The sequence below is a fragment of the Schistocerca cancellata genome, chromosome 6 (assembly GCF_023864275.1).
Source record: "Schistocerca cancellata isolate TAMUIC-IGC-003103 chromosome 6, iqSchCanc2.1, whole genome shotgun sequence".
Lineage (NCBI taxonomy): Eukaryota > Metazoa > Arthropoda > Insecta > Orthoptera > Acrididae > Schistocerca > Schistocerca cancellata.
This window is the reverse complement of record NC_064631.1, coordinates 91,917,556-91,989,644: the sequence shown is the minus strand read 5'-3', so window position 1 is coordinate 91,989,644 and position 72,089 is coordinate 91,917,556. Positions and strand designations below refer to the sequence as shown.

The 72,089-nt window shown below is 43.1% G+C and overlaps 1 protein-coding gene across 1 annotated transcript; it reads left to right on the top strand.

Annotated features, from left to right (window-relative positions):
• Positions 1-30,430: 30,430 nt before the first annotated feature.
• On the top strand, positions 30,431-66,868 carry LOC126191303 (lysozyme-like). The gene is made up of 4 exons (XM_049932131.1): positions 30,431-30,583; positions 58,209-58,300; positions 58,413-58,476; positions 66,735-66,868. The coding sequence occupies exons 1-4, from the start codon at positions 30,451-30,453 to the stop codon at positions 66,866-66,868; spliced, it is 423 nt and encodes a 140-aa protein (XP_049788088.1). The 5' UTR covers positions 30,431-30,450.
• Positions 66,869-72,089: the final 5,221 nt, after the last annotated feature.

Sequence of the window (72,089 nt, the reverse complement as noted above, 5' to 3'; positions counted from 1 at the left end):
AATGTTGTCTACTCCGGGGGCCTTGTTTCGACTCAGGTCTTTCAGTGCTCTGTCAAACTCTTCACGCAGTATCGTATCTCCCATTTCATCTTCATCTACATCCTCTTCCATTTCCATAATATTGTCCTCAAGTACATCTCCAGCTATAGGTTCCTTATATTCGTATCAAATCGTTTAAAATTTTCTCCTCTACAATCTACCAAAGTTTTGAAATGTCAATCTGTTACACCCTGTGTATTTATTTCGTTCCGCTAAATCTCAATGTCAATGAATTCTTCTCGGGAGATCAGCTTAGCGTTGTGCGCAAATGAATGGTTAACACTTGAATTATAAAGTACAAAAACTATAAATGTTGGAAAGAGGAATTAGAACTAAAATACTGTTCCAGTAAAAACGATAGACTTCAGGAAATAGAGAAGTAATGTTAAGACACACGAATGCAAGGTTTCTCGGTAGACTGCACTAATTAATTCTTCTTGGGAAATCAGCCGAGCAGTATGTGCGTTTCGAAGTGACGTTTCGACAAGCTTCTTACTTCTCATCTCCTGACCAGAAGATTTTTCAGCTTCATGTCACGCAAAGGCTACTCTGACCGCTTTAGATTTCTTCGTAGGTGAATTTCCGATAATCTCTTTAAAAAGGAAGAAAAAGGGGATAGTAAAATACTAGGAAACTAAATAGCAAAATCAAACTAACTTCTATACACAGCTACACACGCATTTGAATATATCATCAACGCACGATTGAACAGGAGAAGCGGTCAGAATGTAAAATTAGTGTGCGCCCTTGCTATTGGAACTGAAAGATTCACTACATAATCGTATAAAGTTGGTAGGTTTTAAATCGCAAATGTAAGATTAAAATATTGCTGCAACTCATCCTTCTCGGCGACATTTCGCATTCTGAACGAGTTACCACAGGCATACTTGTCATATCGCCACTCGCTGTACAACTTAACTTCTCTCACAGCTGATGTCATTATGCAGATGAAAATGTTTACTGAATCAGCACCTAAGTACTCTTCTGCGTCAGAAATTGAAAGTGAAATGAATTACTGATGGAGGCAGCACATAATTTCGTGCATTTTGGTTCAAAACACTGTATTTGAATAATCACCAGGATGCCTCCGTTAATTAACATGCGCCGGGCCATGTCAGTGACGCACGCGCAGCTGGAAAGGCCATAGACTATGGCTTGTCCCCACTAGCCACGTAACACTGCAATTAACCCAACTTCTTGGAATTCGGGTAGGAGGAGAGAGGGAAATTCTGTTCAGCCGTTATCACTTGGCTATTCTTCTTTTTTAAAAAAGAATTTGGAGCATGTCGAAGCAGCATTTTCAAAAATGTTTTTTCGCACTGAATTCGACACCCTTGTTGAAATAAACTACTACTCTGGCACCACTTAGCTTGACTTCCGTAGGATGTAAAACAATAATAGGAACTACAGAACCAGCGTTAAGGCTACACCAGTTTTTACTGCCTCTCTTGATTCACGAACACTTTTTTCTGCGCTTAATTTTCCATTTTCAAGATGGTTGGTTGGTTGGTTTGGGGAAGGAGACCAGACAGCGTGGTCATCGGTCTCATCGGATTAGGGAAGGATTGGGAAGGAAGTCGGCCGCGCCCTTTCAGAGGAACCATACCGGCATTTGCCTGGAGTGATTTAGGGAAATCACGGAAAACCTAAATCAGGATGGCCGGACGCGGGATTGAACCGTCGTCCTCCCGAATGCGAGTCCAGTGTCTAACCACTTCGCCACCCCGCTCGGTCCATTTTCAAGACATAATACATTCCTAAAATGTCTGAAAACTTTTCGTCAAAGTGTATGTCTGTCTGGTTCTTTGATATGCCATTACGCACAGCTTTAAACAGGGTCAGACAGCCAGCTGTAGGACAGCTATGTTTTGTTGTTAATAAAGCTTTGTCGTTTTTTATACGGGTGTCCTACGCACGTATGCTGGGTGTTTCACTTACGAGGCAGACGTAGTGTCCAACGTCGCATGGGCACCAACACGCGCGTAGAAAGTTTCCGATCGTTGGTTCGGCACGATGGCTGTTATGGCTGATTTTCTAGCCGAAAAAAAAAGAACAGGTATGTTAGGAGCGTCTTTGGAAAGTAACTGAATGAGATAAGATATAAAGTAGAAGAGCTAAGGAGTCGCCTTGGAAAGAAATCCGAGAAAATCGCTGCCCCATTTAGCACTTCAGACTGGTGTGCGTTTGTGTAGCATCTGTTCACAAAACTTTGCACAAACTCAAACTGCAACACTACAAAGCAGCCGCAGTATCTCGATTGACAAATTCAGACTATGATGATCTGTGTCAGCTCTGCAACTGGCTATTTTAATTTGTGCGCGATGGAGAAGTTCATCCTCAAACGCTATTATTTTCTGACGAAGTGTGGGTGTATTTATTGGGGTACGTGAACTTACAGAACAATCGAAGTTGGACTACTAAACTATCTCTGTGAGACATCTTCAGTGATGTGTGTTTCTGCATTTTTCCGTATGATATAACAAAAGCAAAACGAGGATAATGGAATGTAGTCGAATTAAGTCGGGTGATGTTGAGGGTATTAGATTAGGAAATGAGACACTTAAAGTAGTAAAGGAGTTTTGCTATTTGGGGAGCAAAATAACTGATGATGGTCGAAGTAGAGAGGATATAAAATGTAGACTGGCAATGGCAAGGAAAGCGTTTCTGAAGAAGAGAAATTTGTTAACGTCGAGCATAGATTTAAGTGTCAGGAAGTCATTTCTGAAAGTATTTGTATGGAGTGTAGCCATGTATGGAAGTGAAACATGGACGATAAATAGTTTGGACAAGAAGAGAATAGAAGCTTTTGAAATGTGGTGCTACAGAAGAATGCTGAAGATTAGATGGGTAGATCACGTAACTAATGAGGAAGTATTGAATAGGATTGGGGAGAAGAGAAGTTTGTGGCACAACTAGACCAGAAGAAGGGATCGGTTGGTAGGACATGTTCTGAGACATCGAGGGATCACCAATTTAGTATTGGAGGGCAGGGTGGAGGGTAAAAATCGTAGGCGGAGACCAAGAGATGAATACACTAAGCAGATTCAGAAGGATGTAGGTTGCAGTAGGTACTGGGAGATGAAGAAGCTTGCACAGGATAGAATAGCTGCATCAAACCAGTCTCAGGACTGAAGACCACAACAACAACATAACAATAGTTATTCATTTTAGTTGTTGGTTCTCTAAAAAAAAGTTGCAGTATATGTTCGCATATCAGTCAGGCGTTGTATTTTGGTGACGTCATGCAGAGGCTCTGGAAGTAACTAACAAGGATTTTCAGAACTCCAACGTCGATTATTTTGCGTAGTCACGTTGCCCGACAAATGTAGTCGTGAAACTCGACGCGCTACCTGCCACAAGGTCCGAGCAAAGGTCGGAGATGATACAACGCTGGACACGGTTGCTTACGTTGTTAGTGGAACTCATGGCTGAAACAGGCATGCCACCTGCCACAACGCCTGAGGGATGGCAGGAGTGTCACGCTGTGATCGGAAGCTGCCTAAATGTTGGACACTGTACTTACGTTGTTTGTGGAACCTCTGGCTAGAGCTGGTACGTCAACTGCCACCTACCACCTGCCACAAGGTCTGTGGAACGTCAGGAGCGCCACTCGGTGATCAGAAACTGCCTTCCCGGTACTGGTTTCAGTGCAACGCTGGACACGGTGCTTATCTCGTAAGTGGAACCACTGCATATTACATCTGCGAATAGTACGTGCGAATAAAAAACTGTCGCGACTCTAGCGTATGTACCAGAATTTGTCAATGCAGGACATCACCCGTGGTATGTTCCTTGCCGCCCGTGGAACATGGATTATTCTGATGGCATGATTCACTGTAAAGTAGAAAGTTTGTCTTGAAGCGTCTCGCACACGAGTTTTGACTTTTCGGTGGTTCTCCAGCGGTGCCTATACAGTCCTATGGCTATCGCACTGCCATTATTGACAACTCCAGTCTACCGTTGAACCGACTTCGTAAGGTTGGAGACGAACGAAAAATGACGCTTTTTATGCAGCTGCCTTCCTGGGTGACCTATACTTCCTCAGGATTGGTGCAGTAAATCTGAGTCACATCTGTCACCCCTGCCGCAAGTTGTATGTGAATTGCCAAACTCAGGTTAGATGCTGGCTAACCTCTATTCTCGGATTGGCGCGGGAAACACGTTGTATCAGCTCGGAATAACGCCTAACCGGAGTGTAACTCGGTGATAGGTTAAACGGCGATTTCGGGCTGGTCTGGCTAGGTCATACGGAGAATACATAAGTAGTCAGAAATAACTATAGAATCACTCTGTAATACAGAGATGTTGCTAATTATTCGTCGGAATGAAAAGGCATAAGAAAGTGAATCGTTGGTCCAATTATTATGAAGAATACATCGAATCTAACTTCATATAACTACATTTTCTCTGTCGAACGAGGAACGAAGCTGTACTCAGTTTTTTCGAGGTTCTTAATGAGAGACTAGGGAATATCACAGAGAGAATCTGCTCCTGTGTCTCCTTGCACAATTCTACTGTTTTCCATATTTGTAGTACGTGGCGTCAGGTCGGCCACACGTTTTCCTTACCACTGTTTGAAAATTTGAAGTCGTTATTTCGTTTGAGAAGCAAGACTACAATTTTTTTTTTTTTAGTTTTGTCTAGTAAATAAACTGAGCCGACGTCCTTTCGAGCCAAAGAGCCTCAGAAGTACCTCCTCCTAAACATTTTCGTGCTTCTATGTTACCATTACTAAAGTATTTTTGCAAACAGACAATGGTAAAATTACCTGAATATCACAACTCCCGCGTGGAAAAACTATCCGCAAGTTCGAATTGCGTTGGCAGCCTAAACGAATGGGTACGCTATTTCAAGAATAGCTAACTTTGGAATAAAATGGAATCTACAATGCGCACTCTCACTTATACCACAGTTCCCTTCTGCAAAAGCTATTCCTGGCTTTATCTCGCGAGCGTATAACAGGTCCTTCGATTCTTGACTGTTGTGAACAGTTCCAGTAACACTGATCGACAGTCCAGTCACACGGGTTAGTGGGTCTCCTTGTTGATTCAGTAGGTGTCAGAATATAAATTCATAAGCTGGGGTTTCAACGGCTTAGTCAGACTGGTGCTACAGCCTGAGATTACGCAACCGACATTTTCCTAAAAAGAGGACAGGAAAAGAACGTCACGGAGACGAAGATGCTACCGACACTTGATGCAAAATGTTTCAGATGAGCTAATGTTAATGAAACGGCTCAGGCAGATCTATTTCACGGATCTTGCATTTATGATGTGCCTTTCATGCATTAAGAGCACATTTTATACCATATATTACTCTGTCAAACTTCCTGGCAGATTAAAACTGTGTGCCCGACCGAGACCCGAACTCGAGATCTTTGCCTTTCGCGGGCAAGTGCTCTACCATCTGAGCTACCGAAGCACGACTCACGCCGTTAGGAAAGCATCTCGTGATCCTTTTTTCGATTTTTGTTCATTAAGTTACGTGAGGTAAGGGTACTTTGAAGGGAGTTCTGAGCCACCACCACTTGTCGTCCGAGTGGGATGCCTTAGAATTCTTCCTTTCTGACAATTTTATTGGTTATTAACAGATGTACTGTGTGGAGAATACTGTGTTAAATTCATTTCAGTGTTAACTGGTGAAACTTTGTGACTGATACCGTCATCTCTGTCAATTAGACCCTCACGTGTTTGTGATTCCATAGTTTTCAGTTAACGTGGCCATGAAATGATGTCCCTAACGAATACCTACATACGTGGAGAATTATTAATCGTTGACTATTTTTTTATTTATTAACAAAACGTTTGACACGACACCAATTGCTGTCTTCTCTGTTCATTCTTTGCTTGCCACAATGGGTGTAGATCATAGCACTGACTTTCACCCACTCTTGCACAATATGAATGCGAGTGAATTTACATGATACTTACTCCATAGTCTGTAACTTCGATGTCTCGACCATGAGACCGTTTAGAGAAAAGCGATAAGCAGATTAAGAGATGTATAATAAGATAAAGCCTGGTGCGTTTTCCATAATATTGCTTTCACTGAAATACTTGTTTAGGTTTGCGTTATCCGTTGTGCAAAACCATTAATTGGCTTATTTGTGGGATCATATTCAAATATATTAATCGTTCTGTGATACAAGAGCTCTAGGTTGTGAATGTAATGTAACCGGAAGCTCATGTTACACGTCAGTATATGCGCGAAAATCAACTCGCTTTATTTACCGTCCCTTGTCTGAATATTTTTCTGTTATACGCCAGTACACAGTTTTGTAACACTGCCGTTTTCATGTGACGACCCTACGCAGGATATTTATATTACCATGACTGTCAGAACCAGATCTCGGAGAAGACCAGTTTTGGTTCCGCGGAAAACACCTGAGACACCTTTATCTTATCTTAGACGATAGACTGAAGAAACAGATACCTAGATTTTTAGCATTTGTATAAATAGAGAGTTTTCGACAGTGCCGAGTGGGATTCATTCTTTGAAATTCTTAAGGTGGCAGGGATAAAACACAAGGTGTGAATTTTTATCTACAACTAGCACAGCAACCAAGCTGTCGTTATCAGAGATCAATGAAAATGTGCAGTGGTTCAGAAGGGAATGAGACAGAGTTGTAGCCTCTCCCCCATGTTATTCGGTCTACATCTTGTGCAGTTAGTAAAGAAAACAAAGGAGAAATTGGGAAAGTGAAATAAAGTTAAGGGAGAGGAAAGAAAAAAACTTTTGAGTTTAGCTGATGACATTGTAATTCTGTCAGAGTCGGTAAAGGACTTGAAGGTCAGATGAACAAAATGGCAAAATGGAGAGTGCCTAGAGAAGAGGTTATAAGATCAACAACATCAAAAGTAGAATGAGGGTTATGGAGTGCAGACTCTCAGCAGCAAGAAAAGCGTTCCTGAAAAGAATAATTTTTCAGCATCGAACACAAACTTTAGGAGTTGGGAGTTCCTTCAGAAGGTATTACTCTGAAATATAGAGTCATGCGGAAGTGCGTGCAGGATACAAAGCTCAGCCTGGTGTGAAAGCGAAAGTAAACATCACAGACAAGAGTTGGATGCAAGTTTTTGCAATGTGATGCTACAAAGAAATGCTGAAGATTGGATGGTTCAAATGGCTCTGAGCACTATGGGACTTAAATTCTGAGGTCATCAGTCCCCTAGAACTTCAAACTACTTAAACCTAACTAACCTAAGGACATCGCACACATCCATGCCCGAGGCAGGATTCGAACCTGCGACCTTAGCGGCCACGCGGTTCCAGACTGAAGCGCCTAGAACCGCTCGGCCACTCCGGCCGGCGAAGATCGGATGGATAGATAGGATAGCTACTGAGCAAGCACTGCATGGAACTGTGGAGGTACCAGTTTTATGACACCACTTGAATGAAAGCCGGGATATGTTGATAGGACAAAGACTGCTTAATTTGGTACTGGAGGGAAATGTGTCAGATAAAAATTGTAGAGGGAGACCGAGATAAGCAGGTCCAAGTGACTGTAGACTGCGACAGTTATGGAGAGATGAAGCAACGTTTATGAAATAGAATAGCATAGAAGGTTACATATACCAGTCGTAGGTCTGAAGACAATAACAACAACAATAACCTACAAAGTAATTTTAATTCTGTCAGAGACAGCAAAGGACTTGGAAGAGCAGTTGAATGGAATGGACAGTGTCTTGAAAGGAGGATGGATATAGGATGAACATCAACAAAGGCAAAACGAGGATAATGGAATGTAGTGGAATTAAGCCGGGTGATGCTGAGGGAATTAGATTAGGAAATGAGACACTTAAAGTAGTAAAAGTGTTTTGCTATTTGGGGACCAAACAACTGATGATGGTCGAAGTAGAGAGGATATAAATGTAGACTGGCAATGGCAAGAAAAGCGTTTCTGAAGAAGAAAAATTTGTTAACATCGAGTATAGATTTAAATGTCAGGAAGTCATTTCTGAAATTATTTATATGGAGTGTAGCCATGTATGGAAGTGAAACATGGACGGTAAATAGTTTGGACAAGAAGAGAATAGAAGCTTTCGAAATGTGGTGCTACAGAAGAATGCTGAAGATTAGATGGGTAGATCACATAACTAATGAGGAGGTATTGAATAGAATTGGGGAGAAGAGGAGTTTGTGGCACAACTTGACAAGAAGAAGGGATCGGTTGGTAGGACATGTTCTGAGGCATCAGGGGATCACAAATTTAGCATTGGAGGGCAGCGTGGAGGGTAAAAATCGTAGAGGGAGACCAAGAGATGAATACACTAACCAGATTCAGAAGGATGTAGGTTGCAGTAGGTACTGGGAGATGAAGAGGCTTGCACAGGATAGAGTAGCATGGAGAGCTGCAACAAACCAGTCTCTGGACTGAAGACCACAACAACAACAACAACAACAACAACAACATATATATATATAGAGAGAGTTTTTGATAGTACTTAGTGGGATTTATTCTTTGAAATTCTGAAGGTGGCAGGGATAAAATACAAGATGTGAATTTTCACCTATAATTAGCACAGCAACCAAGCTGTGGTTATCAGAGATCAATGACATGAAAGGGTGCAGTGGTTGAGAAAGAAATGAGATAGGGTTGTAGCCTCTCCACCATGTTATTCAGTCTATATCTTGTGCAGTTAGTAAAGAAAACAAAGGAGAAATTTGGAAAGCCAATTAAAGTTCAGGGAGAAGAAAGAAAAACTTTTGAGGTTAGTTTATGACACTGTAATTCTGTCAGAGTCGGTAAAGGACTTGGAAGATCAGATGAACAAAATGGAGAGTGCCTAGAGAAGTAGTTATCAGATCAAGATTGTCAAAAATAGAATGAGGGTAATGAATTACAGACTGGTTGCAGCAAGAAAAGCGTTCCAGAAAAGATTAACTTGTTAGCAGCACCGAATACAAAGTTTAGAGTCGGGAGTTTTTTCAGAAAGAATTTCTCTGAAATATAACGTCATGCGGAAATGTGTGCAGGATACAAAATTCAGCCTGGTATGAAAGCAGACAATAAATTTCACAGACAAGAGTCGAATAGAAGATTTTGCAATGTGGTGCTGCAGAAAAAATGCTGAAGATTGTATGGATAGATAGGATAGCTACTGAGCAAGTACTGCAAGGAACTGGGGAGGATACCACTTGAATAAAAGCAGGGATATGTTGACAGGACAAGGAATACTTAATTTGGTACGGGTGGGAAATGTGGCAGGTAAAAATTGTAGAGGGAGACCGAGGAAGGCAGGTCCAAGTGACTGCAGACTGCGACAGTTATGGAGAGATGAAGCAACGTTTATTAGATATAATAGCATAGAGGGTTACATATACCAGTCGTAGGTCTGAAGACAATAACAACAACAATAACCTCCAAAGAAACAATGTGCTCGCAATATGTATACCATTAACGAATATCTACCGTACTACTGAGAGTATAGAGTGATTATTCTGTGAAAACTTATCAGGTTGTGTTGTAAGGAATAAAGAAGCTCCGATGAACATTATTGGATCGGTATGAATCGTTTTGAAAGACGCTGTAATAAACAACTGGTCCTATGTTAACAACAAAACATTTTTGCGAAAAATAAGCACCGAAATTCAACGGCCGACAGTTTGCTATCACGGCATAGGAGGCGCACGCATCACACAGTGAGCAGAAGCTGGAAGAACTACGGTAAGCGAACAGTGTGGCACAACTATACAACTGACCAGTATTTATTTGCTGCTCGACGGTTAGCGGCCTACATAATGTAGAACACCGGGCCGTGTGTAGTTGCTGCCTCCGCCACCCTCTCTCTGGGGTGGTCGGCTGCAGCAATGTGCCAATGGCTGTGCGGTTCGTCGGATCAACTGCATCACAGGTTCCCCACTACCCTACACGTACTCTCTACGTACCAGAGCGTATATGTTAAATAAAAGTCAGTGATTTCCTCACTCAAAGGTGACTTGTTTGTGTGCTAGCGACAGATGAGATTTCCAACGCCTCTCACGAATCGAGTTGCGATAATAATAATGTTAATAATAAGTTCGAGTGGCACAATGGCCGGGTGCAGCTCTTTCTATTGGACACTACTTCGGCGGCTTAAGGCCAGGTTCCCATCAAATGAGCAACAAATAGCCGGAGTTTGGTTTTTTTTTTGAGATAATGTAAAGACATATAAAGGATCTGTTTGTGGATTATGATTGATCATACTTGCAAATTTATTTCAGATTTGCAATAAAAAAATGACGCCCGTAATTATGGTTTGATCAAGAACCTGCGAGTTCGAAGTACGCAGACGACGTACACTGTAGCCCCTCAGGAGTTATCTGAAATCAAAAGTGGATAACATCAATCGACCCTACATTAAATTTATGGAAGCTTATACCTAACCAGACAGATCTCGGACTTTGAGCTCGATTTTTGTTTTTTTCGCTCTTTCTGGCTATACAAAATGTAGTTAATATTAACAAATATCTTATACGCGTATTATAGGTAGGAGCTCCCAAGAAAAGTGTTTACTTTTCGGGCGTCAGAAGTAGAAGATAATAGGATGGACCATTTTAATTTTATGCTGCACGCAGTCGTGAAAAATCGTTTTTAGAGAAAAACCTGTTTAGAGTTTAGGGAAAACTTTGTTATGTATTAATAGTTCAATCTGCATAAAAACTATATGTTATATGTCTTTGATGTTGCTCAACACAAATGCGAAATTAGATTTTCAAAATTCAAAATGGCTAATCCAATATAGCGGGCCAAAAATTATATTTTGACCAAAATTTGACCAAAAAATGTTTTTTAGTTACTTATGATTAGTCCACAATTCCAGGAGCGTATATCAACCCTTCCTCTAACTCGAACTGTTCGTGGACAGCAATTCCCTCTTTCGTCTTGGCGAGAAAAGCCAGCCTGGTTGAGCTGGGTATCCTACGTTCGGCAGCCTGCACTCGTCGTTAGTCACCTTTTTCAGCGAATACGTTTTCATCCATACTTCAATATAAATCATTTTGCGAACGTGCGTCACGGCACGAAAAGTTTTCTACCTGAACCGGAGGTCTCCGGTTGAAAGTGTCCCACGGCGGCTGTGACACTGCTTGGAACAATGGTCTGTAGAAACATTTGTAACGCATGGATAAAAAAACGTTTTCGTCCCAACACTCTAGACATATACACCTTTCAAAAATGCAATAAAAAACGAATTTTCGACCATTCTGAATGAGAGCCTGGAATTAACTGCACGTAGTTCCTGGCGATATCGCGAAATCGTTCACGCAGGAGAGTCGTACAAACATACCGTCGTTTGAGCATCGAACAGACTCCCACATGGAAGACATAGTAATAAGCATCCCTGGCGTACACAGACAACTGAAGGAGTTGAAAACAAATAAGTCACCAGGTCCGGACTCTTGGTGTAACAAGGGCAAAGGAAGAGACCTGCAAAATTACAGGACAATATCCCTAACATCGGTTTGCAGCAGAATCCTTAAACATAATCTTAGTTCGCATATGATAAATTTTCTTGAGGTCGAAAAGCATATGTCCACGAATCAGTATGGTTTTAGAAGGCATCGGTAATGCGAAACTCAGCTTGCCATTTTCTCACGTGTTATATTGCGAACTATGGATGAAGGGCAGCAGCCAGATTCCTTTACAGATTTCCGGAACGATGCCCCATTGCAGGCTGTTAAAGAAGGTACGAGCATAGGGAAAACAATCACGTATATATGAGTGGCTCTAAGACTCCTTAAGGGGCTCCGGAACGCCCTATACTTGCAATGTTAAAATAACGCTTATAAATCACATCTTTCCTCACAAACTATTTGAGGTAGGAAGTTGAACTTTTTACAGATTATTTATTGGAACATGGGCTACAACTTAACACAGGGATTTTACAAAATTTTAGTTCAGTTATTAAAGATGATTTTTTTTCAATTATAATGAAAATTCACAACATTTTTTTGCAATTTTTTATTTATATATTCAAAAATATACAGTTTTTTGGAAAAAGGCTGTGTTAAATTATGCAGAAGGTACTGTGTAACATTTACTGAAAGTTTGAAACAAATATGTTTGGAAGAGCCTTAGAAAACATGTAATTAGTATGAGAAAATAAAAGTTTTGGGAATCGAGCGACAAAGATTGGATTAACTTTTTAGTGCATTCCAGGTCCGTAGGATGGATTATCTCTGCAAACTCCTCCTCCAGCTTCCTCTTGTTCCTCCTCCCGTTCACTCTTGCTTGTATTTCTAGACTCTTTACAGCCCTGTCTGCAGCCCGAAGGCGTTCTGCGTCGTTACATATGGGCGATACTTTCTTAGTTATCGTCTTTATTGTTTACAGTAATAACACATACCTTTGGCTTTCCAACATTTCTCCTTTTCTTAAAAGCCTTCAGAGGATTTCTAATAACTTTACTTTTACTCATTATTATACTTCAACAAAACAGAGACTCAAGAAACAGAATTAATTACGAATATTTTCGAGATAACGACAGAGTAAATAAACATGAAACAATCGACAATCACACCAGCGATATATATTGAACCATCACAGGTTAGCCACAACACATACTTTATCTCACATCACTAAAATGTACCTGATGAACACGGACGTTAATAATAACACCATTTGACAGCAGTTTAACAGCGCCACAATGGGTCACGCCCATGTAGAACACATTTCAAAAAAAATTTAAAAATAGTTGTAGTCTTCGGAATTGAATAAATTATATATCTATTAAAAGGTAATAGTTTGCAGATTCAGAAAACGCAAAAAAGTAAAAATTGAACTTTTCTAGATTTTGAGCCTTTCCGGAGCCCCTTAAGTTATAGGTCTCAGTATGTTGTTCTCGAAGACGAGTGTTCATCAAGAGATAAGGGTATCGCCAAGAAAGCCGCAGGGAAGGGTGATAGGACCAATATTAATCTCTATACGCATACGTAAATGATTTGGCGGACAGGGTGGGCAACAATCTGCGGTTGCTTGCTGATGATGCTGTGGTGAACGGTAAGGTGTCGACGTTGAGTGACTGTAGGAAGACACAAGACGACTTAGACAAAATTTCCAGTTGGTGTGATGAATGGTAGCTAGCTCTCAATGAAGAAAAATGTGAGATGATGCGGATGAGTAGGAAAAATTAGTGCCTTCCTTTACACAGTCAAGTCGTTTAAGTATCTGGCCGTAAAGTTGCAAAGCGATATGAAATGGAACGAGTATGTGAGGCTTGTGGTAAGGAAGGTGAACGGACGTCTTCGGTTTATCTGCAGAATTTTAGGAAACAGGGGGTCACCTGTAAGGGAAACCGCATATAGGACACTGACGCGAACTGTTCTTGAAGAGTGCTCGAGTGTTTGGGTCCCTTGTTTGGGACCCGTACCAGGTCGGATTAAAGGGAGACATAGAGTAGTTAAGAGATGGGCTGTTAGATTTGTTACGCAAATATTGCGGAGATACTTCTGAAACTCAAATGGGAATCCCTGAAGGGAAGGCAACATTCTTCTCGAGGTGCACTACACAGAAAATTTAGAGAACCGACGTTTGAAGCTGACTGCGCAAGGATTCTACTGCCGCCAGTGTACATTTCCAGTAATGACCAAGCAGATAAGGTAAGAGAAATTAGGGTTCGTACGGAGGCATATAGGCAATCGTTCTTCCCTCGCGCTATTTGCGTGTGGAACATGGAAGATTAGCATATATACACAAAGAACAAATCGAGCAACGAAAAGTAGGCACAGCTGCTAATATCGGATGTTTTGGTCACGAGATGCCACTGAATTCAATATTAAGTATTATTCTAATTGTGTGCATTGAACCTAGAAACGACGGAGAGGCTTCGTCCCGCCGTAGCCGTGTGGTTCACTACCCCACAGCAGTCCACCCACCTCACCGTTGCCTTACGCTGAAACCAGGGTCATTGTGCTGTTTGGCCCTCCAGTGGGCAACCCCCCCTCCCCCCCTCCAGGGGTTTGAGTGGTAGAGTAATTATGGTGAACGCGTACGTGGTGTAGTGGACTGACAAGACAGCCAGTCCACAGTGACGGGTAACCGAAAGGCACGCGTTTACACACGCCGGCTGGCGTTAGGTCTGAAACAGGATAAGTAATGAATGCTATAAAGAAAAGTACGTAGCTGCTGGAATACTTAACTTTAATCCATCATTTGTATACAGCATTCTGGATGATACAAGTGAGACTCTCTCTAGAAATAGTTAATGGCGCCTTGCTAGGTCGTAGCCATGGACTTAGCTGAAGGCTATTCTAACTATCTCTCGGCTAATGAGAGAAAGGCTTCGTCAGTGAAGTCGCTAGCAAAGTCGTCGTACAACTGGGGCGAGTGCTAGTACGTCTCTCCAGACCTGCCGTGTGGTGGCGCTCGGTCTGCGATCACTGACAGTGGCGACACGCGGGTCCGACATGTACTAATGGACCGCGGCCGATTTAAAGCTACCACCTAACAAGTGTGGTGTCTGGCGGTGACACCACACGTGGAGACTGTGTAACTGAGGCGGAATAAGGGGAACCATCCCGCATTCGCCGAGGCAGATGGAAAACCGCCTTAAAACTCATCCACAGGCTGACCGGCACAGCGGACGTCGACACTAACCCGCCGGGCGGATTCGTGCCGGGGACCGGCACGCCTTCCCGCTCGGGAAGCAGCGCGTTAGACCGCGCGGCTAGCCGGGCGGGCTATTACTCTAATTAGTACGAATGTATCTGAAATGTAAACTTTCCGGTAACGTTGTCGACTAACTGGGCTCAAAATTCATCCATGGCCCCCCCCTACAAAAAGAAATACAATACTATTTCAACCTGTTATACATTGCAATTTACTGTAAACTCATACTTGTTGAAAGCCCTCCGGATATCTCGTAAATGTTGACAAAACTATTCGAACGTGTCAGTGGGAGTGCTGTACACTCCATTTTCGATATCATATCGCACAGGAATATTCAGAAGATTGAGATCAAGTGATTTCGAAGCTGGTGTACAATTCCTATTCAACACGTCTATTTTGAACCATATTGACGCATTGGATGACGTCCCCCATCAGCAGCATAATTTTCCTGTGTCGTATTATGCATTTATAAAACGTTTCCGTTCGAAAGACGTACAGTCCAGAATCGGTATGCCAATCACGTAAAAGCGACGTCAGTATTGAGGCAATCATCCCACCAATACAAGTCTCCTTTTACTTCTTCTTTGGTTTCTTCTCATTCAACTCATGTTCGTAATGGTACTTCATAAGAGGACAGTTTATCCCTGAAAAATTATGCGATGAAAGTTATTACTTCTCAACGAACAGTTTTATAATTGTACTAAATACATCGAAGCTTCGAGAAGCTGTAGAAAATGTTAAAGTAACGTCGCCGAGAAAAATCACATAGGCTAATTCACTTGTCATCTTGTCTTTTGTTCGAGAGAGTTTTTCCGAGCCCAAACAGGAGAGTTGGAGGCAGGTTTTTAGGGTGACAACGACCGAACACTATTCGTGCTAATGTCTTTAAAGAAGCTGTCCCTGTCGAATCATGAAGTGTTGCCTACAATGATGTCCACGGAGTCCACAGCTGTCATGGTGTGTTCGATTACTACCACAAGTCCCGTGGAATCACTGGTGAATGTGATCCGTATCATGAGACTGCACCTCTCACACTGCATCTGTAGCACTGAAAATGTTTCAAACAGCACTGCGTATTACTACGGGTAACAAGAAACAGGTGCCATCTGAGTACAGGACACATTTCCACTCACTGGTGAGCCAAAACATTATGATCACCTTGTTACTAGCGTGTTATTTCACCTCTGGAACGCAATACGCCAGCGATTCGTGTGCCACGGGTTCGACAACTTCTTGGAAGGTTCCTGGGCGTATGAGAGCAGATGACGATGCGCAGGTCACTCAATTGCCGAAAGTTACGTGCCGGTGGTTTGTGGAAGCAGAACAACAATGTCCCACTCCCTTATTTAGTGTCTGAAATGTGTTCCATGGAGTTCCCATCAGACAATAACCATCTGTTTTAAAGTCGCTTATGACGGCGGGTTTCCACATTTGTGGGCTGTCTCGTCGGTAGAATGATTCCCCATTCGTCTCTGCTCTTCTTATATACTTCCCTTGCCACGTACCTGCAATGACACCAGGCGGCACTTCTATCTCAAAGTGGGCAGTGGTCATAATGTTTTGTATCTTCAGTGCATTTTTACGAAAAAGCGCTCTACAAAAATGGATCGCAAGTGTTTATTTGTTTCGTGTAGACCTTCAGAAAAGGCGTCCTAATATTTAAATTTATGTTGGATGTTAACGATTTCCTCATTTTCAAAAAAATGGTTCAAATGGCTCTGAGCCCAGAACTTAGAACTAATTAAACCTAACTAACCTAAGGACATCACACACATCCATGCCCGAGGCAGGATTCGAACCTGCGACCGTAGCGGTCGCTCGGCTCCAGACTGCAGCGCCCAGAACCGCACGGCCACTCAGGCCGGCTCCTCATTTTCAGAAACATTTTTCTTGCTGTTGTCAGTCTACATTTTATATTCTGTCTACTTCGGTCACCATAACTTATTTTGCTTCCCAAATAATAAAACAAACCTACTAGTGCCCCATTTCCTGATTATTCCTTTATCAATACCTGATTTAATTCGGCTACATTTCATTGCTCTTGTTTTACTTTTGTGGAAAAAGACGATCAAACTTCAAGATCCTGTCAACATCGAGTTCATTAGAGGCGGTGCTTGTTGTTGTTCATCTTACATACTCTTCTCACAACGCCGCGCCGAGTGGTCGCGCGGTTAGAGGCGCCATGTCATTGATTGCGAGTCCTCCCTGGGGCATGGGCGTGTGTGTCTTGTTCTTAGCATAAGTTAGTTTAGGTAGTGTGTAAGTCTAGGCACCGATGACCTCAGCAGTTTGGTCCCTTAGGAATTCACATACATTTGAACATTCTTCTCACAACATAAATCATTCCGTTCGTTTGTTATTCTAAATCATATCCTACCTGCAACAGAATTACTACGTTGTCAGAAAACTTCAGTATTTTAATTTCTTCTCCCTGAAAATTAATTCCCGTTCCAGAATTCTTCTTGGTTTTGTTTACTACTTGCTCAGTGCACAAAATAGGTAATATCGGGGACAGGCTACAACACTCTCTCACTCCCTTATTTACTTCTGCAGTCTGGTTTGTGTGCAACCTATAAATAACTACTCACACTCTGTATTTTACTCTTGCTATCTTCAAGATATCAACGAATATACTCAAGTCAATATTGTCGAAAGCTTTCTCTAAATCCACAAATGCTATACACGTAGATTTCACATTCTTCGCCATATTCTTCTAATGTAAGTCGTGAAGTTAGTATTGCCTCGCGTGTTTCTACTTTCTCCTAAATCCAGACTGACCTTTCTCGAGATCAGCTTCTACTAGTTTTTCGATTCTTCTGCAAATAAGCCGTGTCAGTATTTTCCAACCATGACTTATTAAAACTGATCATTTGGTAATAGCTCATCTTCAGTATCTGCCTTCTTCGTGAACTGGGATTATTACATTTTTTAAGTCTACAAGTATTTCGCCGGTCTCATAATATTGCACATCAGGTGGAATAGTTTTGTTATGACTGGCTCCTCCAAGGATCACATTAATTTCAAGGGAATGACCTCCACTCCAAGGGACTTATTTTGACTCGGTATCGAGCGGGGTAGCGCAGTGGCTAGCACACTGGACTTGCTTTCGGGAGGATAATGGTTCAAAGCCAAGCCCTGCCATCCTGATATAGGTTTTCCGTGAATTCCTTCAATCACTTAGCGCTTGGCCGCTTTCCTTCTCCATTCTTCCCTAATCCGAGCTTGTGCTCCGTCTCTAATGACTTCGTTGCCGACGGGACGTTAAATACTCATCTCCTCCTCCTCCTTCGTCGACTTAAGTCCGTCACAGCTCTGGAAATTTGGAAATTATGGTAAATTCTATGGGACCAAACTGCTGAGGTCATCGGTCCCTAAGCTTACACACTACTTAATCTTACTCAAACTGACTTACGCTAAGGACAACACACACACCCATGCGAACCGTGACAAGGCGCTCTTGAGCGTCAGGCTATCCCACGCGGCGCCAGAGCTTCTTTCACGTTCTTCACGCAATATTGTATCTCAGCCATCTACAGCTATTTTCTTTTCCTTCCTACGATACTGGCTTCAAGTTTATTTGGCTTGTATAGCCCTTCTACATAATCATTCAGCCTTCTAGTTTTCCCTTCTTTGCTTAGTACTGTCTTTTATCTAAGCTCTTGATACTCATCTAGCCGCCTCTCTTTTTTAGGAAAGTCTCTTTAATTTTCCTAAATGCGGTGTCTACACTGACTGTCAAAAAAGTGAAGTACCGAGAAAGGGCGGAAGTAGCGAAATGAAACCTCATGGGTTGAAAGAACATGGGATGATATTTTTCAGTTAAGTAAAATTTACAAAGGAAATGACAATATGAGGCCACTTATCAGTATCATGTTGCAACCCATCTGGCCTGTATGCATTGACTGATTCGGTTGGGAATGGTGTCCAAGCCGTTATATCCTCTCTCGAGGCAACCTGTAACATAACTGTTGTAACTGGTCCTTGATACTAGACACTTACACTGGGACATACTTGACACCCGAGCTGGTCCCACAGGAGTTCTACTCGAGACAGATCTGGTGATCTTGCTGGCCACGGGAGTACCTCAACGTCACCCAGAGAGTGCATAGAGAGACAGTGCTGTGAGTGACGAAAACCGTCCTGTTGTAAAATGGCACCCTCACACATGAGGGCGAATGATATACGTGTCATACTGTTGTACCATCGGAGTTGCCCCAATCACTACCAGCCATTACCTGAAGTCATACCCAATGGCTCCTGACACCACAATGCCAGATGTGATACTGCCTCTGCGAAACACTAGCAGAATGGGACCTCTTCCCATGTCGCCGACATACCTAGCGGCGTTGATCACGAGGGCTGACGTTGTGGACAATGCGACGTCATTCATCAGCAGTCTATGTTCCACGATCACAGTACCACTTGTAACGCAGCCGCTTGTGCTCTGGTGTTAATGGCTGCCGACGCATGGGACGGTAATTCCCTAGTCCGGCTGCTGTCAATCTCTAACCAATGGTGAGGGATAACGTAGAATGTTGCAGGAAGATCATTATTTGTTCTCGGATGGTAGTAGCAGATGTGAAGGGGTTACGAAGTGTTTGGGGCACAAAACGCAATCCTCCACTGTAATGGTCAGAGGAGGTCGACAGAAATCTTGACGAAGAGTATGCCAGCAAAAACGTTCCTGTGCAGTTCAATATCGAGCCACTATGACGTCTGAATGCCCCACAAAACAATATGGCACGATTCGACCAGCGAGTCTGATGGAGATCCTCAATCAGGCCTCTTCCAAACTCTGTCAGGTGCTTATAACACTGTCTCGCAGGAGTACGTGCCATCTCCATCGCCTTCATGGCGTTCCCTCAATATCTGACGCTGTTCGTGTCTGTTGTGTACTCTGCAAGACGTGGTAACAGTACTTAACATGAACTACACTGACGCAGCGTGATGGCCGTTTTACCTTGAGAGGTGGCATGAGCCCCCTCTCATATTTCTATCTTACGATTCTCCTCTCTAATTGCATGCGGTGGAAAGTTGCTATTCCTTCACACGCGGACTTCCCACGCAGCGTCTCTCGTCACCCGGGTGGTCCGGTGACAGGCGGGCTATGCTGATCTGGAAAGCTTTAAGCCGACGGGTGTGAGGAAGTCGAGTGAATGCTTTGCAGACACCGACATTGTCAAGAGGCACGCCCGCAGAGCTTGAAGTAGCGGCTGGGCTAGAGGTTCCGTTATTTCGCAGAAACTTAGCGAAAACACTTTCTGGCGGGCTACCAGCGAGGCGTGGGAATGACTTGTGTACCCAGGCAGCTGTGGCGGGAAAATTCCCGCACTTTCTGCAAAATAGTAACTGTGATTGGCTTGCTCAGGGCATAGCTCCGTGACGTAGCAAGATCGGCGCAGAAATTGGCGCCAAGAATCTCCATTGGTGGAATGGTAGCGTTCCGGCAATGGAGTGGAATTTTCCGCCGGTTTTCGAGTTGCTGATTGGAACGTTTAACCACGGCCACTGTCGTGGGGGCGGGAATGTTCTGTGTTCGGTTTTTGTACGGGTGCTCTTGTGAGTTGTCGGCTCTCGCCTTTCGGTCGAGGACGTCGAAGCAACCAGCCAACGGCTCCGGTACGGCAGATCGTGTCCTGGGAGCCAAGAAGTCGGTTTGGTAATGTATGTCCGCAGCACCGGCAGATAGGGATTTTCCTAGGTGACAATCAGAGCTCAGCAGAGCGCGCCTGTTCGTCTTTTTCCTAACTTTGTTCTGTCTTTGGTAGCCGCAATTAATGTTGGGTTGGCTATGTGTTTTCTCTAAGAATTGAGTTGCTAGGAATTGGCTGCACATATCACTTCGTCATAATCCTCACAATCTAGTTTAGGAACAACTTCACATTCACAGCGTTTGTTTAAGTACCCAATTAGAGCCAATTTGATGTATTGTTAATGTTTCATGTGTTGTTGTTTATTATTTTGTGTTTAGTCTTAATAAATCATATTGTTATTCTGGACAGAACTTTCATTCTGTTAATCGGTAGAGCAACCCCATCATTCCTCACTATGTTAATGAAACCTTCGTTTATTTAACTTATTTATCAAATTAAATTATTGCAGGTGCCAAACTCTCTTCTACTCCACTGGCAGGGTTGATTAGAGTCAGTTCGCGTACTTTTTTATCCTTGTGCAACAGCAAAAGTTGGAGTTAGAATAGGGGAGGCTTAGAGCATCATGTACATATGTAAATTCTAGAAGAATTGAGTGTTAAAAACACTGCTAGCCCCGGCACCTCGCAACCTGTCACACGTAACTGCAACTGTAATCATTTACACACACGCCGACGGTGTTTACGTGTACGAAGTTACATTGACATCCAACCATGAATCCTTGTGCTTCAATTTTTTTTTCTTTTTTTTTGTCAGGCAGTGTCCACTGAGTTGACAAAACTCATGTGGCACCTCCTAACGTCGTGTCGGACCTCGTTTTGCTCTTAGTGCAGACACTCGACGTGGCATGGACTCAACAAGTAGTTGGAGGTCCGTTGCAGAAATATTGAGCCATACTGCTTCTACAGCCTTCCAGCACTGCGAAAATGTTGCCGGTGCAGCTTTTTGTCCACGAAGTGACCTCTCGGTTATGTTCCATGAGGTCCCTGCCGGCGATCCGAGTGGCCAAATCATTGTCCAGAAAGTTGTTCAAACTAATCGCGAATAATTGTGGTCCGCTGACATGGTGCATAGTCATCCACAAAAGTTCCGTCGTTGTTTGGGGACATGAAGTACATGAATCGCTGCAAATGGTCTCCAAGTAGCCCAGTCAATAATCTGTTCAGTTGGACCAGAGGACCCAGTTCATTCCACGTAAACAGAGCCCACACCATTATGGAGCCAAAACCAGCTTGTACAGTGCCTCGTCGACAACACGGATCAATGGCTTCGCGGGGTCTGCGCCAGAATCGAATCGTATCGTAAGTTCTTACCAACTGAAATTGGGACTCATCTGACCCAGCGACGGTTTTCCGATTGTGTACGGTCCAACCAATATGGTCACGAGTCCGGGAGAGGTAGTGCGGCGATGTCCTGCCATTAGCAAAGGCACTCGCCTCCATACGCCGCACTGTCCTAACGGATACGTTCGTCGTACGTTTCTTTCACGAAGTGTTTCTTGTCTGTCAGCACTGACAACAGGCAAACGCCGCTGCTTTCGGTCGTTAAGTTAAGGCTGTCGGCCACTGCGTTGTCCGTGGTGGTAGATAATATCTAAAATTTGCTATTTTCAGCACGTCCTTGACACTTGGATTTCGGAGTATCGGATTTCCTATCTATCTCCGAAATGGAGATAGATAGGACAAAGTGTGTGCGGCCATAATCACGTCGGAACCTTTTCACGCGAATCACTTGCGTACAAATGACAGCTCTGCAAATCCACTGCCGTTTTATACCTTGTGTATGTGATACTACCGCCATATCGCTATCCCGTGACTTTCTCAATGTATATTTACCCTACTCATGCATACACCCACAACTTTGCCTTTGTCCTCCAGCAATTTGTGCTTATCCATTTGCCATATTGTTTCAATCTCACGACAGTCTATTCCTAATGAAATTCTGCCTGCGGCAGAGAAACTAAGATAGACGACCTCTTAATAGCTCAGACAACAGACTACATGTTCTACTGGCAGTAGTAATTCTTCCAGATTCACAGTTATGGAAACTGAGACTCACCGACGTTACAAATTAAAAAAAAATGGAAGAATTGTTATTAGCCTCATGATGACATTTAAATTCTTTAGATTAGTATATACAGCAGGAGACTACGTCGAATACAGGAAATGGAAAAGAGCGTTTGACGTCACTGGCCGGGAGGCCCCTTACGGGACAGGTCCGGCTACATTGGTGCAGGTCTTACTAACATGCGACGCCACATCAGGCGACCTGCGCGCCGGATGGGGATGAAATGATGATAAACACAACACAACACAACACCCAGTCCCTGAGCGGAAAAAATCCCCGACCCGGGCCCGTAGGACGCCAATCCGTCACGCTGACCACTCAGCTATCGGAACGGATAGTCGAACACTGAAAAGTAGCCATAGGTGCTAATTGCGAATATGTAGCTACGTACTGCCGCTGACTTCAGGGTGAAATACTGTCCTTTTTTTTGTCATCAGTCTACTGACTGGTTTGATGCGGCCCGCCACGAATTCCTTTCCTGTGCTAACCTCTTCATCTCAGAGTAGCACTTGCAACCTACGTCCTCAATTATTTGCTTGACTTATTCCAATCTCTGTCTTCCTCTACAGTTTTTGCCCTCTACAGCTCCCTCTAGTACCATGGAAGTTATTCCCTCATGTCTTAGCAGATGTCCTATCATCCTGTCCCTTCTCCTTATCAGTGTTTTCCACATATTCCTTTCCTCTCCGATTCTGCGTAGACCCTCCTCATTCCTTACCTTATCAGTCCACCTAATTTTCAACATTCGTCTATAGCACCACATCTCAAATGCTTCGATTCTCTTCTGTTCCGGTTTTCCCACAGTCCATGTTTCACTACCACACAATGCTGTACTCCAGACGTACATCCTCAGAAATTTCTTCCTCAAATTAAGGCCGGTATTTGATATTAGTAGACTTCTCTTGGTCAGAAATGCCTTTTTTGCCATAGCGAGTCTGCTTTTGATGTCCTCCTTGCTCCGTCCGTCATAGGTTATTTTACTGCCTAGGTAGCAGAATTCCTTAACTTCATTGACTTCGTGACCATCAATCTGTTAAGTTTCTCGCTGTTCTCATTTCTACTACTTCTCATTACCTTCGTCTTTCTCCGATTTACTCTCAAACCATACTGTGTACTCATTAGACAGTTCATTCCGTTCAGCAGATCATTTAATTCTTCTTCACTTTCACTCAGGATAGCAATGTCATCAGCGAATCGTATCATTGATATCCTTTCACCTTGTATTTTAATTCCACTCCTGAACCTTTCTTTTATTTCCATCATTGCTTCCTCGATGTACAGATTGAAGAGTAGGGGCGAAAGGCTACAGCCTTGTCTTACACCCTTCTTAATACGAGCACTTCGTTCTTGATCGTCCACTCTTTTTATTCCCTCTTCGTTGTTGTCCTATGGTACAATATGGTACAATATTTCACCCTGAAGTCAGCGACAGCACGTAACCACACATTCGCAGTTATCTCTTAAACTGCTGTGGAACCATGCTACGAGAACTCTTTTGCTTTCATTGTCGTACAATTTCTAGCGTGCTATAATCAATGGCCTTCCAACTTCCAAATAATATTATCACGCCACTCATTAAAATCACAATAAAATTAGTCCACAGCATGATGTTCAGGTAGCTAGAAGGAAGTAATTTGCATTAATTTAGGGGCCATGGAATCTCATGACAGAACAATGGCGTGATTATTTGATCGCAAACTCCATGATCACCCGATAAGCTGCCTACGACATGTTTGGCCGCAACACGTCTGCCACCATTCATATGATGTCTTACGTCATTTGTTAGTTTTAATACGTTGCGCGATCGAATACGGGATTGTAACGAGCATCGAGCTACATGCTGTTCCTTCTAAAAATCGGACGTAAGAGAGACTCGGGAAGTGAGGTCCAGCTTTTAAGCACACGCAGAGTGCTCACGAGCGAGACGAGGTGCTACAAAACGGTCTCTTCGTGGATGTCAGTGGACCGACGGAAAAGGCATGCTTTATCTTCAGTTGTGCGACCGTGAACCGCTACAAGCGCCATAAAATCACTCAATAAAACCGTCCGGTACGTGTTTCACGTCGTCAAGCACGTCAGACGTTACATCGTAGTTGGTGCTCGCCTAAAAATGGTGCATGACACGGAACGTGCTCCTTGTCACGACTTGTGGCTGTAGCGCAGTTGCCGGCTGTATCTGGCTGGTACATCAGACAGTTTGTTCACAGGCAAATAAATCATTGCAATTTCATAAAACTTGGACTATTTATTCAAGAGTAAGAGAGTCACAAATTGAGCCAAATTGTGCAAGTCAGTAACGCCTTGGTACACCCATGGTTCTGACACAAGCAGTTATTCGACATAGCATTGATTGATAGAGATGTTGGATGTCCTGAGGGTATCGTGCCACATTCTAACCGAATAGCACGTTAGATCATCAAAATCACTAGATGTTGGAGGGCCCTGCCCACAATGCTCCAAGCGTTCTCAATTACGGAGAGATTCGGTGACTTTCCCGGTCAAGGTAGAGTTTGACAAGCACGAAGACAAGCTGCAGAAAGTTTCGTTGTGTGCGAGCCGGTATTATCTTGCTGAACTATAATACCAGAATGAGAAAGGCGTCAAAACGGGGCGTAGAATATCGTCGATTTACAACTGGACTCGGCTGCCGCAGCTGGGGACCAAAGACGTTCTGCTATGAAATGAAAAATGTTCAAATGTGTGTGAAATCTTATGGGACTTAACTGCTAAGGTCATCAGTCCCTAAGCCTACACACTACTTAACCTAAATTATCCTAAGGACAAAAACACACACACCCATGCCCGAGGGAGGACTCGAACCTCCGCCGGGACCAGCTGCTATGAAATGAAATCGCACCACAGACCTGGTTGTCCGGCTCATGGTGGGCGACAGTTAGGCTGGTATACTACCGCTGTCTGGGCCGTCTCCAGACATGTCTTCGTTGGTGATGGAGGCTCAGTTACAGGCGGGACTCATCACTGACGACAATTTTACTCCATTCAATGAGACTCCAGGCAGGATGTGCCCGACACCACTGCAAACGGTCTTCTTGGTGACAGAGTCAATAGCAATCAGTGCAAGGGGCGCCGTAAACTCAGCTCCCTTTCTGTGAGCCGCTTCTTAATGGTCCTCGTAGTCACCGAAGCACCAGTTGCACAACAGATCGATTATAAGGATGAATCCGGGGCTCACGTCCTGTCATCACTTTAGATCGACTGCTTCCTTCTTGATGTTGTCTTCGGCCATAGCTGACCCATTCCTACCACCGCCGTCGAATAGTGGTATCGCTCCTAGCCAAACGTCGACCGCCTCGCGGATTACTGCAACCGGCATCTTTGAGCCTAACTACTCGTCCTCTCTCAAATGCTGACATCTGCTTACGCTGTCTGTGGGGCAGAGTTACTGTCCGACTGAGTACACGGAATGAAATTCGCAAAGACTTTACGCCCTGGTATTGACATGTTCTTTACCAATTGTGCGGTGAGCTTGAGGTTCAGCATCACATGTTCACCCAGCGGCCGCCGAAGTTTACAGTTTTGCATTTCCGTCAATACCAGTATCAACAGCAGTTTGTGACCAGTCTGCGTAACACAGCCATTGTAAATTTATGTACACGGTTTTGCGAGACATCGTCGCCTTTCTAGCAACGATATCCACTTGCGATTCCTAACCTACATTGTCGTTAACCTGGCGTATTGCTCCAATAAAATCGCCGCCTGAATTCCTTCCATAGTTCACTGGTCTACATCAATTTTTCGATGATGTTGGCCGGCCGTTGTGGCCGAGCGGTTCTAGGCGCTTCAGTCTGGAACCATACGACCGCTACTGTCAGGTTCGAATCCTTCCCAGTATGGAAGTGTGTGTGCTGTCCTTAGGTTAGTTAGGTTTAAGTAGTTCTAAGTTCTAGGGGACTGATGACCTCAGAAGTTAAGTCCCATAGTGCTCAGAGCCATTTGAACCACACTGCAGCAGTTCTGTACTCTCATTTTTTCAAGTTTATCACGATGCGTTTCGAGAATTTATTCTCACTGTCATGTGCAAATATTTACGTAAGAATTTTGTGTATTGTTTGCATGTGGCCTATTCAGCCTCTCTTGCACTGTAGTTGCCCTTTTGATGCGCATTACGGAAAAAACCGCACATGCGCAAACCATAAATCACACGTATTTTCAACTTCCAATTCCAATGAGCAATCAAGGATTTCAAGAAACCAAGTAGTGATCATACGTCTTCGTGCCATCTGATTAACGCATTCTGTGCAAGGCAATCATTCACATTGAAATAAACGACTTTTAGTGTGATCTAATCTTCAGAGCTACTGGGTTTCTGAGCAAGGAAAGAAAATTTTTCGGCACCGTCCTAAATACCATAAATTGATAAAGTAGACAAAGCTGAAAAAACTGTGAGATGGACGAAAAACTTAGGCACTGTATCTGTGTAAACGAACTAGCTGAAGCTATGGGATGAGCGTAGCTTGCAAAGCAATGAAAGCTGTTCGTAGACAGTTCGAAGACCAATCGAATAGTGGCTAAACCAATGCTGGGTCAACAACGACATTACGCGAAACATCGGTATTGCCCGCTTCTATCGGAACGCAGCACAATGAAAGAGCACTCGATAAGAAGATAACGCTCTGCCAAGAGAAACTTAAAATTGACGAGAATAATATGATCTACGAGCGTCTTCCTTCCATAACAATTCATTTCTTCATAGGTACCATTACAGCTGCGAGAACAAGGCGATTATACGAAATATCGGTGTTCCTGTTTCTATGGGACAGCCGTGCAATGAAAAAGCACTGTATAACAAGAAAATGCCCTGCCAGGAAGAAATTTAAAACTGATTAGGAGAATATTAACCACGAGCTTCTTCTTTCAACAATTATTCATTTTCTCGTAGGTATTACTAGCGTTAGGCCAACATAGAAGTTAACACAAAACATCGGTGTTGTCTGTTACTGTGGGACAACCGCGCAATGAAAGAGCTCTGAATGAGAAGAGAACGCTCCGCCAGAAAAGAGTTTAAAATTTATGAGAAGAATATTAAAGACGAACTCTTTTTTAAAAAAATTAATTCGTTTCTTAGGAGACCGCAAACCTTCTTTCCTTCCCGTCTGGGCAAGCTATGCAGTGACTAGAGTACATGTAAAGCTTACTGGGACAGGGTAAATGTTAGCTACAATGAAGTCGATAATTCTATTGTAATATTGGCATTTTAATTTGATATCCTCCACAACTGCCAAAATTTACAACAAAAATGTGAATTTCTTTGTGCACCCACACACTCCTGAGAATGGCGCAATAACAATTTGCAATTACGCGTCCCTATTACCGGCAGCTGCGTTGATAAATACTCGGCACCTCGCAGGGATAACTAGCAGATCAAGAATATTAGGTAAGTTGTCGGAAGCGATTAAGCGTTGGTGAAAATCTCGCTTCTGAGCACACAAAGAGCTCTAACCGCAGAACTCTGCACGGAACACGCGTTGGTGCAGTGCTGCGATACAGACCGTATATCTCCCTTCGAAGACGATGGCCAAGACGCCGTCTCCAAGTCTGTACCGCTCGATGGCTGAAGGCGAAGTCCTCTCTGCACAATTCTCCCGTCTCCCACGCGTACGAAAACGTGGCGGAAGAATACTCAGTTTCGGCCAATGTCGAACGCTCTATCATCGCCTAAATCCCTCCATCGGCATTTCTGAGATCTACCCAATGATCGATTAGGTCACAACGCCCCTAGGCAAACTAAATTCCAGTCTTCGCCACGTGTTGCCCAGCACAGGTGGCTCCGGTTGCCGCGCTTCCCCCAAAAGCGCCGTATTGTCCCGCGTTTCTGGTGACCGCTACCTGCCGCCCACGGCAGCCCGGCGAGCTACGGCTATCTGCACACTTTATATTCCACAATTCTCAACTTCCGACACTTTTCACTAAGGCTTTAAGTTAGTGGCTCAATCATGCAGACATGCAAGGAATACTGGGCGAGAGTGCCTCATATTTATCATAATTCAATGGAGTCATGATCTGATACCACTGCCAACCCCTTTATTGTTAATACTAATGTTGGTAAGCTAACGTTTAAGTGCTCATGTCCTGGCACCTTACAGTACTACCGTTGGGCCAACAAGGGAGTTCCACGAAATATCGATGTTCCTGTTTCTACGGGACAGCTGCGGAATGAAAGAGCACTAGATAAGAAGAGAACTCTGCCAGAAAGAAATTTAAAATCATCATCATCATCATCATCATCATCATTTAAGACTGATTATGCCTTTCAGCGTTCAGTCTGGAGCATAGCCCCCCTTATACAGTTCCTCCATGATCCCCTATTCAGTGCTAACATTGGTGCCTCTTCTGATGTTACACCTATTACTTCAAAATCATTCTTCACCGAATCCAGGTACCTTCTCCTCGGTCTGCCCCGACTCCTCCTACCCTCTACTGCTGAATCCATGAGTCTCTTGGGTAACCTTGCTTCTCCCATGCGTGTAACATGACCCCACCATCTAAGCCTGTTCGCCCTGACTGCCACATCTATATGACTGCCACATCTATAGAGTTCATTCCCAGTTTTTCTTTGATTTCCTCATTGTGGACACCCTCCTGCCATTGTTCCCATCTACTAGTACCTGCAATCATCCTAGCTACTTTCATATCCGTAACCTCAACCTTGTTGATAAGGTAACCTGAATCCACCCAGCTTTCGCTCCCATACAACAAAGTTGGTCGAAAGATCGAACGGTGCACAGATAACTTTGTCTTGGTACTGACTTCCTTCTTGCAGAAGAGAGTAGATCGTAGCTGAGCGCTCACTGCATTAGCTTCGCTACACCTCGCTTCCAGTTCTTTCACTACGTTGCCATCCTGTGAGAATATGCATCCTAAGTACTTGAAACCATCCACCTGTTCTAACTTTGTTCCTCCTATTTGGCACTCAATCCGTTTATATTTCTTTCCCACTGACATTACTTTCGTTTTGGAGATGCTAATCTTCATACCATAGTCCTTACATTTCTGATCTAGCTCTGAAATATTACTTTGCAAACTTTCAATCGAATCTGCCATCACAACTAAGTCATCCGCATATGCAAGACTGCTTATTTTGTGTCCTCATATCTTAATCTCACCCAGCCAGTCAATTGTTTTCAACATATGATCCATAAATAATATGAACAACAGTGGAGACAGGTTGCAGCCTTGTCTTACCCCTGAAACTACTCTGAACCATGAACTCAATTTACCATCAACTCTAACTGCTGCCTGACTATCCATGTAAAGACCTTTAATTGCTTGCAAAAGTTTGCCTCCTATTCCATAATCTTGTAGAACAGACAACAACTTCCTCCTAGGAACCCGGTCATATTGATGAGAAAAATATTAACCAAGAGCCTCTCCTTTAATAACCACTGGTTTCTTTGTAAGTACTACTACTGATTTTGGATGTGCTTAAATTTGGGATCACTTTGCTACTGTCCTCCCCCCCCCCCCCCCCGGTAGCTGAGTGGTCAGTGCGACAGACTGTCAGTCCTAAGGGCCCGGGTTCGATTCCCGGCTGGGTCGGAGATTTTCTCCGTTCAGGGGGACTGGGTGTTGTGTTGTCCTCATCATCATCATTTCATCCCCATCGACGCGCAAGTCGCCGAAGTGGCGTCAAATGAAAAGACTTGCACCAGGCGAGCGGTCTGCCCGACGGGAGGCCCTAGTCACACGACATTTATTTATTACTTTGCTACTTCAATGTTTCATCCAAGTTGGACTGCCATAAGCTCGGCTCAAAATGAAACCGAACAGTTGCCAAATCGATCCGGTGAACTAAACGTCGTCATTAGACCATAACGGTGGAATGAGAGAATGCTTGTTGTAAATAAGCGAGGTGGTCGGCGGAGCCAGATGACGTCGCACGTTGTTTACAAGTGTGGCAAAAGCCAGCTGCACGTCCGAGAAGTTACCGTTTTTGTTTATCGCGCCAGTGCAGCGTTGCAGACCCCGCTACAGTGGAGTGGGGTGGGGGCTGTGGCCGCATACGAGGCGTGAAGCGGCGTGATAAAAGCACCTCTTCGCCCGCCGCTGTTCGCACTGTACCCTCCGCAGAGAGCACGCGCAGCAGAGATGCCTTCGGTGACCATCCTCCTGAGTATTGCCCTGGTGCTCATTCTGGGCAGTAGCGACGCCAAGCAGCTGGAGCGCTGCGAGATCGTCAGCGAGCTGAAGAGGAACGGGATCAACAGCGACCTAAGAAACTGTGAGTCCAACTAAAACTGTGCAGCGGCTTTCCTTCTCATCAGTAACCCAACATGCTTCTAACATTGTGCGTGGTGTATGTTTGTTCTAAGTCGTGTCACTCTACCACTTTCGCGCAACGACGCTCTGAGCGTGTTTTTTAGGGAATTGACTAGTTTGAACCTGGGACCTGTTGCTGGTAAGGAGACGCCAGACCACACATGACACGTAGTGTTCTGAAGAGTTCAGTGAGATTAGCGATGATATAATCAAATACTTAATGATTTCAGCGTCAGCTCCACTGCACTCCCTGTATTAGAATCTTAATACTAACTAAATTTAGTGGAAGGGGTTCAAGGCTTTCCTATTTTTAGTTAGCTGGTAAAATAACGTCGAAAATGCAGTTAAGGTTACCATTGGAAATTTTATTCTACTCACAAAACATTGTTTATAAATTGCACTATTGATAAAAGGAAATATGTTAATACAGGATGATAAAAACCAACTGCGTTCAACAAAAATGTGAACGAATGGGTTTCCAAGTTCTACAATGGATCGAAGGATGACGTAGTGGTCACTACTTGGTTTCTTGAAATCCTTGATTGCACATTGGAATTGGAAGCTGAAAATACGTGTGATTTATGGTTTGCGCATGTGCGGTTTTTTGCGTAACGCGCATCAAAAAGGCAACTACAGTGCAAGAGAGGCTGAATAGGCCACATGCAAACAACACACAAAATTATTACGTAAATATTTGCACATGACAAAAAATGGTTCAAATGGCTCTGAGCACTATGGGACTCAACTTCTAAGGTCATCAGTCCCCTAGAACTTAGAACTACTTAAACCTAACTAACCTAAGGACATCACACACATCCATGCCCGAGGCAGGATTCGAACCTGCGACCGTAACGGTCGCGCGGTTCCAGACTGAAGCGCCTAGAACCGCTCGGCCACTCCGGCCGGCTTGCACATGACAGTGAGAATAAATTCTCGAAACGCATCGTGATAAACTTGAAAAAATGAGAGATACATAACTGCTGCAGGGTGGTTCAAATGGCTCTGAGCAATATGGGACTTAACTTCTGAGGTCATCAGTCCCCTAGAACTTAGAACTACTTAAACCTAACTAACCTAAGGACATCACACACATCCATGCCCGAGGCAGGATTCGAACCTGACAGTAGCGGTCGTATGGTTCCAGACTGAATCGCCTAGAACCGCTCGGCCACAACGGCCGGCCAACATCATCGAAAAATTTATGTAGACCAGTGAACTATGGAAGGAATTCAGGCGGCGATTTTATTGGAGCAATACGCCAGGTTAACGACAATGTAGGTTAGGAATCGCAAGTGGATATCGTTGCTAGAAAGGCGACGATGTCTCGCAAAAACGTGTACATGAATTTACAATGGCTGTGTTACGCAGACTGGTCACAAACTGCTATTGATACTGGTATTGACGGAATTGCAAAACTGTAAACTTCGGCGGCCGCTGGGTGAACATGTGATGCTGAACCTCAAGCTCACTGCACAATTGGTAAAGAACAGGTCGATACCAGGGCGTAAAGTCTTTGCGAATTTCATTCCGTGTATTCAGTCGGACAGTAACTGTGCCCCACAGACAGCGTAAGCAGATGTCAGCATTTGAGAGAGGACGAGTAGTTAGGCTCAAAGGTTTAGTTAAGTTTCATAAAAGAGAAAACTATCAAAATGGTCTACAGTGACCCTCAATTATCTTTAATTACTTATCTAACTTGTCGTAAATTACGGTGGCTGATGTGGCTTCTCGATAATTATATAACAGAAAAATCATTGCGTTTCAGATTTTTACTTCAAGTAGCAAATGTGAACATCATGAGATTTAATTGACGATCGACACTAGTATTACGTAAAAAGGGGATGTAACAGATGGGACTTCTGCAATTCTGAGTGAAGCCTTATGCACTCAAAAACGCGGCACTGCGTGCGTTCATTACCTTGTCGGTGTTTAGGCAGCGTCAGGGGGCGGCGGCGGCGCAGCTCCACACCTCGCCGTCTCGGAAGCAACTCTCCCCTAACTTCTCCTTACTACAATTTACCGAAGTTGGTTTAAAAAAAGCTACCTGGCTGTGTTTTCAACTGACCAATCAGGGTCTCAATGTTAACATTAAGCTCCGCCTACAAAAATTCTGTCTATCCAATGAGAAACGTTATACTTTTCGTGGTGGGGCAATGTTTTTAACGTTTGCAACGTAACAGACGCGAAAAAGTCTCACGCTAAAACTTGCAGCTGGTGTGGCCCTTTTAGAGTTATCGTAAGATCTATACTGTTCTTCTGGAGGGCTCTATCTTTTAACATGGGCTGGGGGTGGTCTTGGCGATTGGCTGGCGACGTGGGTGTCCGTCCCTTACCGTAGGGCCTTCTAGCTCAACACGGTTCTGCTCTCGGCTTCTGTTCTCGTTTCTCCCCTCGGAACTGCGTCTGTTTCACGGTGGGAAGGTATGACATGCATTTAGGCGTTCTTGTGTTAGTCTGAGGTATTCCATTTGCTCACTCGATGATCGTATTACTTTGGTTAATTTAATGTCAGTGTGACATACTGCTTATCATGTCAAGGTTTTCATGGAAGGTGTTGGATTTGCCTGACACCTTACATGCTGACGAAATAATGGCTTCACATGGGCTCTACGTCTGCAGTTTTACTTACCTTATCCTGTTACACGCTCCGCTTCGGCTTTTATATACCAAGCGAAATTTGTGACTGTGTTGAGAATTTCGTGGTAGAACGCAGCGAGTTATCTTGAATGGAGAGTCGTCGATAAATGTACGAGTAACTCCAGGTGTGCCCTAGGTAAATGCGTTGTCACCACTGGTGTTCGAGTTGTGTATTAATGACCTGGCATACAATATTGACATTCACCTCAGTGTTTTTCACATAAGGGTGGTTTTAGGGAAGACAAACGGTCGATTTCAGTTTACTGGGAGAATTCTAGAAAATTGTAGCTCATGTTTTAGGAGACCGCTTACAGAACAGTTACGCGATACATTCTTGATTACTGCTCGAGTGCTTGGTATCCCCGCAAGATCGGATTAAAGGAAGACATCGAAGAAATTTGGAGGCGTGCTGCTACATAATCAAGGGGAATGATCGGTCAGACAAGAGTACCATGCAAATGTTCCATCAACCACATTGGGAATCCTTGTAGTGAAGAAAGCGTTGTTTTTGCGATACAATATTCAGAAAGTTTAGAGAAGAGGCATTTGCGGCATACTGTGGAGCAATCCCACTGCCGCCAACATACAGGATGTATCAAAAAGAATCATCTGATTAAAAAAAAACCACAACTATTATATTATTTGAGACATGTAAGAGAACAACGTAATGTTGGAAAGAGCAAATTCTCGAGTTTCACATTGTTCCCGCTAGGTAGCAGCCGTGTGCGTCCACTTCAGTTCTAGTAAAAATGGTGTCGGGACAATAGAAAGCGTTTTTTGTTCTACGATTTGCGCAGTGCGTGTCACAGCGTGACTTTCGTACTGGGTTTGGGTATGGTGTGGATCCTCCAACAGCATAAAGCATTAGACTATAGCAGGAAAAATTCCGAGAAACTTGTTATTTGTGCAAAGGTAAATCTCTGGGCTGATTCAAACGACTTCTTTACCAGCAGGATGGGGCGCTCCCTCACTGTCGTTTGAAAGTGCAGGAATGTTTAAATCAAAGGATTACTGAACAATGGATTGGTCGCACTGGACCAAACGGTTCAGCCTTACACTACTGGCCTCCAGTGTCACCGAACCTGACTGTGTATGATTATTTTTTTATGGGTTTATAAAAGACTTCTACGTGCCTCCGTTGCCAACAACAATGAATCAACTGAGACGTCGCATAACAGCAGCTGTGGAGGCTGTAACTCAAGAGACGCTCGCTGCAGTGTGGGAATAATTTGAATACCGCATTGAAATATGCCTTGCATCTCAAGAGGGGCATATTGAACACCTATGAAAAGGTATGGAAAAAAGAAGCTTTTTAAGTTTCCCGTTCACCAACAAACAAAAATCATCGTATATGTTTGTTAGTTTCTGAAATATAAACGTTCCAAATCGGATGATTCTTTTTGATACACCCTGTATATCTCGCATAAGGAAGGAAAATACAATGTAAGTGCGAAGTATGTATTATGCAGATATAGATGATGCTCTTATCTGCAAAGAAGGACCGTTTGTGCTTCACAAAACGAACTAAAACTTCGTATCGCATGATTACAAATCCATTTAGTCACAATTAGAATCAATCAACTCAAATTCTTGGGTGCAGAAACTTGTAGGGATATGTAATGGAATAATCCACATTGGCTCAGTCATACGTGACTCAGGTGCCATTTCGCCTAGAAACACTCGTGCGACCCATCCTAGAATATTGCTAAAATGTGTGGGACCAGTACTAAACAGAACTGGAATACTTAACGTACACAAAGAAATGCAATACGAATTGTTGCAGGTTTCCAAAATGAGATTTTCTCTCTGCAGCGGAGTGTGCGGTGATAGGAAACCTCCTGCCAGATTAAAACTGTGTGCCGGACCGAAACTCGAACTCGGGACCTTTGCCTTTCGCGGGCAATTGGTCTATTGGCTAGCTCAGTTAGTAGAGCACTTGCCCGCGAAAGTCAAAGGTCCCGAGTTCGAGTTTCGGTCCGGCACATAGTTTTAATTTGTCACTCGTTTGTTTGATCCATGGGGGAAGTGCACGTAGGTACTGGAAAGACTGACCTGGAACCCCCAACGTATCACTTCTACAGTGTCCGAGGAGACAGGATTACACTTATTACAGCGCGCACAGCAGAGTTTAAGCAATCTTTCTTCCCATGCTCCATACGCCGATGAAACAGGAAGAAGCCCTGATAAGTGGCACAGTGTGAAGTACCCTTTGCGAAGCACTTCATTCTGGTTTTTAGAGTATAGACGCAGACAAACAGATATACACGTTTTCTCCTCTAGTGACACCGAAAGAAATGTGCTTCAGATTTTATTTAGTGTTCGTGTTCCATTATTGTTTCATCCCGCAAAATATTCAACAGTTCCACCTACTCGACCTCGAATGATGCACGTGAAATGTAATTATCCAATTAATAGCGATACCTCACACAAGTGAAAATACACGATAATAGAGCCAAAATGTTCCGAGTAAAAGTAGTTCCTCAAACGACCATTTGCGAAACAGTCGTGACTGTTAGGTTAGGAGCTGCCACAGACTTCACTCTGAAACATTCTGTTAGTACAAATGTATCAGAAATATAAATTTATCGATTAAGTCCACACATATACGGGCTCAAATTTCACCCACTGCCTCTACCATTTTAACAAAAATACAATACTGCTTCAGCAAGTTACACTAGTACCTGCTAAAGGAGCTGTTCCACATGTTGCCCTCGCAATTGGCTGCAATACTGCACTCGGTCTGCTGTGAGTCAGGGTTTTTTTTTCAAACATTTTTCAAACATTCCCGGATAATCTTGAAAATGTTGACAACACTGTACAGTTCGCTGCTGCGGTATCGCCAGGAGCACTGCACATTTCACTTTCGCATGATCCCAAAGATAAAAATCCAGATATTGGGGTCAGATGACCTTGGAGGCCAACGTACAGGCACTGCTAGACCTATCCATTCTGCACCATATTGGTGCGTTAAATGTTGTTTTACATCAGCAGCAAAATGTCACGGTCTGGAACCGCGCGACTGCTACGGTCGCAGGTCCGAATCCTGCCTCGGGCATGGATGTGTGTGATGTCCTTAGGTTAGTTAGGTTTAAGTAGTTCTAAGTTCTAGGGGACTGATGACCTTAGAAGTCCCATAGTGCTCAGAGGCATTTGAACCAAAATGTCACGATGGCTCCTCGTCCATCCACCACATCCCTTAACCATTAGACTTGGATGAAATTTGCGCCCAGTCAGAAGTTTACATTTCAAATACAGTTGTACTGACTAGCACAACATTTCATACTGAAGTCAGTGGTGGCTCGTAACTACATTCGAAATTATCTCGTAAACGCTTAAATTGCGGGCCGTTGTTCACCAGAACGATATTGCTCCACTTAACTGTATAGTTTCAGCGTGTTCATTTTCGCTATTAATTATGATACATCTACTATAGCAAAATCCACAATGCGATCACCGTGATCATTACACTGGTTACTTATTATTACAAGGCACAAATATCAAGTTTCTCATTTCTTTGTCGACCCTTCGGTAATCAGAATTCTGCATATGAGTCCACCAATCCCACGTCAACAACATTCACACGAGAATCTATTACTACATTCTAAATTACATTCTGCCTCCCTCGGCGTATGGGACCTCATCATCATCTCCTCATAACTGAAAGTGCTTACGCTAAGACCTCCATTGCTGTTAAGACGACGCAACATCCAGCCCCGGTTAAACATTTCCCCAGTTTGAAGAGCAACCTGACTTATCTCTTATATTTTCACGACAATGTGCAGTGTCTGAATTAGTGCCCAGCTCCTAGGCACGTCCTAACCCTCTGTTTCTTCTTTTCTCTCTCCCCACGCTACTTCATTTTGCCTCTTTTCTGATTCTTACTTCCTCGTTGCAGGTTTTATCTTTCTACAGCAGGCACTAAAATTTAACAGTTTATGAACTCTGATTTACAGTAGTTAATTATTGCACAGAAATGCACCGACGAGCCAAAACATGACTACCTGCTTAATGGCGTTCCACCTTTGGAATAGTACTGTTGATATTTTTAAAAATATCGGTAATCCGATATATGAATACTTAAAAAAATACCGTTATCGGCGCTCGATACATCGCAAAGAAGTATCGACATATCGGCCGAAGAAGTATCGGCTGTACTTAGTAAATATACTGCCGGTTTTAGAGCTGTATATTTAAGTATTGATTTATTATTAGATATTATGTAAATCAACAAGCTAGCAGCCCCTTAGAGCAAGATCTGAAGAAGAAGAAGAAGAAAAGGGATGCACGTTCAAGCTTGGTAACAATGGTAACTGCCTGTAAATGGAACAATAAAAGTTGTCTGTTTGGTCACATATCGCGTTTGTCTGGAACACTTCATGTTGACTTTTCTGGTTTTTTTTCTGCAAACGCCAGCGACCTAGCAGTTCTGCTGTTAAAATTGTCTGGTGAAGCTAAACTTAGCAGCCGGGAGCCGCTCACATGTCTCCTCCCACCGCAAAGACACTTTTTGAATTCAGATATTTGTTTATCATTTTCAGCAACTGTTTTTAAAGAATGTCGATGTGAAGAAAGAGCACAGTAGGTGCGTTAAAAATTGTTTTTTTTTTTTTTAACGCAACTGTTGGGCTGTTTCTTCACATCGGAAATATTGTTATTCCATTCGCACTGCCACCTCCCAGAGCAGTCACATTTATTCTTTTGTGCCAGATATAATTGCTTCACACAGTCAAGCAGAAAGACTGGACGTGATGAAAGCTCAAACAGAACTAAGACAGGTGTGTCTCTAGTCCACACTATGATAGTGCAGCTTCGGCTCCTGAAACTTCTAAAGTCGGTAGACGGTGCATGCTTTGGTGTGCGGTTTTCTTTTTCTTCTCCAGATATGTTTGGTGGAAACGTTTGGTAGAGGAGGGTGCTCGTGTTCTCAAGTGTCGGTTCATACAAGATCACAGATATATGTAGCACTACAATCTATTTGTGGCCGAAATTTAATTACTTGATTTGCAAATGTTAGCATTTGGATCTGAGACATTGAAAATATTTTTTATTAATCATCATAAGGTGAGGGTGAGTGTTTTAGATATCCATGTGATTTATACCCCCCAGAGCTTTTTTCCCTATCTTGTCTCCTGTAAACTGTTAAATAATTGCCTCGTGGTGACTGGGTGTTGTGTGATGTCCTTAAGTTAGTTAGGTTTAAGTAGTTCTAAGTTCTAGGGGACTGATGACCATAGATGTTAAGTCCCATAGTGCTCAGAGCCATTTGAACCATATTTTGTTAAATAATTAATTTTATAGGGTAGTGCAAGTGGACTATTTCCCGCCATTTTTGATCTCACAACTCCAACATCACAAGAGTGGACTATTTTTCCTGTGCAAACAAGATAACCACAGCCGCAAATTTCCTACCGATTTAATTAATTAATTAGATTAATGTTTACATAAATAAATAGTATATTGTTTGACTTTACCACCTATTTCATGTCATGAGATCAGTACAGTCCAGCAACTAATCACAGACTGAGTCTTTTTCCTGCCAATTTCCAGATGGGGAAGGGGAACTGGGGAATGGAGTGCAGACCTGCAGCATTTGCCAGGAGGGGGAAAAGTGACTCAGAACTGAACTGGGGAGGAGTGACGGACTGTCCTTTTTCCCAAAGGGGAGGGAGAGGAATACACGATGGGGGAAAGGAGGGGTGGTTTCTTAAGAAGGATAGATTATCCTCAGGGAGTCATCAAACACACCCAAGGGGTCATAAATGAATTAGCAAAATAGCAGGTCAAGTGGAGGGATAATTTCCCCATGAATCTTTGCAACCCTCACAAACTAATGTATATATGGATGATCAATCGCAGTCTCCTGACCTTCATTGCTTACATAGCAATATACAGGGTGTTTCAAAAATGACCGGTATATTTGAAACGGCAATAAAAACTAAACGAGCAGCGATAGAAATACACCGTTTGTTGCAATATGCTTGGGACAACAGTACATTTTCAGGCGGACAAACTTTCGAAATTACAGTAGTTACAATTTTCAACAACAGATGGCGCTGCAAGCGATGTGAACGATATAGAAGACAACGCAGTCTGTGGGTGCGCCATTCTGTACGTCGTCTTTCTGCTGTAAGCGTGTGCTGTTCACAACGTGCAAGTGTGCTGTAGACAACATGGTTTATTCCTTAGAACAGAGGATTTTTCTGGTGTTGGAATTCCACCGCCTAGAACTCAGTGTTGTTGCAACAAGACGAAGTTTTCAACGAAGGTTTAATGTAACCAAAGGACCTAAAAGCGATACAATAAAGGATGTTTGAAAAATTTCAACGGACTGGGAACGTGACGGATGAACGTGCTGGAAAGGTAGGGCGACCGCGTACGGCAACCACAGAGGGCAACGCGCAACTAGTGCAGCAGGTGATCCAACAGCGGCCTCGGGTTTCCGTTCGCCGTGTTGCAGCTGCGGTCCAAATGACGCCAACGTCCACATATCGTCTCATGCGCCAGAGTTTACACCTCTATCCATACAAAATTCAAACGCGGCAACCCCTCAGCGCCGCTACCATTGTTGCACGAGAGACATTCGCTAACGATATAGTGCACAGGATTGATGACGCGATATGCATGTGGGCAGCATTTGGTTTACTGACGAAGCTTATTTTTACATGGACGGCTTCGTCAATAAACAGAACTGCCGCATATGGGGAACCGAAAAGCCCCATGTTGCAGTCCCATCGTCCCTGCATCGTCAAAAAGTACTGGTCTGGGCCGCCATTTCTTCCAAAGGAATCATTGGCCCATTTTTCAGATCCGAAACGATTACTGCATCACGCTATCTGGACATTGTTCGTGAATTTGTGGCGGTACAAACTGCCTTAGACGACACTGCGAACACCTTGTGGTTTATGCAAGATGGTGCCCGGCCACATCGCACGGCCGACGTCTTTAATTTCCTGAATGAATATTTCGATGATCGTGTGATTGCTTTGGGCTATCCGAAACATACAGGAGGCGGCGTGGATTGGCCTCCCTATTCGCCAGACATGAACCCCTGTGACTTCTTTCTGTGGGGACACTTGAAAGACCAGGTGTACCGCCAGAATCCAGAAACAATTGAACAGCTGAAGCAGTACATCTCATCTGCATGTGAAGCCTTTCCGCCAGAAACGTTGTCAAAGGTTTCGGGTAATTTCATTCAGAGACTACGCCATATTATTGCTACGCATGGTGGATATGTGGAAAATATCGTACTATAGTTTCCCAGACCGCAGCGTCATCTGTTGTTGAAAATTGTAACTACTGTAATTTCGAAAGTTTGTAAGCCTGAAAATGTACTGTTGTCCCAAGCATATTGCAACAAACGGTGTATTTCTATCGCTGCTCGTTTAGTTTTTATTGCCGTTTCAAATATACCGGTCATTTTTGAAACATCCTGTATCTGACGAGAAGCAAGTAAACGAACGCGATAAAACAGAGCAGAGTATCCTAGATAAAAACAAAACACAGACTCCACTAACACAAAAGACGTGTAATGTATACAACATGGGTGACTATGAGTAGATAGAGAGAGAGTACATTCGGGAATGTTTGGAAATGAAGGAAAAGGAGAGACAGGAGCTCGAAAACAGACGAAAAGAGGTAGATAGGTCGCAAACGGCTTTTCTCACGGAGTTAACACCAGAGCAAACATAAACACAAAGGGAAGGTACAATTATCCACAGGTTAAGCTATGAATCAATAGCAGAGAATTTGATGCAAGAAAAGGAAATCGTAACATCCACAATTATACTACCCATATTAAAGATATAGACAGCGGGAGTCAAATGACGGCTATATCAGAAAGCCCATTTGAAAGGTGCAATAGAGAGAAAGAATTACCGATTTTAAGGACAAAAAGGATAAGAGTTTTTGGAGCTTTAGGAAAAAATGCAACAGAGGTGAAATACGAAACACGTCTTTCATTTAATTGCCAAGGTTACGAGTTTGAAAACAATTTTATACTCGTACCAAAACTTACGGCTGATATGATAATCGTGGTAGATTTCATTAATGAGCGTAAGGTTCACATTTGCATACCACAAGGCTTCGTAACAATAGATGATGTAATATTATCTTTTATTCAAACTTTGAACGATGAAAAAGAACGGGGAAAAGTAAAGCAATTGCATTTAAGTCACGAAGGGAATGAAATACAGGAGGAGACACACCCTAGATATAAGTTTGAGGAAAACCTTGACCCACTCCCACCAGAAATAATAGAAGAAATTCATCAAGCGATTAGTAATAAGATAGAGGAAATAGAGGATACTTCGCTCCACGATAAAAAAAAAAATTAGAAGGCATATTGAGATCACATGAGGAAGTATTTGCACCAAAGTCAGGAAGCATTAAAGGTTTTCAATACAAATTTGAGGTCAAAGATCATAAACCCTTTTGTGTTCCACCTTATTCCATACCATATAGTTATCGAGAGCAAGTATTTCTTGAAATCAGAAAAATGTTGGATGATGACATAATTTAACCACCAAGTCACCGTATAATTCACCCTTACACGTTGTAAGTAAGAAGGATGGGAGCATACGTTTGGTACTCGATTCAAGACAGATAAATACAGTTATAATTTCGGAAACATATAGACCAGAAAAATTGAAAGAGTTGATTCAGAAGTCTCATGGAATACAGATTTTTTTCATCCATCGATTTGCGTTCAAGTTTTTGGCAAATAGAATTCGAGCCTTCATATCGAAAATACACAGCCTTTACACAGTCTTTGGTCGTTGCTACCAATTCAAACGTTTACCCTCAAAATTTCGTCAGCTGCCTTTATTCGCGGTATGAATTCTATAATGAATCTCGACATATTTCAGAAAATTACTTGCTATGTGGACGACGTTCTTGTGGCGGAGGGAACATGGGCAGAACATAATTATATACTGGGTAATTTCCTACAAATTATGAAGAAAACATCGGGTTACCGTCAACATTACTAAATCACATTTTGGAAAATCAGAAATTAAATTTTGAGGACATAACATATCTGCAAAAGGTATAATGCCAGACGAGAATAAGATAGACGCTATTAGTAATATTCCTACTCCCTACAACAAGAAAAGTCTAAGGGGATTCTTGGGGTTGATAAATTTTTACAAAAAATTTATGTGGATAGACACACTTGCACCACCTAGAATGTGTGCACTGACAGGAAAAAACACACCTTGGATATGGGATAAACAAGCAGATGAAGAATTTCATAAGTTGAAGGAGGCATTGAATAATGCTCCAATTTTATCACACCCAGATTTAAGTCAGGAGTTCTGTATAGTAACTGATAGTGCAAAGACCGGGCTAGGGACGGCACTATTTCAACAAATTGAGGAAAACGGTAAGAAAATACATAAAACAATAGCCTTTGCAAGTATACTATCGAAAGCAGAAATGAATTATTCTATAACAGAATTAGAACCTCTAGCCATAGTATGGGCATTTCAAAAATATCGACATTTTCTGTTTGGCAGAAAAACACAAGTATACACAGACAATAAAGCATTAGAGTCTTTAATCTCCTTCAAATTAACCCACGGACGTTTGGCAAGATGGATGCAAGTACTGCAGGAGTATGACTTTTCAATCACATGCATACCAGGAACTGAAAATATTCTGGCCGATGCATTGTCTCGTTCACCACAGAGAATGGCAGAGGACCAGAAAATCAACACTGAAGATGAAGAACGGATTATCCATTATCTAAAAAACGTAACATTCGAAAATTTTAATACAAATGCTTCAAAAAATTTATCTGACGAACAAAACAAAGATCAGACTCTCCTCAAGATTAAACACCAACTTACCGATAAAACCAACATTGAAATAAGAAAAAATTACATAGTAAAAGATAATATCCTAGCATGCATCCCTGACGAAGATATTAATAAACACATCTTGTATATCCACTTTAGCAGTGGACATTTTGGACAAAAGAAATGCTATCTAAAAATGAAACAAACAGTACACTTCCCAAATATGGAGCGACGTATTCGACGCGTTCTTAAAAGTTGTAAAAAAATGCATACAGTCAAAACATGTGAGATATCAGACCAGACCCCCAATGTTTCCAATTATCCCTGATACATTAATACAGATTGCTGCAACCGATATTTATGGTCCAACTCCACAAACAAGGAAAAGCTTCAACCTACATATTTGTTGTAATTGAACTAGCATCAAAATAGACTACACTTAGACCCTTAAAGAAAGCCACTGGATTTACAATTAGTAAAGCACTTCAAAGGAACTTTATACAACAAGTAGGGAGAGTGAAAAGAATAATCTCAGATAATGGGCCCCAATACAGGTCAGTGCATTGGAAAAACACATTAGACAAATTAAAAATCAAACCCAACTTTATTTTCAAATATAAACCAAGTGGAAATCCGGCCGAATGTATCATGAAAGATTTGGGAACACTTTGTAGACTATTTTGTAGATAGAACCGTTGTACTTGGGATCTATATCTACGGGACTTCCAAGAAGTAATTAATGAGGCACCACATAGTACCACGACTTATCCACCAATTACAGTATTAAAGAATATAGATCCACCAGAAAAAATAAAAGAAATCATTAAATTTCCAGTTATACCCCGAAAGCAACATAGACAAATCGTCGCTTCTGCCCTACAAAACATTCGCTCAGCAGCAATGAGACGTAAGATCACTCAAGACAAATCTGCCACAAGAAACGCTTCACGCTGGGCCAAAAGGTGTTCATAAAAACTCATTACCTTTCACATAAGAGTCAAAATAAATGCAGCAAATTTTTTTCAATCTATACAGGGCCAAGGATAATTTCCAGGATCGCTCACGAAAATGCTGCAGAGGTAACGAACCCAAAAACAGGTAAACGTATTGGCATCTACCACATGAGCCACGTAAAAGGATGTGAATGAAAGAAATGGTAAAAGAGAAGAAAGGGAAAGACACAGAGGGGCAATCGCAAATCGTGTACTAACCACTAAATCAAAAAAAAAATTAATAATCAATAAAATAACACATTAATTAAAAGAAAAAGAGACACAATACACACTAACAATCTCTTGTAGTATCAAGTACACTACAACATGCACACAAACAATAAATGGTACACAACAATTAAAAAATGAAGAAATGGTAGGCTATAAAAATGATAGATATACGCTTTAATTAAATTATCATATGTGAAATAAATAATAATTTTCTTCATTTTTATAAACATTGCATTGTATAGAGTCAAAATCTCTTGTTGTTTGTATAAAACAAAACATTGTAAAAAATTTCTCTACACGAAAAAAGGGACATCGCTACCAACACCAATCACCAGCTCCCTTAACACCAGATGCTTCGAGATAGCGACGGAGAGGGTGCAGATATGTTGAGAAAGCACTTAGGGCAATAACAACAACGTGAAGACCAACGCCACACTGGAAATGCAGGTTGCAACCAGGTTGGACTTCAGGAGGAAAACGCGCAGCATGGACATTTCATATGCCACGACACTACTACACAACGGAAGAGTGTGGGGAGAATCACAATACGAGACGACAATGAGGGTACAAAAAATTGCTAAGATCTACAAACTCATCAAGTAACATTTGGAAAGGCAGTCAGATCCTACATCTCCTATATTACTCCTACACTAAAATTCACATATTCCTAGCCCAAGAAGAACAGAAGAACGCAAGAAAGAAGAGAAGAACAGAAGATGCAAGACGAAGAAGGGCAGAAGACAGCAAGATACCTTTCTCTCCTATCCTACAAAGCAAATTGCTACAAACGTCTTTCCATGAACTTTGAGGCATGGCAACTACTACAATCAGCTCTCGAAAAATAAACCTTGAATCGTCAAACAAAGACAAGCGAACGGCAAACGGAATATTAAGTAGTACCAACCAACGTTATCTAGAAATAGATTCAGCAAAATGAACAGTATTCTCCCTACCACATCATCAATTTGCCATACCGTCACAGGTGTGACAGCAAAGGAGTACCAAGACATCACTGTTTACGCAGTAAACCACAGTCATCATCATCGGTTAAAAGGACCACTCCATGATGACAATGTCAACAAGTAAGACCTGGCATCGCATGCTAGAGTGCTTCTCTCATGATATCTGACACCCATACAAATGAGTCGACGCCCTCCAATAGCACAAAACGAAAAGACTGATAAAATACAAATGTAGAGTTAAGAAAATGATATATTTGTAAAAATATTTTTCCTTTTTTGTAAAAGTAATTATTTTATCATATATGTAAAGCCCATAATGTAATAGAGACCTTAAAACATTATGTAAAGAAAATTAATTAGTATAAGTAGATAATTTCAAAAATCCCTTTAAAGCCAAGTTAGTTTTTTATATAAAAAAGGTTTTTGTTAATCATAGGTTGAAAGAGGATAGCATAAAGAAAAAACACTTCTTCAGTCTTAAAACAATGACACGAAAAAAAAGAAAAAATAATGCCTAAATAAATAAAACAAAGTCACATAACAGAGCTTTTGCGAACATTCACGCGAAGCTTAACTAAAGAAAAGATATAACCACACTAAAACATGATACACTGTACACTAATGATTTTAGAAAAATTAATATTGTAAAAACAATTTTTGGAAATGAAAAAGAAAAACAGAGACACGTACTGGCAACAAGAAGGAATAACAACCTTTGTAAAGTCTATATTTGCCTAACAACAAAACATAAATTGTAGAATTAAAAAATAGAAACAATAGCTATACAGAAATCATTAGAAAAAATTGTTAAGAATGGCTGAGAAAAATTTATTGGAAAATCTAAAAGAATAATTTTTGCCTGACTTTGTCAGTGGTTTCCTCAACACTAACAAACCCAAGACAAAAATTTCGTCAGAAGGAGGGAGGTATGTAAGATGTCGTGGTCTCCTGACCTTCATTGCTTACATATTCCGCCCTCACAATCATATTCCGCACATCATGACGCTTCATTCGAACCCAAACTCGATAACATGAAGTCAATGTTGTACGAATTCATGTAAACGATATGCAAATAACAAGTAAATCGCAAGTGCACACCGAGGTTGAAATACTTGAGGCTGGCGTACACACACACATTTAAGACACGACGGTCACAAGAGCTTTTAGTTCGAGAGAGGCGGACCGCACGCCATGAGGCCGGTCCCTTCAGAGGATGAGTCAACCTATCTACGTCGGCCGGCAACCGCCTGTAGAGCAGACAGCGTTTGCCCAAGTGAAAGGGAGAATGACCCCGTGTTCGGCTTAAAAGCAAATTCCGCTACATTGTGTGGGAGCGCCCAGCCTACGCATTCTTTACAAACATAGCACGCAGTTTCAGAGGTTTTCACAAAGAGACAGCAAACGCCAAACGCCGATGCTACAGATTTCTGGATTGGTCGCCTTAAACGAAACGTCATTCTCCCGTTTTAGAAGAGCAATGCTGATTGGCACATGATATTCCTGACGCCTTGAGCTGAAGGAGAAATGGAAGAGACTGAAAGATATACCCCTTCATGTCTGGCATGGAGAGTGGCTGTTCCGTTGTCGCTCTTGGAGCGAGAACACTTAACGAGAGCGTGTGCGCTCATACGTGTACTCAAAGAACGAGGAACAAGTCTGTCCTCAGTACTCCACTGGGAGAGCACCGCTGCTGAGAGCGAATTGGAGTGCGACTCCATACTGATCCTTGAGATTAAGCGTTGTTCACTGTGTTGGCCGTCACACTTATTGTGCGGTGTGAATGGACAAAGTTATAGTCAAACGCCTGCGAGCGAATTTTTGAGTGGCATCGCGGTGGACTGGTTATCTGACCAGTGTACCACGCCAATAGTTAGAGTAGGGCGAATAGGAGTCCTTGACTTCATCAAGGCGTAGGGAGAGTTTGATTGGCGAAGGTCAATCCAGATACAACGAATCTCATTTGTCAGCAGCGAGCGGCGCAGACAGCAGTGCGCTACAACTCTTGCGAGCCCCATATTTCCTCCACAACGGTACACTTCACTGCATTTCACACACGACAGCGTCGACCATACCTAGCAACATTCTAACAGATAATTTATTCAAGTTGAGTAGGTGCAGCTCTCAACCATTCTACCAAGTCAATAACAATCTTAAACTTTGTATAGAAATTTCATTAACGAATCCTATCCTTAAGAGGTAACTTCACATTACGGAAAGACCCCGGAAATAACTTGTTCAGTTCATAACTAAAAGTGCCATTGTGATTTCTCAGAATTTTTGCAAAAAAATAATAATTTTCTTAGTTTCGTGTTTGTCTTACACTAACTAGCACTACTCCAGTACCCAAGTATCCCACTAGTTACGTAAGAAATTGTGAGAATTTTTGTGTCATTTCCTTTCAGCAGACGACTCTAGAAGATATTTATTGCTGAAAGTTTTTCGGGCATTTCTTTTTACAACGTTAGGAGCGTCTGTTTGACTTCTGTAGTAGTGTGCGGGTGGAAATTGCATCTTACAGGAGCCACAGGGTACATCTCATATTAATCCTTGCGCAGAATGACAGAATAGCTCCCACACGTCCACCACAGAATGGAACACACCAATTGTTTATAAACATCCTTCCTTTTGAGTTGAGAACTTTCTCCTTATAATCCCAAGACAATATGGACATATTTAAGCTGGAAAAAACCTCTACTGGCCATCTCTTTTTCTTTCATCAGCACAGTCAGACACGCATTACACCGTCCATTACATAAATATGACTACCTGTTAACAGCCTGAACAACCGCCTTTTGCATCACAGATCGCTGTGAGATGTGTAGAAAAAGTCAGTGATGTTCTGGAAAGACCGACAGGCATATGGAGCCATACCGACTCCAGTGGCGTGACGCTGTGCACTAGCTTTCCCAGCTGATTATCTATGGCACAAACAGCCTGAGCGATGTGGTCCCCCAGATTCTAGATTTAAATCCAGGAAGTTTGGTTCAAATGGCTCTGAGCACTATGGGACTTAACATCTGACGTCATCAGTCCCCTAGAACTTAGAACTACTTAATCCTGACTAACTTAAGGACATCACACACATCCATGCCCGAGGCAGGATTCGAACCTGCGGCTGTAGCACTCTCGCGGTTCGAGACTGAAGCGCCTAGAACCGCTCGGCCAGATCGGCCGGCGGAAGTTTGGTGACCAGAGGATTGTGGCGATCTTTTCCCGGTGGTCTTCGAAACACACAGGTACACTGTGACCTGCGTGACACGTTGCATTGTCCTCCTGGCAGATGCCATCGTGCTGAAGAAAAACAAATTGCATGTAGGGGTGGACATGGTCCCCAAGGATACATACATACTTGTGTTGATTCATGACTACATCACCTTGTGAATGCCCTCTGGCCTGGAATGTTGTAGAGTGTTTGCTTTCAGAGGTTTCACGCCATACATGTCAATGGTCATCTGTCCGATGGAGTATAAAACTTGGTGCGTCTGGAAAGGCCACCTGTCCACACTCAGTGGTCGTCCAGTTACCGTACTGGCGTGCAAATTCCAGCCTTCGTCGCTGATGAACAACAGTCAGCATGGGTGCTTGAATGAGGCGCCTACTTTGGAGGCGCATCCACAGCAACATTCACTGTACAGTCATTGAAGAGACACTGTTGGTAGCCCCTTGGTTCATCTTGGTTGTCGGTTGCTCAACAGTTGCACGTCTTTTCACCTGTACACACGTCCACAACCATTGTTCACCCGTGTCATCTACGGCCCTTGCTACACCGATGTTTCCTCGGCGCTTCTATGGGATAGCGCCATTTTGCCATGCATGGAATATTTTAACCATGGTGGCACACGAACAGTTTACAAATTTATCCGTTTCGAAAGTGTTTCCATCCTTGGTTCGAAAGCCAAAGATCATTACCTTTTGGACGTCAAATAAATCACTCAGTTTTCGCATGACGACGACGACTGTACGATTTCCCGCAACCCCCCACGGATACGCCTTATATATCCTCTGCTGCTAGTGCTGCCACCTGTTGCACGTTGACGTCGAACATAGGCGGTGGTCACACTAACGTGACTGGACCTTCTACAATCACGCCGCTCTATCTACGTTGCAATGAACTTCGCTGAAATGTCAAAAGTTAATGTGGAGCTATTAGGCCGTTTCTTGAAAACATGTAAACGTCCGAAAATTACATCTAAATGGCAAAGTTTGCGACAAACCTTTCAGTAAAATTAGTCTGACAGGAAACAGCTTTATTCAACAGGAGGGATGATAGCACTCAGGGTTTAAACTTAAAAAAAAAAGGATCTATTTTGCCAAAAATGTGGTAGTCATCGCTTGAGACATATACAGTATCACGTCACTTTTTTCGCCAGTTCCTACGTTATCACAGACTCTTCTCTAAGTGTCCTTGCACGGTGGCAAGTTTCATCAAAGTCAATCAACTCAGTGGCAATAAATGAGCGGTTTACCAAACACGTGGACTTGTCAGATATGTTTCAAAACAAGTGGACTTGTCAGATATGTGTAATTAGTTACGATCGCCATCAAAGTAGTATCCATTTGAGTTCTCACAAATGTATATTCGTTCCTTTCGCGAAACAAAAACATTCTCCACAGGTTCAGCCTTCCGGCAAATCCTAACAGCATGTCTGTAGTAAGCTTAGTAAGCTACTGCTCGACTCCTACAGAGCTGATCGATTTTCACGACTTCTGCCACAGTGTGAAGGCTCCATAAAAGGTTAGGCACTGTGGTTAAAACTGAGGGTGAAACGATAACAGATGCAAAGATTTACTAATGACATTGCCAACCTCGGTGGAAGTAAAGAGGAATTACAGGACATGTCGAATGAAATGAACAGTTTACTGAGCACAGAATACGCACTCAGGGTAAACTAGAAAAAGGTCCAATATACATTAGCACAAGGAAAGAGCGCATTTCTCTTTAAAAGAAATGTAGTAGTGTCAAACACAGGTCTTATTTGAGTACAGCGTTGTATACAAGCAAATCATGGGAAGTGGAAAAACCAGGTAAGAACAGAGTCGCAGCGTTACAGACCTGCTGTTACACAAGGAAGCGGAAGTTGAGCCGATTGTGGGGGGGGGGGGGGGCTTAATCAAACCAGTCAGAAGATTGATATGATGATAAAAAGCAGCTTGAAAAATTTTGGAAAACTGACCTTCATTAAAAAGAAACGTACAATAGTTACTCGTTAATCCGAACAGTCTCGTTTGTTTTCTGTGTCTTCATATTATTCTCAGTAAAAATATCTTTGTGTAGACGTCATAATCGAAGTGGTTCCGTTGTTCGAATTTCGAGTCACTGCTCATATTCTTTATATGGTCACATATTACCGTTTACGCTTGAAAAAATGATTCTCATTAAAAAGATATGACCCCCCAACACTTACACAATTATCCGAAGAGTCTCGTATTTTTCTGTGTCTGTATACTGTTATCGAGAAAACTTATTGTAGGCGACTCATAAAAGTGGTTTCCCTGTTCGATTCCCGTCTCATTTATATGGTCAATCGTAGCCTTATTTAGGAACCAACCTAATGAACAACAGTTTCTCTACCTTAGCATCATATCTATCAAATTTCAATTTACTGTGTCCACACAAAGTAGCTGAATTTTCGAGCATGCGTTAAAAGTGACAGATTATTTATATCTGATGCGGAAGATCGAAATTTGGAAAGCCATAATGGCAGCTCTCTTTCATCGAGGTGCGTAATGCACACCCCCGGAAACAAACCTTCGTTAGCGCCTTGTGGTTAATGGCCGAGGCAAACACAGAGTGGGATGCTGGCTACAGTGCGTCTCGGCAGTTATGATCGTGATCTACAGCCGTAGTCCATGACTCGAAGCGCCATTGTTCAAAACTATAATATTTAAAGAAGCACAGAGAAAAAGTTTTTAGCTTGCTGTTAGTCTCTGGTACAATTATATAATCCCACGTTTCTCTGCTTTCAGGTGCGCGAGCTTTCTGAATTGAGCAGTAAGCTACATTTCGTAAGGACAGAATACGTTATCACACATCAGTACGCGAAATGCTATTACGAGAGAGAAAGAACGGTCATATATGAGCTATGATCTATGAGCACTTGTTCATCTTCGATACTATGAAATACATCTCTTATACTTCAAGCTCTTTGCTTTCAGTACTTGGGGAGGAGGTAGTGTGAATCACAACAAGAAAAAAAAGTCTAGTAAACATAGATTTTAAACTCATACATGTATACCTAAAGAGTTGTTGTTGTTGTTGTGGTCTTCAGTCCTGAGACTGGTTTGATGCAGCTCCCCATGCTACTATATCCTGTGCAAGCGTCTTCATCTCCCAGTACCTACTGCAACCTACATCCTTCTGAATCTGTTTAGTGTATTCATCTCTTGGTCTCCCTCTACGATTTTTACCCTCTACGTTGCCCTCCAATACTAAATTGGTGATCCCTTGATGCCTCAGAATATGCCCTACCAACCGATCCCTTCTTCTAGTCAAGTTGTGCCACAAATTTCTCTTCTCTCCAATTCTATTCAATACCTCCTCAAATTAGTTATGTGATCTACCCATCTAATCTTCAGCATTCTTCTGTAGCACCACATTTCGAAAGCTTCTATTCTCTTCTCGTCTTAACTATTTATCGTCTACGTTTCACTTCCATACATGGCTACACTCCATACAAATACTTTCAGAAACGACTTCCTGACACTTAAATCTATACTCGATGTTAACAAATTTCTCTTCTTCAGAAACGTTTCCCTTGCCATTTCCGGTCTACATTTTCTACGCTCTCTACTTCGACCATCATCAGTTATTTTGCTCCCCAAATAGCAAAACTCATTAACTACTTTATGCGTCTCATTTCCTAATCTAATTTCCGCAGCATCACCCGATTTAAATCGGCTACATTCCATTATCCTCCTGTACTTTTGTTGATGTTCATCTTACATCCTTTCAAGACACTGTCCACTCCGTTCAGCTGCTCTTCCAAGTCGTTTGCTGTCTCTGACAGAATTACAATGTCATCGGTGAACCTCAAAGTTTTTATTTCTTCTCCATAGATTTTAATTCCTACTTCGAATTTTTCTTTCTTTTCCTTTACTGCTTGCTCAATATACAGATTGAATAACATCGGGGATAGGCTACAACCCTGTATCACTCCCTTCCCAACTACAACCTTACAAAAGAGTTATGAGCACTTACTCTGTAGAAGAGATGTGTTTCACGCAAGCGAAGGTGAGCAAGTGCTCATTGCTCTTAAAGTATGCACTGTAGACCCCACGCTTCCCGGACATTTTCGATGCTACCTCCTCTCAAAATATGAAAAACTGAAGTCCTTGCAGTAGTAGAAATCTGTTTCATAATGTCGAGGTTAAACAAGTGCTGATAGCCCTTAAGGTATGTATTTGAGATCCCGTGTTTACTAGACACGTTCTTCTTTTGTTGCATGGTTATATTACGGAGATGATTGCCGGTATGCCACTTCATAAGGCATTATAAGGAACGTTCTATAAAGAAATAGTATATCTGAGTGGTGGCTCGCAGTTGAGCTGTTTTCTATTGAGTTGCAGATTCAACTGTGTTAAACACAATGCACACCCAGAGCAGAGATACCTGGAGTCATTTCTCCCACGACTTACACCTAAAATCTCACTTGTGGGAGATACGACAAACTGAGCGACTTTCAGAAAATGTCTGATACATACACTTGTATTGACGCAAGTATGAGTCAGCTTCTTTCCTGTTGCGTAGGGCATATAATTAACAATGTGTAGGTTCGATAATTCAAACACAGTACGCATTGCACAGGAGGAGGAGGACAGATGCCATAAACTGCATGTATACGTTTTGTCGGTAATTCGTTTCCACTCCTAGAAACACGAATGTGCAGTACTACACCAAAAGACGAATCAAAGTTTGAGTCCTCATTTAGCAATTGTTCCAACTATTCACACAACCATGAATAAAGTAGATGCAATATTGTAAATGAAATAATTATACACAGAGTGTCTCAGAAGTATTTCGACAAACTTCGGGGGGTTATAAAGGGTGTAGTGAACAAATCAAGGATAGGAACCCGTGTCCGAAACGTAATGCAACCACGCTACAGGGCGTCGAAGTTACAGGTACGAGCGCCTGTCAACTAGGCCACCCGTCGGCCGCAAAAATTGCACAGGAGAATGGATATGACGCAGAGTAGACAAAATAAACCACAAAATACAAAACCAAACAGCACGTAACCATGAAACACACACACATACAAACACAACACATCACACAACAAATCAGCAGACAGTAAGCAACAAATGGCACATAATGACTTACAACAACAAAGTCACACACAGGGTGGGTAATGTACTAAAGAAACAAGGACTCAACATAGCATACAGAACCAACAACACAATACAGAGCAGACTCGGAAGAAATACCACCAACACTGACAAATACAGCCAGTCCGGCATCTACCAACTTACTTGCAACTGCTGTCAATCTGTATATGTTGGACAAACATGTAGGACCTTCAGAACCAGATATAATGAACACCCCAGAGCACTGAAAAGCAATAGCACACACTCAACATTTGCAGACCATCTGGTAGCACATAACCACCACCCAACAAACATTGAAACTGACCTTCACATCCTAAAAACTAGCAGCAGCCTATACCAAAAATTAACTATAGAAGAAAACTACCACATCCAAAAATCAATAGCCCAAGGAAAGAAAGTACTCAATGAATACACATCACTGTGCAACAAAATCCTATTCGCCACAATAGAAGAACTATACAAGTAACACACACACACACACACACACACACACACACACACACACAAACAAACAAACAAATCCTCTCTCTCTCTCTCTTTTCTTTCTTTCTTTTCAAGCTCTCTCTCTCTCTGCCCCACTACTCATCACACACACGAAAACCCACACAAACCACACACCACTAACACCAAATGCAATTCAAACTCGCGCGCCTCACACAGCAGAACACTCTACGAAACAAATGAACGCCACACAGCCACAACAACACGTAATGGCAGCGAAAACTCCGCATATGTTCTGAGTAATCGAAAAACTGCATTGCCACGCGAACACAGGCAAAGAAGTAAGCCTATTTACTTCGCCAACAACATCAGGAAAACATACCACAACTTCAAAACTGTAAGTTACAGAAAGAAAATGTGATACAGTCTTATTTCCGTTCGCAAATGCATAACAAACAGAAAATAAATTACGTTTTGCTGCTTGCAGATCACAAGTTGTATCTTGTGTAGCAGAACAGCTACCAAAGCAAGCAGACTATAAAATCATGTAAGGTATGTTACTTATGATTACACCCACTTTTCGACAATTAAGTTATAAATCCAACTTTTACATAATGTTGTAAATGACGCAAATGTTAATATGTTAACAACAAATTTACAGTTAAAAATAAAAATATAACCCACTGACGATTGCACAAAAGTGCTGAAACATGTATGGGTGAAACAAAAGAAAAAAGGTGTCTTGCATAAGGCGGAACTTCTCATCCCATTTTCTTAGCAAGCACGGAGACAACAAGAAGAACTGCACCACAAGATGATTATTGCTTTGCACGCTGGTGGACCGCAGGCTGAACATCTAGCAATTTTGTTTGTTATTCAGTGATACCGCGAACGCTCGTCTCCTACGAATGTGATGCTCTGTTGCCTCGGCGGATGACGGTTTCGGACACAGTTTACGTCCAGCGTATGGTCCGTCAGCGTACAAATTTACGTTTGCTGCTGAAGGGGTGGCCGAATAGCAGGCGCTGGATCCTACAACGACGCTCTGTAGCATGGTAGCACGACGTTTTCGGATACGAATTCCTAACCTAGACTTGTTCCTTAAGACACCCTCTAGAAACGCTGCAAGTTCGTCACGACATTACTGGGATACGCTGTATGATGTTATCAGTAAAGAGTGAGAATGGACGTGAAAGAGAAAAACGGAAGTTGCGGATTATGGGAAAATATTAAATTCCTCATCGAAAGCATACTTAGTTTTTCAGAAACTACAATATCCACCAGTAATAGAGTTAGGAATAAAACAAATACAAATTATGCATCAGCCCGCATCTCGTGGTCGTGCGGTAGCGTTCTCGCTTCCCACGCCCGGGTTCCCGGGTTCGATTCCCGGCGGGATCAGGGATTTTCTCTGCCTCGTGATGGCTGGGTGTTGTGTGCTGTCCTTAGGTTAGTTAGGTTTAAGTAGTTCTAAGTTCTAGGGGACTGATGACCATAGATGTTAAGTCCCATAGTGCTCAGAGCCATTTGAACCATTTGAACAAATTATGCATCGCAGAAACTATACCTAAACAAAAACTGTTCATTATAACTTTCACAGTAAAGTCATTCAGCAAATTCTTCATTTGTGTGGTCACAGTGTCCGTAGTTGCATTATAATTTTTGAGGGTATTTTTGGATTGTCGTTGCAGCTACAAAAATGCGTGATTTTTTTCACTAGACGCGTTTCGCTTTACTGAGGTAAAGCATCATGAGTGGTCTTTAATTAAGTTGCTTAAATTTTAATTTGCTTTTTGGATCGAAAAACAGTTCGTTAATTGTTAATATTTGTGCTTACGGTGATTTTTCGGCTGATTTCTCGATTACATCGGGAAATGCGGTTTGCTAGCGCATGAATGTTTTTCAGTTTTTGACACAGATAATTTTCGTCTAATTTTTAGATGTTCTGCTGCACTATGCATTTCTCACACCCACTTTTATGCACACCACTGTATTCTGTTTCTTTATGTACTTCACGCATGTTTGTTGTTTGTGTTTTGTAGTGTTGCCAACATTACTTTTCCGCTACTTTGTCTTTGACGTAGAGCATTTTTTTTAAATTAGATTGTTTTGGTATGTGTGTAATTCTATTTAATTATGTTTCTGTGTATTTATGTACTGTGTAAGAGCAGAGAAGCAATGTAGAGACTTTTTTATTTTTTTAGGGGAAGGGGAAACTATAACGAGTGGACATAAGTATATAGCAGTGTGATGGAGTGTGAGTTAGGAGAAAGTGAGGAACGAGAAGTGAAATGAAACTGTAAGTCTGGGGGGGGGGGGGGGGGGAGGGGGGTTGTGGGAGGGATTGGAGGATGGAAAAGGCTCTTTTCTTCTTCATGTAATTCTATCACTTATTCTATATAGAGTCTGGTTTACAATATTTATATGGTCATTGAGCAACTGTTTATTTTGTGTTAATGCTTTTTGTATGAGGAAATTTTCTTGCAAAGGGTTCCATTGTATATCTTCTCACAAGTTCTGCAACTGAGCTCATAGATACCACACTGTTGGTATCTGTCTGGTTCTGATTTTAGTTTTGGGATGTGTGCTTTCTTTCGTCTGGAATTGTTTGGTTTGCAAGCAATGTTTGTGCCTTATTTTTTGAATATGTTTTCTATTTTATGAGTGAATTTCTTGTGTTACGTCATTGTATGCCATTTTTTTTTTTGTTGTAGTGCAAGTTGTAAGAGTTAGTATGGTTTGGTTAGTTTTTTTCAGTATTTGTCTCTCTATTTTTTTGTTTAGTATATCTACCATTGTTTCTCTGTGTCCATTTCCTAACGCTATTTATTTTATAATGGCTAACGCTTTCTGGTAATTAGAATTGTTTTGGGGGATCCTGTTCAGCCGGTTTAACATGTATTTAATTGCTGCTTGTTTATGGTTCTGTTGGTGGTTTGAAGTTGCATTTAAGAAAATGTCACTTGTGGGTTTTCTGTATATGTCAAATGTGTGTATATTAATGTCATTTCCTATGGTTATGTCTAAAAAGTTGAGTGTGTGTTCTTGTTCATCTTCTATTGTGAACTTTATGTTTTTGTGTACAGTATTTATGTCTTTGTGTAGTACTGTACTCTATATAGAATAATTGATGAAATTACATGAAGAAGAAAAGAGCCTTTCTACCCTTCAACCCCCCCCCCCCCCTCGCCCCTCTCCAGACTCAGTTTCCTCACCTTCTCCTGTAACTCACACTCCATCACAGTGCTATATACTCATGTCCACTCATTATAGTTTCCCCCTCCCCTAAAACAATAAAAAAATTTAAAAATTAAAAATGAAAAAGTCTCTACATCGCTATTGCTTCTCTGCTCTTACACAGTACCGAATACACAGAATCATAATTAAATAGAATTACAGACATACACCAGTCTAATTAAAAAAAATGTTGTAGGTCAAAGACAAAGTAGCGGAAAGGTTATGATGGCAACACTACAAAACACAAACAACAACGCATACTTGAAGCACAAAAGAAACAGAATAAAGTGGTGTGCATAAAAGTATGGTGTGAGAAATGCATAATGCTGCAGAACATCTAAAAATTGGACGAAAATTATCAGTGTCAAAAACTGAAAAACATCCATGTGCTACCGCTACGGTCGCAGGTTCGAATCCTGCCTCGGGTTTGGATGTGTGTGATGTCCTTAGGTTAGTTAGGTTGAAGTAGTTCTAAGTTCTAGGGGACTGATGACCTCAGATGTCAGGTCCCATAGCGCTCAGAGCCATTTGAACCATTTTGAAGCCATCCATGTGCTAGCAGATCGCATTTCCCGATGTAAGCGAGAAATCAGCCGAAAAATCACCGTAAGTGCAAATCAACCTTTTCTTAACGAACTGTTTTTCGATCTAAAAAGCAAATAAAAATGTAAATAACTTAATGACAGGCCACTGATGATGCTTTACCTCAATGAAGCGAAACGCATCTGGTGAAAAAATCTAGCATTTTTGTACCTGCAACGACAGACCAGAAACCCCGCAAGAATCATTCAGTAATTCTTTATTCCCGTGCAGCACCTTCGTTCGATCTGCCAGCAAAGCAACAGTTGAGACTGACTTATGTACGCTGTATCTCCAAATTACGTGAGGTGTATATTAATATTACAGACTAGGTCGATCATCCGTTTGTCCCCGACAAGTAACGGATTCAGGCTTTATCTTGTGTGCAGGGGTATGTCTTGTGGAGTCTGTGAGCGGAGGCAGAACTGACAGGAAGGGACCTCGCAACAATGACGGCAGCAACAGCTACGGCTTGTTCCAGGTGAGATGACCACTGTGTCCATCAGCAATGGAAATTCTATTCCCCCACTTGTCTTTAACTTCTAGTTGTCAGTATGATATCTGTTTCATTGTTAACTTCTTTTGTTGCACAGATCAGCAGCAAGCACTGGTGTGGCGTCGGCAGGGTGGGTGGTGAATGCCGTGTTAAATGTGAAGGTAAGAAACAACATGTGTTTGACATAGCGCCCACAACATCAGTATAATGGGCGTCCATTTCATAAATCACTGCATGGTGGTAGGCTCCACAAATATCGTCATCCGTTTGTCTTCCACTGCCAGCTTAAGGAGTCCCCTGAGGACTTAAGCCTTCAGCGACAAGTATCCATTTTGGTCCGGGACTTTTCCTAATACCACCAACCCACACTATATTACGTCGTTCTCTCGGTCTCTAATCTGAGCTATTCTCGAGAATTCAGCAGGAGGCGTTGTCCGTATAGCGCGATATCTCGGCTAGATAACATGTTACCACCCCCAGGCGGCATTAGTGTAACGTTCTGTCAAAGACGAAGTCACCAGGGTCGTATATACAGGGTGGTCCATTGATCGTGACCACGCCAAATATCACACGAAATAAGCGTCAAACGAAAAAACTACAAAGAACGAAACTTGTCTAGCTTGAAGGGGGAAACCAGATGGCGCTGTGGTTGGCCCGCTAGATGGCGCTGCCATAGGTCAAACGGATATCAACTGTGTTTTTTTTTTTTTTTTTTTTTTTTTTTTTACTAGGAACCCCCATTTTTATTACATATTCGTGTAGTACGTAAACAACTAGGAATGTTTTAGTTGGACCACTTTTGTTGATGGCCATGCTACACACATTTTTCAATATTCCATATATTCCATTCAACTGCTCTTCCAAGCCCTTTCCTGTCTGTTACAGAATTACAAAGTCATCGGCAAAGTTCAAAGTTTCTATTCCTTCTTCGTGATATTCGAGACCTTCTCTTTGTTTTCTTTGCACCTTGAGAAAAGACGCACTGTATAACTCCAGGGAGAGGATATACGACTGTGACATTGTAAATAGGCTACAGCCTCGACATTACTCCCTTCTCAACTACCGCTTCCCTTTCATATCCTTCTACTCTTACGACTGTAGTCTGGTTTCCCTATAACTTTTAGATAAAGTCCCGCTCTTAATGTCTCATCGCCACTAACTTCATAATTTCAAAGAGTGTATTAGAGTTACCTCTGTCAAAAGCTTTCTCTAAATCTATAAAAGGCGTCGCATTGTCCTGCTGGAATTGTCCAAGTCCGTTGGAATGTACAATGGACACGAATGGATGCACGTCGTCAGACAGGATGCAAACGTACGTGTCACATGTAGAGTCGTATGTAGTCGTATCAGGAGTCCCATATCACCCAACTGCACACGCCCCACACCATTACAGAGCCTCCGCCAGCTTGAACAGTCCCCTGCTGACATGCAGGGTCCATGGATTCATGATGTTGTCTCCATACCCGTACACGTCCATCCGCTCGACACAATTTGAAACGAGACTCGTCCGACCAGGAAACATGTTTCCACTCATCAACAGTCCAATATCGGTGCTGACGGGCCCAGGCGAGGCGTACAGCTTTGTATCGTGCAGTCATCAAGGGTACACGAGTTGGCCATCCACCCCGAAAGCCCATATCGATGATGTTTCGTTGAATGGTTCGCACGCTGATACTTGTTGATGGCCCACCACTGAAATCTACAGCAATTTGCGGAAGGGTTGCATTTCTGTCACGCTGAACGATTCTCTTCAGTCATCGTTAGTCCCATTCTTGCAGGATCTTTTACCGGCTGCAGCGATGTCGTAGATTTGATGTTTTACCGGATTCCTGATATTCACGGTAAACTCGTGAAATGGTCGTACGGGAAAATCCCCACTTCATAGCTACCTCGGACATAGCTGTGTCGCATCTCTCGTGAACTAACTATAACACCACGTTCACACTCACTTAAATCTTGATAACCTGCCATTGCAGGAGCAGTAACAGATCTGACAAATGCGCCAGACAATTGTTTTATAAAGGCGTTGCCGACCGCATACCGTCTTCTGCCGGATCCATATCTCTGTATTTGAATATGCATACCTATACCAGTTTCTCTGGCGCTTCAATGTACACTCCTGGAAATTGAAATAAGAACACCGTGAATTCATTGTCCCAGGAAGGGGAAACTTTATTGACACATTCCTGGGGTCAGATACATCACATGATCACACTGACAGAACCACAGGCACATAGACACAGGCAACAGAGCATGCACAATGTCGGCACTAGTACAGTGTATATCCACCTTTCGCAGCAATGCAGGCTGCTATTCTCCCATGGAGACGATCGTAGAGATGCTGGATGTAGTCCTGTGGAACGGCTTGCCATGCCATTTCCACCTGGCGCCTCAGTTGGACCAGCGTTCGTGCTGGACGTGCAGACCGCGTGAGACGACGCTTCATCCAGTCCCAAACATGCTCAATGGGGGACAGATCCGGAGGTCTTGCTGGCCAGGGTAGTTGACTTACACCTTCTAGAGCACGTTGGGTGGCACGGGATACATGCGGACGTGCATTGTCCTGTTGGAACAGCAAGTTCCCTTGCCGGTCTAGGAATGGTAGAACGATGGGTTCGATGACGGTTTGGATGTACCGTGCACTATTCAGTGTCCCCTCGACGATCACCAGTGGTGTACGGCCAGTGTAGGAGATCGCTCCCCACATCATGATGCCGGGTGTTGGCCCTGTGTGCCTCGGTCGTATGCGGTCCTGATTGTGGCGCTCACCTGCACGGCGCCAAACACGCATACGACCATCATTGGCACCTAGGCAGAATGGACTCTCATCGCTGAAGACGACACGTCTCCATTCGTCCCTCCATTCACGCCTGTCGCGACACCACTGGAGGCGGGCTGCACGATGTTCGGACGTGAGCGGAAGACGGCCTAACGGTGTGCGGGACCGTAGCCCAGTTTCATGGAGACGGTTGCGAATGGTCCTCGCCGATACCCCAGGAGCAACAGTGTCCCTAATTTGCTGGGAAGTGGCGGTGCGGTCCCCTACGGCACTGCGTAGGATCCTACGGTCTTGGCGTGCATCCGTGCGTCGCTGCGGTCCGGTCCCAGGTCGACGGGCACGTGCACCTTCCGCCGACCACTGGCGACAACATCGATGTACTGTGGAGACCTCACGCCCCACGTGTTGAGCAATTCGGCGGTACGTCCACCCGGCCTCCCGCATGCCCACTATACGCCCTCGCTCAAAGTCCGTCAACTGCACATACGGTTCACGTCCACGCTGTCACGGCATGCTACCAGTGTTAAAGACTGCGATGGAGCTCCGTATGCCACGGCAAACTGGCTGACACTGAGGCGGCGGTGCACAAATGCTGCGCAGCTAGCGCCATTCGACGGCCAACACCGCGGTTCCTGGTGTGTCCGCTGTGCCGTGCGTGTGATCATTGCTTGTACAGCCATTTCGCAGTGTCCAGAGCAAGTATGGTGGGTCTGACACACCGGTGTCAATGTGTTCTTTTTTCCATTTCCAGGAGTGTATTTTGAACACCAGTTGGAGGAGCTTTGTCATAGCTGGCTTTCCCAAGGATCTGAGTAATTCTGAGGAATGTCGTTGACTGCAAGTATCTTATTTCAGCTCAGGTATTACTTGCCTACATCAGAAAATTAGACACAGTGTCATCTATAGCTTTGATAAAACTGCAGCTCAACATAAACTGCAAGACACAAAAAGTGATGCACTACTAAGGAATTATCCGAATGGAACGGAAATTGGGAGAGGTGATAGCATGTACAGACGAACAAATTACAATTTCAAAAAATGCATGACTTATTCAAGAGAAAAAGCTTTACAAACTGAGCAAGTCAATAACATGTTGGTCCACCTCTGGTCGTTATGAAAGCTGTTATCTCGCTTGACATTGACTGGTAAGAGTTTTCAGACGTCCTCCTGAGGGATATCATGCCAAATTCTAAATAATGGCTCTGAACACTATGCGACTTAACTTCTGAGGTCATCAGTCGCCTAGAACTTAGAACTAATTAAACCTAACTAACCTAAGGACATCACACACATCCACGCCCGAGGCAGGATTCGAACCTGCGACCGTAGCCGTCGCTCGGTTGCAGACCGTAGCGCCTAGAACCGCACGGCCACTCCGACCGGCATGCCAAATTCTGTCCAATTGGCAAGTTAGATCGTCAAAATCCCGAGCTCGATGGAGGACCCTGTCCATAACGCTCGAAACGTTCTCAGTTGTGGAGAGACGCGACGACCTTGGTGGCCAAGCATGAAGACAAGCAGTAGAAACTCTCATCGTGGCCGGGCGGCCATTATCTTGCTGGAACGTAAACCCATGATGGCTTGCCATGAATGGCAACAAAACGGGACGTACAATATCGACGACACCCCGGTGTGCTGTAAGGGTGCCTCAGATGACACTAAAGGGGTTCTACGATGAAGTGAAATGGCACCCCAGACTGCTGGTTGTCTGTCCTTATCGCGGGGGACTCTCACAATGGGAGACCAGTGCTGTCTGGGCGACAATAGGTACGTCTTCGTTGGTCATTGGGACTAAGTTCGAGGCTGGACTCATCACTGAAAACAATTTTACCCCAGTCAATGACACTGCTAGAGATGGGCAAAACTGTTCTTTTCAGAGATTGGATCAGAACTGTTCACTCCCTGAAATGAATTAGCTCTTTTTCATGACTCGCCACTCATTTACAATAGAAAATAAATGGAAGGCATGTTGCCCTTTAAACTTGGTTTATTCCAGTACTATACCTGTATTTTGATCTTATTTGATCCTATTTTGAAGTAACACAGATAATGAGTAAGAATTTTGTATTGTTTATTGAAATTTCCACGATATGACAAAGTTTTTGATTATTGATTTATTTTGCACTATCGTGGTTTTTTGGGTGATTGGAAAATGTTGTAACTTGAGATTTACATTAACAATATATTTGGCTATAATGTATTAAAATTTCATTAACCTCATACAAATACATCGCAAGCCATATATTTTTAAAGTGAACGTTTCCTTCCGAAGACGCCTAAAATCGCAAAATCCGTACCAGAATAAGAAAAAAACTATAAATTTGACTGTAAAACGAAAGTGCTGCATTTAGCCTTACGCAGAATAAGACAAGGAAAATATTGGTGTATCACATTTTGCGATACGTTTATCGGTTCGCTCGTAATTAAAGCGTAAATTCGAGTGTCCATAATAAAAATCCTATAGTAAGAGGAGTCATCAGGAACCTAATCTAATCAGTTTAAACAAATAAAAATAAAATAAAAACAATTGATGTATACATAACATAATAATGTAATATACATAGCGGTATTACTACGAAGAACAATATCCAGTAGGGACGAATTCCGATGCAGAGGCGCTGAGTCGAGCAGGTCGAGCCGCGAGCTGTATTACTGCATGAGCTGAGACCGCAGAGACCAGAGTGACACCTGAGTCGCTTTGCTCAACGCTCTGGCTAGAGTCGAGACGGTGGGGTGAGCGTTGAGTGGGTGAGTTCCGAGGGTGGGGGGAGCGGTGAACTCACCCGCTCCGAGACAAATCGTCCGTTCCCTTGCGAGCAGGTTGTTGCAAGTAGTTCCTATGTTATCCGCTAGGTGGCTCTGTCCTGTTGCTCGCATCAACTGCCCAGAGGGCAGGACGTGCGACTGAAACGATCGCCGACAGAGTGAGATGCGAAGTTAAGCTGCGCCAGACACTGCACGCGGCAGACGACGCACAGAGACGGCACGGCATATGTGAAACACAAAATCCAATGGGGCACTGCACAATGCACGCAGCCAAGGTAGAAGCAGGGCAGAGGCCGGCGCTGGCTGTGTTGTGTGGCGTGCACTGTGCTGTGAGCAGCAGAGGCGCTGCTGATATGCTCCGTCTCTCTCTCTCTCTCTCTCTCTCTCTCTCTCTCTCTCTCTCTCTGCTGTGGGAAACGTTTGGAGCTACCATTCTTTTTTTCTGAATCACTGATTGTTCACTCCTTTGAAAGATTCAACTCTATGAATTAGTTCAAGAGCGGATCCCCCATCTCTAGACACTGCAGGACGAAGATGTGTCTGAAGACGTCCTGGAAAGCGGTGGAAAACCAGCTTGACTGTCGCCCGCCATATGGCCCGACAACCATGAGTATATGGTCTGGGGTGCCATTTCGTTTCACGCCAGGAGCCCTTTGGTCGTCGTCCGCGGCAGCCTTACAACACAGTGTTACGTCGAAAATATTCTGGGCCGTATTTTGTTACTTTTAAGACAAGCAATCTTGGGCTTACATTTAAACGAGATACTGCCCTCCTGTGTACGGCGAGAGTTTCTACTGCTTGTCTCCGTGCTTACCAAACCCTGCCTTGGCCACCAAGGGCGCCGCGTCTCTCCGCACTTCAGAACACGTGGAGAATTATGGGCAGGACCGTTCAACCAGAAAGGGATTTTGACCATCTAACACGCCAACTGGACAGAATTTGGCACGATATTCCGCAGGAGGACATCCAACAACTCTGTCAAACAATACCAACCGAATACATGCTTGCATAAGGGCCAGAGGTGGACCAACGCGTAACTGACTTCTGAATTTGTGAACATCTTTCTCTTGAATAAATGATGCAATTTTTTCTGAAATTGTAATCATTTGTTTGTCTGTACGTGTACATCACATCTACCGATTTCCATCCCATTCGAACTATTTCTTGTTAGTGCGTCTTTTTTTGTCTTTAACAGGATGTTTTTTCGTTACATACTAGATACCTACCGGGTGATCAAAAAGTCAGTATAAATTTGAAAACTTAATAAACCACAGAATAATGTAGATAGAGAGGTAAAAATTGACACACATGCTTGGAATGACATGAGGTTTGATTAGAAGAAAAAAAAAACAATGTTCACAAAATGTCCGACAGATGGCACTGGACAGCAAAACGTCAGTGTCTGCACATGACAATCGTGTATAAAAGGGGCTGTAATGAGAGAGAGAATCACATGCGCCAGCAGTCGCAGCATGTTTATGTTACCTGAAAAGTCGCTTTTAGGGAAGCTGTATTATCAGAATGGGGAATGTCCTAGTTCAGCGTTACGATCCTATCGCCATAGGAAGGGGATTCGAACGGGTAAAGGTCCGTTGACAAATGCAGGTCCGTTGACAAATGCAGCTGTGGCGAGAATGATTTCGAACTTCGAAGCCACGGGTTGTTTAGACTATAGACCCCGCAGTGGCCGACCGAACACAAGGCGTAATACTGCTGAGACAGTTCAGGAAGAAATGGAGACTGTAGCGGGTTCGTCTATGCACGGGGAGTCAGCGCTCGTGCAGTCGCACGTCGCACCGGCATTCCATACACTACTGTTTGGTTGACACTTAGACGTAACCTCCGATGCTATCCGTGCAAAATCCATCGGCATCATGAACGTTACCTGGCGATTTAGTGAAACGGAGGGCATTTGCGGTGTGGGCGTTTCAAAAGATGGCGGAAAATGACGATCGGTTGAGTAACGTGTTGTGGACCGACGAACCTCATTTCACGCTCCGAGGGTCTGTCAACGCCCACAACTGCAGAATTTGGGCTACCGAAAATCCTACAACTATCGTGGAAACTCCATTGCACGAAGAGAAAGTCACGGTAAGGGTTGGATTTACCACATCTACCGTTATCGGGCCTTTTTTCTTCGAGGAAATGCGTGATTATGGTTTTGTAACTGCTACCGTGACGGGTGAGAGGTACGCCTATATGTCACAGAATCGCATCATCCCCAGCCTGGCTGATAAACACCTGCTGTAACGTACGATGTTTATGCAGGATGGCGCTCCACCCCATATTACTAGACGCGTGAAAGATCTCTTGCGCGCGTCGTTTGGTGATGATCGTGTGCTCAACCGCCACTTTTGTCATGCTTGGTTGGCCTCCCAGGTCCCCAGACCAAAGTCCGTGCGATTATTGGCTTTGGGGTTACCTGAAGTCGCAAGTGTATCGTGACCGAGCGACATCTCTAGGGATGCTGAAAGACAACATCCGACGCCAATGCCTCACCATAACTCCGGACATGCTTTACAGTGCTGTTCACAACATTATTTCTCGACTACAGCTATTGTTGAGGAATGATGGTGGACATATTGAGCATTTCCTGTAAAGAACATCATCTTTGCTTTGTCTTAATTTGTTATGCTAATTATTGCTATTCTGATCAGATGAAGCGCCATCTGTAGGACAGTTGTATTTTTTTGGTTCTAATAAAACCCCATGTCATTCCAAGCACGTGTGTCAATTTGTACCTCTCTATCTACATTATTCCGTGATTTATTCAGTTTTCAAATTTATACTGACTTTTTGATCACCCGGTATTTCTGGTAGCCTATCGTAGCTGCTTCATCCTGATGAACTGAAGTTGCTGGTTGGTTTGTGCAGATTTGCTGAACAACAACCTGTCGGACGACGTGCGGTGTGCCAAGAAGATCTTCCAGCAGCACGGCTTTCGCGGCTGGGGCGGCTGGAGGCGAAGCTGCGACGGAAAGCCGCTGCCCAACATCTCGCGCTGCTGATTCCGCACTCCACTGCGTGCCGAACGCGCTTTGTTCTCATCAGAATCTCCTGCACTGGTGTGTCTAAGATTCTGTGCTTCAGTGTTTTGTCCATACAGAATGGTACCTGCAAAATATATCTTATGTTCTACCTGCACAAAGTTATCTACCAAATCCATTACACTGTATGTTAATTGCCAAATATATACTATCAAGAAGTGAATAATTTCATTTGTTTATAAATTATTTATCCGTTCCTTTATTTATGACAACCGCCTATCTTTAGTATGACAGATTTCGTAAGATACAACGTGAGCTAATGTTTAATGTTGCAGACTACTGTCGCTATTGGCCACAGGATCGATTTCACGTAACCACACACAGTAAATTTAGAACTTAACATACGTAATGTTGAGGGGTGATACAACATTTTACTCTATACATTGTGTACAGTACGGTTAATGTTTATCGAATATTTAATATTGTGTGCCGGAGCGGGAGTCGAATCTAGGACCACCTGTTCCTCGCCAACAGTGCACTACCATTTTTACCAATTTTTCGTTTTCGGTTCTTTCCGCTTTGAAGAGAAACTAGAGTGTTGTTTATAAATTCCGTATTGTCACATAACTTTAATTTGTAGTAAAAGTACTAATCGTACAGTGTTGTCTGTTCAGTAGGACACATTCTAAGACATCAAGTAGTGTAATGTATCAGGTAATGGATGGAAGCGTATATATCTGTTAGGGATGTTGATAAAATATCGATATATCGATGTCGAGATGGTAATATCGAGTATCTATATTTTTATTTTATATAATATTTTTTGCAATTTTCGATAAGTATTTGAAATTGTTCTTTAAAAATTGTAGAAGAACATAATTTTACTTTCAATGTGTGAAGCAAGTATAGAGGTCACAAAGAAGAAGTCCGATTGCACTGGGGAGGGGGCGGGGGCGGTGTCAATAGAATAACAAGATATCCGATGTGGAGAAACAGCACATGAGATGCGTTAAAAAAAACAATTGTTCACGCAACTAGTGTTCTATTTCTTCACACCGGCAGTCTTCAAAAACAGTTGCTGAAACCGACGAACAAAAATTTAAATGACAAGATCCGTCTTTGCAGTGGGCAGAGACTTCTGAGAGGAAATTGTGACGTAATCGGCACTACCAACAGAAACTGGAACATTTAACAAGCTTGAACGTGCATCGTTTTCCTTTCAATTCTTGTTCGCTAGCTTGTTGATGTATAGAATATCCATCAATAAACCAACACTTAAATATAACCCTGTAAAACTGGAAGTATATTTACAATGTGCAGCCGATATTTTTTTTCTGGCCAGTACGTCGATATATTTTCAGTCGATATACCGATAATTTTTTCGATACATTGAGGATAAAACATTTTATAATTACAGTCATAGTCTTGTTATCTACACTCCTGGAAATTGAAATAAGAACACCGTGAATTCATTGTCCCAGGAAGGGGAAACTTTATTGACACATTCCTGGGGTCAGATACATCACATGATCACACTGACAGAACCACAGGCACATAGACACAGGCAACAGAGCATGCACAATGTCGGCACTAGTACAGTGTATATCCACCTTTCGCAGCAATGCAGGCTGCTATTCTCCCATGGAGACGATCGTAGAGATGCTGGATGTAGTCCTGTGGAACGGCTTGCCATGCCATTTCCACCTGGCGCCTCAGTTGGACCAGCGTTCGTGCTGGACGTGCAGACCGCGTGAGACGACGCTTCATCCAGTCCCAAACATGCTCAGGGGGGGACAGATCCGGAGATCTTGCTGGCCAGGGTAGTTGACTTACACCGTCTAGAGCACGTTGGGTGGCACGGGATACATGCGGACGTGCATTGTCCTGTTGGAACAGCAAGTTCCCTTGCCGGTCTAGGAATGGTAGAACGATGGGTTCGATGACGGTTTGGATGTACCGTGCACTATTCAGTGTCCCCTCGACGATCACCAGTGGTGTACGGCCAGTGTAGGAGATCGCTCCCCACACCATGATGCCGGGTGTTGGCCCTGTGTGCCTCGGTCGTATGCAGTCCTGATTGTGGCGCTCACCTGCACGGCGCCAAACACGCATACGACCATCATTGGCACCAAGGCAGAAGCGACTCTCATCGCTGAAGACGACACGTCTCCATTCGTCCCTCCATTCACGCCTGTCGCGACACCACTGGAGGCGGGCTGCACGATGTTGGGGCGTGAGCGGAAGACGGCCTAACGGTGTGCGGGACCGTAGCCCAGCTTCATGGAGACGGTTGCGAATGGTCCTCGCCGATACCCCAGGAGCAACAGTGTCCCTAATTTGCTGGGAAGTGGCGGTGCGGTCCCCTACGGCACTGCGTAGGATCCTACGGTCTTGGCGTGCATCCGTGCGTCGCTGCGGTCCGGTCCCAGGTCGACGGGCACGTGCACCTTCCGCCGACCACTGGCGACAACATCGATGTACTTTGGAGACCTCACGCCCCACGTGTTGAGCAATTCGGCGGTACGTCCACCCGGCCTCCCGCATGCCCACTATGCGCCCTCGCTCAAAGTCCGTCAACTGCACATACGGTTCACGTCCACGCTGTCGCGGCATGCTACCAGTGTTAAAGACTGCGATGGAGCTCCGTATGCCACGGCAAACTGGCTGACACTGACGGCGGCGGTGCACAAATGCTGCGCAGCTAGCGCCATTCGACGGCCAACACCGCGGTTCCTGGTGTGTCCGCTGTGCCGTGCGTGTGATCATTACTTGTACAGCCCTCTCGCAGTGTCCGGAGCAAGTATGGTGGGTCTGACACACCGGTGTCAATATGTTCTTTTTTCCATTTCCAGGAGTGTATTTTTAGGTGCGTATGGGTTCCTTTTGTTGCTGTCGTTGGAGAGTATGACCGCAACAGTGATGGGAGAGTATTAAAAAAGTGGAGCATTCTACATTGATCTGACAGAAGCGTGGTATGCCACACGACAAAATTAAGCCTAGGTCACACGACGATACTAGGTTGCAGGCAACTGCGCTACCGGCCACTGCGCGTGCTCGCCGGGCGCTTGCGCAACACGGTGAAACTAAACACTTTCGGCGTGTTCCAACTTTGGCGACACCAATTGCATGGGTTTTGAGGATATGTGTCTTCGTAGAGTGTAGACAAACTGAAATATGAAGTGGGGAACTGAGAATAATGTTCACTTTTTGGATATCTATGTTTTGCATAGATGTTTGTGGGATTTCAGTGATGCTGATTACAAAAATAAGCAACATATTGCTGCCGCCGAGACCGTCATGTGCGATCATAACATAGATGGTTTGACAATATCTGAGCTGCAAGGCAAAATTTATTGATTTTATTTATTTATTGTTCCGTGGGACCAAATTAAGGAGAAGTCTCCATGGTCATGGAACGAGTCAATACATGAACAATGAGCACATATACAACTGAATTAAGAAAAATACAAGCAAGTGTAATTCTAGCTGTGGCAATGCTCTCGTCTACAAGACTAAAATCCCATCGTTCGAGTTGGCCAACTCTTAGTTAAGGAATATTGTTGACAGAAGGGAACGCTATACAAATTCAAGAAGCTGCATTCTTTATTCAATATTCATCTATTTAAAACGTCACTACAGCACTCCCCATTCACATGTGTTAGAATATTGAAATATTGTCACTGTACAGGTCTATGTTCAAGAGAGTAGTTTGCAAACCATTCTCTTCTAAATACGGCCTGCTTCGAATAATTATTGTTGCTGATGTTAATAGTTATTACTGTTGATGTTAATAATTATCGGCGTTAATGAAATAGCGTCATCACCAACTAAAACCGTAGCTTATAGCATGCCGAGTGTTCTCGATTGTAATGCACGCAATATGATATGCAATTTCAGTTCTGGCGACAGTACTTCATGCATTACAGTACTTTTATTCCCTATTGCATGATTAACTCTATTTAGAACAAACGTGAACAGTTCTGGTGACATTCTAAGACAATTAAAAGAACTTCTTGGATCTTCTGTTATAAATTATTTCAGCAAGGATGCTGAGCAACCGAGCTGACGTCTTTTCATCATCCAATCACGAATCGAAACACTTTTCTTATTTTTTTCTTATGCAACAATTCCACGCAACAAGCTTTAGCTTCATCACAACTCGTGCAACGTCCAGCTTCCAAAAGTTTCATTTCAGACACGACTCAGGGACCCACAAAACGACGAAACTGAAGTGTGTACTGGTGGCGCCGTGTCTTCAGTCAAATATGAAACCATTTGCGTGCAACTCATTCCACGCAACGAGTGGCGCAACCCAATGTCGTCGCGTGAACTAGGCTCCAGACAGGGCGCTCATCAGAGTAGCCTGGTAAGTGTTGTGGCGTGGCACAATGCTTGCTTCTACCTTCCAATTCCAGTTGGAATACACACAGATTAATGGGGCAGCGCCTACCGAACTGACGCGACCTAAGTGTCAGCGAGTCGTATGGGACATTACGCCAAAGCTACATGAATGCGGCACACTCCACGTCTGTGATATATGTATAGTGACAGTTTACTAACGTTTCTGTTTATGCAATACGATTGTATCTGTACCCAGTAATATTTGACGTGCTCCTGAGTTCAAATTTAATTTTTGTTGGTCTTGTGGAGAAAAATCCATCTATTTACAATAACGGAAATGCTGAATACAGTAACAGAAACGATAAACATGTTGTTGTTGTTGTGGTCTTCAGTCCTGAGACTGGTTTGATGCACCTCTCCATGCTACTGTATCCTGTGCAAGCTTCTCCATCTCCCAGTACCTACTGCAACCTACATCCTTGTGAATCTGCTTAGTGTATTCATCTCTTGGTCTCCCTCTATGATTTTTACCCTCCACGCTGCCCTCCGATGCTAAATTTGTGATCCCCTGATGCCTCAGAACATGTCCTACCAACCGGTCCCTTCTTCTTGTCAAGTTGTGCCACAAACTCCTCCCCAATTCTATTCAATACCTTCTCATTAGTTATGTGATCTACCCATCTAATCTTCAACATTCTTCTGTAGCACCACATTTCGAAAGCTTCTATTCTCTTCTTGTCCAAACTATTTATCATCCACGTTTCAGTTCCATACATGGCTACACTCCATACAAATACTTTCAGAAACGATTTCCTGACACTTAAATCTATACTCGATGTTAACAAATTCCTCTTCTTCAGAAACGCTTTCCTTGCCATTGCCAGTCCACATTTTATATCCT

Bases quoted from the DNA above. Each gene is read 5' to 3' on its own strand.
- LOC126191303 (XM_049932131.1), top strand. From the start codon at position 30,451: ATGCCTTCGGTGACCATCCTCCTGAGTATTGCCCTGGTGCTCATTCTG. The intron at 30,584-58,208 runs GTGAGTCCAACT...TCTTGTGTGCAG, and splicing joins CAACAGCGACCTAAGAAACT to GGGTATGTCTTGTGGAGTCT. The intron at 58,477-66,734 runs GTAAGAAACAAC...TGGTTTGTGCAG, and splicing joins ATGCCGTGTTAAATGTGAAG to ATTTGCTGAACAACAACCTG.